Raw genomic sequence first — 66,279 nt, 5'->3', positions numbered from 1 at the left:
CAGTTCAAGGTCTAATTTAACAATTGGGCAATACATGGTGACCTATTTCCATTTACTGACTTGGTGTTGATACCCCTATTGGATGCCCCTGCATGAATGTGATCTCATTCATCTTTATTGGATGATCTCGCACGTGATCTCATTCACCCTTTAGTGACGTGATCGAGAAGGTATCGGAGTTCCAGAACTGAAGTAGCAAATCGCACAAGACTCGAATTGCGACAGTTTCTTTCCCCCCACCACCCACTAGGTACATTGGATCTCCATCCAGTACACCTACAGATTAACTTTCCCAGTGCTTACCTAGATCTACCACATAGCAAGTTGATTGGATTGCAATTTTGTGGAATCATAGACCTTAAGATACCTTGTTCATTTGGCAAGTTTCAGCTCGAATGGAGATGTAAGACTACCAACTACAAAGACATTGATGCCAAGACTTGTAATACCATCAAATCAATCAAATCAAAGGGTAGGAAAAAAAACAAAAAAAAACTCGTATACCAGTAAGGGTGTGTGTCGTTGCATTGGATGGTATATTTTAGCCTACTCTTTAGATATTCAATGATCAGAATTATCATATTATCCTTCCACATGATAAATCCTACATATTGGTCATACTTAAGAAAAACTAAACTAGTTGATCAAGAAATATGAGTGACTGAACGGGCTAGGATGGTGTTAGAAGTCAAAATTATGGATCAGAATAGATTCGTTATGAGGCTGAGGAAGTGTAGTATTAGCCTATTGGGTTTAACACTGCTCCTTATTGTTTCCAAAGCATTCAACGACTCTTTTCCAACGCTTATATTCTAACAGCTACATTCCAACGATTTTTTATCAACACCGCCTACATATGTGTTTTTTTATTTGAAATTTGTGATTGTACCTTGATGAGCCCCTAATGTGACTTTGAGGTCCTCTAATAGTGCGTTATGTCAACGGCTATAATGCTAATCTTATTCATCCACAATTTTCTTTCTTTCTTATTAGTGGTTTTGACCCATTCGACATTTTAAGACCACCAACTTGACCAATCTCCGGGGGTCTATATATGATCTTCAACAGAAAAGAAAAGATAAATAATTATGTTATGGGAGAAAGGCTACCTTTACTGTGAGAACTTACATATATAAGCGTGAAATGCAGGCACATCTGGTACTGTGCAGGAGATACGCACGGACCTAGCGCCTCAAGTGAAGGAGTTCATGGGCCATGATGGGCTTATTTGCTCAATGGAGACCTTTTAATTGAAAGGTCACTTGATAGGTTGCTGAAAAACTCAATCGTGAACGTTCTGGATAACAAATGCACCGGGCGCCAACCAATTGTGTCTTTCCTCGTCATCTATCTAAATTCGGGAAGAACGAAACCCTAAACCATTTGCTCACCTGCTGCTTGGAATTAATAGTTCTCAATCAGGAGCAATTCGTTCTGCCATTGAGAAGGTAATCTTATAATAGTTATGTGGTTTAGGTTAGGGCTACACTTGGCATACCCATAATCTTATAGACTTTCTGGATTGGGCTTCAGAGATATCTTTTTGCTGCCCAATCCCCCAAAGTTTAGGCCCAGCCCAGAACTGACCTTGCATCTCAAAGATGGAAGTGTATGAAAACATTCATTTTAATGCTTACAGGGATACAAAGGAGTGAAGCCAGTAAAGGATGAACAAGGATGAGCTTCAGATACCATACATCTCTGTGCAAGAGATGGAGTTTATAGTAGATGGATGTCATAGAGTTCATTGCGATGTACGGCCCAGATTCCTTCCTGTGTATCATTTTGACTGGTGATTGGTGCTTTAACAAAAACCTCAGCCAGTATTCAATGTAAGATTCCAATCTAACGGCATTCATGTGACAAAATCGTTCATTTAATTTCTGTGGCAGGTGTGCGATCAGTATATACAGTTAAAATCCACACTATAGCGGCATTAGGCATTAGGTAATGAATGGATATGGAGGAGAAGAAAGACAAAAAGTTTCACTTCTTCAACCACTCAACTGCCACCACCATTGCCCTCTCAAACAGATGAGATAAACCCATGGCTTCCACTCCTATCCTCTCCCACCATTCCTCTACCACTCCAACCCTGCAATTCCCCACTAAACTCTCCACCAAATTAACCCCAACTACTTTCCCCTCCAAACCCACCTCTGCAACTGTCAGACCCATCACTAAACTCTTCGTCTCCTCTCCAACCAACAAGCCTACACTCAAGACGCCTCCCAAACCCACTGAGGAAACCATCTTCTTCGATGGTGGAGCTCACTATGGAGATCTCGTCGCCAATCTCCTTCTGGGTTTCACTCTTCTCTGGTTGCCTCTGACATTAGCGGCTGTTTCAAGGGCTTTCTTTCTGAGATACAGGTTCACCAATTTGAGAGTCACAGTTATTTCAGGTCTAACGGGCCAAGACCGGAGTGATTTTTCTTACAAAGTGATCAAGGATGTTCAAGTGGTACCACGTTTTATTGGAGAATGGGGTGATATTGTTATTACTCTGAAAGATGGGACGAAGGTGGACCTTAGAAGTGTACCCAAATTTAGGGAAATTGCCAATTACTGCCTTTCCATGGCTGATAAATCTCCGGTTTCGGAGGTGAAGGAAGCTACAACTAAAGGATTTTGATTCATTTGATCATGGAAACCTCCTCTTTAAGAGGTATGTGATTATGTGATTTTTTTTCAAATCTCTTTTCTGATTTTCTTCTGGGCTAAATTGCTACGATATTAAAGCGTATTTATTTGTAATACTCATGGGTCTTTGTGGTTTGGTTTTCTTGGTGAATTATAATTTAGTTTTCAGGGGAATTTATAATCCCTCAGGGTCAAGGTCCAAGGGTTCTGACTAACTATGAATATGAAGATCTTTTACAGTGCTAAATCCAAATTCTGTAAAGAAAAAACAACTTTCGTTTACTTGTTGCTGTGGATTTGAGATTATTAAGTTTTGTCAATTTGCAGCTATCAAGTTTTGAAAAGATGTATTCATCACATCTAACCAAATGGAATGAATGTCATGGGAAAGCTGCTTGAGGGATCCGTTTGCATCTTCCTCCTCTTTTCAGTCTCTTCCTGTTTCTTAATGCTTTGATGGATACAAGTTCTCCAAATTGCCACTTTCCGTATGGATTTTCTTTTTCAATCAAAATTATGGAGGTTCTATGTACTTAAAATAGTGGTAATGAAGTAAAACCTCATGGGCTCGCTTACCATACCCAGGAAAAAAAAAAAAAAAAAAAAAAAAAAAACCTCATACACTCCAACCAAGTACTTGATATCACCTATCAGCTTGCGTTGCCCTGCACTTTAAAGCTTCGATCTGCAACTAGATGCCATAGAAGATGGTTTACCTCTGCTCGTTGGTGGCTATCGTAATCCTTGGCAACGGGTGTGTTCCAACTTCCAACCTATTCTTTGTTGTGCTGAAAAGAAAACGCTTGAAATCGTTGGACAAAATATTAAGGGCCAAAGTAGAAGATGGATACTTATTGATGCAAACCATGTAAGAAATCAAGAAGGTTCAAAAAGGAAATTTTTTTTTTTTTACACTAAAAAAAAAGAAAAAGTTTTTGTTACTAAATAAAATTGTTAGTTTCTTAGATCTTAACCTTATTTTTTATTTTTCAAAAGCATCATCAATTACTAATTCACCAATACCAATTTTGCTTATCAGATCTTTATTTAAAAGTTATGACTTTTTAACTAAAAATATGAACTTATAATGTTTTCTCGAGGCAGATTTCATTGCAGATGTGCTGCTTGAATTAGACAAAATTCTCTCCCATGTTAATGGAATATGAGTACAACTACCGTGAAGTGTTGGCGGTATGATGTCAGTCGCATGCATTTGTGGGCTAACGCATTTGTGGGCTAACTCTGAAGCACCATTAAGAGGCCTGAGGCTTCAAGGAATCGGCCCACCTTGCGCTTTATCTTTGTTAGTTGGGACGAGGCAACCTTGCCAAACCACATAAATCTTTGTGTTGTGGGATTATTGTTTGCAATTTCCATTCTTTTCTACGTCGTTTTGAAGTCACATTTTTCTTCATAAAGAAGTATTCATGAAACCGGAATGGAAAATCTATTTCCGTCCTTCCATTCCTAAACCTACAAAATAACTAAACTGGAAAGCTTTAGCATCTAATGCTGTGCAAGTTAGGGCAAGGTTATACCATCATACAAACACACTTGATATTTTTATTATTGATGAGAAATACATATGCATAAGGTAATGGGTAATACTTATCCACTCTTTTACTTGGTAATATCCCAATTTACATTCGTATTGCATGCTCTCAATTTGTTGAAGAATCAGAAAGCATTTATAGGGTGAACCTAAGGAAACTCTTCAGGAGGCTCAAATTATTATATAAGACATCGAAGTGTTGGAGAGTGCCTTGAAATCATTCTGAGTTCTAAGTTTTTCTCTTTTTCTCATCGTTTTCAATGGATTTTTCTTCTCTACTAGGGGACACTTGCAATCTGTTCCCATTATTAGAAAAGAAAAGATGCTTAATACTTCACTAAGTACACTTGCAATCTGAGACTCAGCATTGGTCATAGTATTCTTCTGTATAGTAAATTAAAATGGTGCAGAAGAGATGTTCAACCTAAAACAAGAAAACTCTCATAAAAAAACAAAAAAAAAAAAAAGACACATAAAACAAGAAAACCATGTCCAAAAAATATATACCACGCAAAGCCACTGATCCCATTGCAAGTGGTATAGAAACAATTCGTATTGCTTAATGCTTGGGCAGGATTGATCATGTGGTGGTCTTCAGCCCAATGGTACCAATGATCTGGCCTGAAATTGGCAGTACAATCCAGGTAGGCCTTAAAGGTTAAAACTCAGTTGGATGGGTCAGCGTCAGCTTGTTTCTGGTTTCTAGCAACCCCATGAGCTTGTTGGTTTAGAACTACCGGTCTAACACAACCTAAGCCCCAATGTCATTATGTGAGCCCAATCTATTCGCTTTGAGACCTCCCACACAACAAAGGCAGCATGGCTTGTTGGGGGTACGATGTCTTGTATTCGATCGCTTGCATTTGTGAGCTGATTCAGAAGGGCCGTTAACAGGCCGTAGGGCCTGAGGCCCTTGAGCAAATTTTTTTGGGACTATATAGGTATTTCCGTAAAGTGACCTATGTAGGGTTTCACTATATATTTGTAGCAAGGGTTCTTTCTATGTAATCAATGTGAGAGAGGTGTGAGGACAATAAATCCTTGTGTGCATTGTGTGGATGTTGTTTGAGATTTCCATTCTTTTCTGTATCGTTTTAGGTTTACGTTTTTCTACAATGGCTCACCCCAAGCTGGCTGTGTTGGTGTTGGCTTCTCCATCTTCGTGTCCCAGATGCAAGTCATGAGCTCTTTCCCAACTTGCTCTCGAAAAGAAAAGAAAACCTGAATTCCCAACTTGTATAATTATGAATGAATACAGAATACAAATTGGGGTCCATGGAATGGAACTTTGAAGTTTGAAGGGAATCTTACTCAAGCACTGGGGACTTGCAGTTTTAAAGATTAAAAGTTGAAAGCAATCACTTCTCTCTTTCAAGGATTAATGAACCTTAGGACCTGACAAAAATAGAAAGCTAAAGAGTCCATTCCTAGCCCTCATTGTCCTTTTCTTATCATACCATGTCTAGTCTTATTAATTAAGGCGTGGATGAACAGGGTTCTTAAATCTGTGCTGTACTCTCCACTCCCCCCACTTCATAATCGTTCATATATTTACCAACATATATACCCAGTGATTTGCCTGATTTATGATCAGAAAAACCTCTTAGGTGGGACTCCAATTGGTGTCTTCCGAAACTCTTTTACTTAGGTTCTGATATGATGCTAATCCACTCATATAATCACTCTAAGAAGATAAATTTATGAGACCAATTCCCTGATTCTAAAATCTAAAAGATCTGGTTACTGACTCAAATTAATTAGAGACTTTTGACCATGTTGGCCGTTCTTTCTTTATTTCTCTTTCATTTATTGGATCATAAGAAAAGAAAAGCTAGGGCTCTGATCTTGGAGTCAGGAGACTTGGATCACAAAGACAATGTGGTGCTGTCTGGTCATAGTTGGAAGTTTAGAGCCAGGGTGGTTGGCCCGATCAATTGAGTTCTTTCATTAACACTTCTTTATTGAAAGATGTTAAAGAGGTTGATGGAACTAGTGCTCCCTTCTCAGTTTCTTTGCAGGTTTTTTTTTTAGGGACCCCTCTCAGCTGCTGTAAAGAAAAAGGGACTGGGAAATATCAGATAGGAGTTTGGCCTTAAACCACAATATATGATGAGGAGCGGCTCTCTGAAATGATAATGACGTGTTTTTATATCTCGTTTGAATCTACTGGTAATCATCACTGGTGCTCAAATATATAGGTTAGCTTTTGTTATTATAAAGAGAAAAAAAAAAACAATGATTTTTTTAGTCTGAAAATATGAAGAAATGTAGTAGTGAATGAAGTGTACCACTTTCTTATAAATTTATCTAGTACTGGAACTAAAAGCATTGATGGGATGATTTAGCATTCCACTTTCTTATATAGTATGTGTTCTAAAGAAAGAAACAGAGGTGTTTTTCCATCTTGCAGGGTATGCAGAGCATCCAATGGTTTTGCTTTCGAGTTCTTGCAGCTAATGAATGACAACATCAAACCTATGTAGGGTCTATAATGAAGTCAAGAATTCAATCCAAGGAAAATATTCATGTTCTGTATGGTTACATCAATGGAACAGTTTTCTTTTCTTCAAATGTCTAAAAAAACAGATAGACTTGATCCGATTCCCGATGAACTGATGATATAGAGGTTCATCGATCAGGTTCATCAGAAACAAAGAGCATGAATGCAGAGTATCATGGCTTTTACACTAATGTAAATAGAGTTTTTTTTTTTTTTTTTTTTTTTTTTTGGGGGGGGGGGGTGGTGTGGGGTAACAAGTAGTAGTTTATGGGAATGTCACAGATAAAACACCTTTGCACTGTTCTAGATTTCACCTTTAACAGAAGCAGAGATTTCATATGTAATTGATATATTTTAGAGGAGAAATCTGTGTCAAACCCTATGTATTCTTGACTCATCCACCACCCTAGCACTATTTAATTTAAAAAACTAGCGGGAACCACTAAATGTAACAGTAACCCATTAAAGATAATGACACTTGTACATGATTATGGTCTACTAAGCTTTCTCATTTTGTGTCTTATTGGTAATCTTGGGGAGCGTTTTTGTTGTTTATTAGAGCACAGAAGCTTCTATATATAATCCAAATCCCTTAAAGTTTTGAAGAGTTCATAAAGAAATAGAGATCACAGAGCCAGAGGAATCTAAGTCATATCCCAAATGAATTAGATTAGAACAAGAAAGAGTCAAGCAGAAAGAAAGGAAGAAAGAAAGAATATGAAGAACATAGGATGCCAAAATCCTTTCATGTACAAGAGCGTGTTTTGTTGGGAAAAGTTGGAGAGGATGAACTGAGGATCACCCTTGAAAAGGCGGCTCAAATATCGAAAAGGGTACCCACACGGATGTAGGAATCCCAATCAAAGAACCTAACATCCATATAAAGCTAAAAATGGGCTATACTTAAATATGGTAAGCTCATGTTTTTTCCCCACACGTAGGCCCTTTCTTTCTTATCTTTTCTACTTGGAATCAAAGAATATTTCCCTACACAAAATACCAATTTTTTTGCTTTTTTCATTTGAAAAAAGGAAAAGGAACAAATAAAGTACTGCCTTTTATATTTTGCTTTGTTCTACATCAAGCTTTATTTTAGAACACAAGACCCCCCCCCCCCCTTCCTCCTCTTTCTTTTTTCTAGTTTCTTTCATGGGCATGCCTTATCTCTGTTATAGTGTTTTTACTTTCATGTACAGAACACCTAATTAAGAGCTATACTGCTAAACTTTTCCGAAAGGAAAAGCATGGGATTTTTTTATTTTTTTTTTGTTTCTTTCTTTTTTCCAATCAAAATTGATTTGAAATTTTGAGAAAAGACTAGGACACATTCAATGTATTTAAAATTAAATCAAAGTTAATATTGTCCCAGACCAATTGTTCTCCTTTTCAAAAAAAAAAACAGGTGACTTTATATTGTTATAGTAATGGAATTATAATGTTTTCAAATGCTCTCTCTAAACATCCGGGTCCAAAGTGAGATTGCACTTGAAAAGTAGTAAGAAAATCTTTGTTACGATACCCAATCTACCATATGGATTAAAAAGTAGTCTGAAATTAAGAAACATTTAGAGCGTGTTCTACCTAATGCTTAAAAGTAAGTTGTCTCAGACAAACTGTTTTCCTTTCCGCGAAGTTGGATAAAGAAAACACGTTTATCGGCTTACTAACATTTCTAGTTTTAGTCTCATCTTCTATAGGAAATGTTTGAACATTTCTTGATTTCTTTCTCTTTCTTTGAGAAGCAAGTTTTGAAAGATTTTTAGTATAAGAACATGTCATGAAATTATAGTACTGTGGTAGGACTCAGGAGGAGGGCATTTTACTAATTGTAACTGATCTAAATCCATATGTAATAAGATTAAGATAAGATTGCTTGGTCCACTATTGTTTCTAAAATATTGAACCCTCAAAGCAATAACATTAAAAGATATATTGATGAGTGCGGTTTTTTTTTTTTCTAAGCTTTCAACAACTACAATGAGTATTGCTATATGGGTAGGCCAAGAAATGAAGTATGAACTTAAAAGAAGAAAGAAAGAGAGAAAAATGTAGGAAATTTTGAGAATGGCCTAGAGCCCAGCATCTATAGTTGATGTAATTGAAGGTTAGTCCGTAGTAGTTGGACCAGCCAAGGAAAGGATCTCTTATGATACTTTCATTGAATATTTAGTTGTTAATGATTCCCCATTTGCTTTTTGGGTTAAAAGGGTGTATAGAAAGGCCTACGTGCGCTTCATTCTTTTGACAAAAGCATACCTGTGATAAGAATGGCGACACTTGGCGCTCTATCATTGGTCGGGTGGCTGCTGAGTTGCAAATGATGAAGTTGAAGAAAGTAGCCGTATAAGTCCACCCCCCCCCCCAACCCTCCCACCGATCTCTTTCGGAACTTGGGCCTCCCTGGCCCCCATCCAATTCTCCCCTCTCTTTCTCTGTTTCTCTCACAGCTTGCCCAAGCTTTGGGTCCCAATTTGATACACAATATATCTATAATCTAATCTATTATTAAGTAGTTATGCGATAAAACTTAGATAAGTATTCACCAAACACCCACCCCCAAAGAAAACCAAAGAAAAAAACTAAGAGCTCTTCCACTTTTTTAGCTGCAAATAGAATTCAAATAATAACCCAAGTAAAATTGAGAAGATTTTGTGGAGGGTACACTAACTAGGGAAGACTTTATGCAACTTATTCTTATATTTGGTACAAAGGATCTAAAATGGTTTTAAGGGTGAGGGAACCTTTGGTGTGGTATGTTAGTAGCTTCTTCTTTTTTTTAGAGGGGGAGGGGGTGGGGGAGAGGTGGGTACTTAGATAGCTATTAATTTGAACTTAGAGGCGGACAAGAAAATCTAAGTATGAAATTGATTGAGAGAGACACTGACCTTAAGAGTGGAGGGAAGAAAAAAAGGCAAGAAATTTGGCAGGAGAGACGTTATCAGTACAGGCGTGTTGCCAAGCTTAAGAAGAAACACCACGTGATTTTGACTACAAGGCTGGTGTTGTGGGAGTTTTTCATCATATGGATATGTATAGTCTGAACCCTTCTTGATTGATCACATGTCAAATTCTATGCTCAAATTAAACCACAATATCGATCTATTCAATTATTTCATGTACAATGGACGACTCATAATTTTAACTCTTATCTTTGACTTTCTAATCATATTTTGATTTACTATTTTTTCTTCATGTACAAAATTCTTATTAAGTTGAAGTTTTATTAATAGTTAAGGAATGATAGAACCTACTTGGCCACCAAATTTCAGGACCAGGTAAATTGCCATGAGGCAGATATTAGGTAAAGATGTTGCTAAGGTTAGCAACACTTCCATATCATTTCCACAAACCCAAGAAGAAGAAGAAGAAAAAAAAAAAACAGATTCAAAATTTAAATTCCCTTAAGGTCAAATGCAGGGTAACGACAATTCGTACAATGTTGAATATGCACAATGAATTATATCCAAATCCCATTTAAAATTATCTAATTAATATTATTTTAAATTTCAGTATCTAGCTTTCTTAAATGTTGCAATTCTTTGGTCAAACAAAACCAATCAATCAATTAAAAGACTGCAAGGTTGCAATTCACTTGCAAACGCGATTGCTATCGGTCTCAGCCGATATCAATCGGGTTCGATCTGTATTGGACAAATTTACCCCTTTTTTAAGATAAAAAACAAATGGATTTTTTTATTTATATATTTTTACCTTTGCTCCATACTGATTGACCGATATGGGATTGGTCAAGAATCGAGATTGATGTCTGTTGATACTAATACGAATTGCCGGATCCGACCGGTTTGATCGCTCGGATTCCGATTCCTCAAACCATGCTTGCCAATGGAGAAGAAATTGAAATATTGAATAAATATCCTATGGCACCCTCTCTCACACACACACACACACACACACACAAAAAAAAAGATAAGGTAAGACCCACAAAAATCTCAAGAGCAATGGGAAAGCACAGTAAGAATGAGAGTGACACAAATTGAACGGTGGAAATCGTCCAACTACTTTAGCTTGGAATTGGATTAACTGAATGGTATATGATTTCCAAGACTGGGTAAAAGGCTCTAACATCATTTACTTGCCTAATAATCGCATACTATTTCTCACAAAAATTGGAAATGGAGGCAAGAAATCCAGGAGAAGAGAGAGAGAGAGAAGCAGTAAAAGAGTGAGAAACGATTAAAATTTAAAGGAAACTTGTATGTATCAGTTTTTACTCCCATGAAAGCAGGGAAACTGACAAAAACTTAAGGCATAATGGGTGGGTTGAAATTTTCTTCTTCCCTTTTTTGAAAAAACCCATATGGGGCTCTGTGTAACTCTTTAAAGGAGAGGAGGGTGAGGGCACTGAGGAAGCTTGTGACTTTGTAAGCTTTATTTAAGCATAGGGTTCCTTCCATCCATTCAGATCATGAACAGATCCAATGGGTTGGTTTCTCCTTTTCACTGTATTCTTTCCAATTTTTATGGCCGTTTCTGGTGGGACAATGTCACCGACAATTCCCCCTCTTCGGCCCCTCAACTCACCCCCCCCCCTCCTCCTCTGCTTAGCCATGGCATAGGTGTTCCACTTCCCAATTCAAATCCTAAAACCAAACCAAACCATTCCATTCCTTTTTATTATTCCATTCTTCCTTTATCACATTACATTACATACAAGTATGAACAATCCACTCTGTGACTGATCTTTCAAAGACAAAAGTACTATTACTTCCTTCCTTCTTTGTGCTCTGTGACTTCTTTCGTCGCTTTGTATTCTGTTGGATTATGACCCATTTTTGGGCGGGAAAGAGTTCACTATCAAAGTATAAAAAACGAAAGAAGAAAAACAAGAGAGGGATTTGAGATGGGTTTTGGCCATATTGGCATCATATGGCTCCACCCATTTTGTTCGGTTTTCTAAAGTTCTGATAAGATGTATCATCAATCCCATTCTTTAATTAGTCTAATCTCTAGTGTTAGCTACCTATTAGTCCATGCGGCAACTGCCAAGCAACCAAGTTTCTCCTCTATTATAGATGCCAAATAAATAAATCCATAGCCCACAATAGTGGAATAGAATTAAAACATTGAATTTAGAGTAAGGCCCAAAACCATTTTTTCTATGCAATTGACTATTTTATCTAAAATTTTTTTATTTTTTTTTATTTTTTTGATGAAAGTGTAATCACACAAACCACACACCAATCCCAAAAGGTTAACCGACTTTTAGGACCGTGGAATGGCGGATATATACAACACACACCACTTTTTTGCTAAAGATCAGCAAGAAGTATATTGAAAATAAATAGTAATGTTACAAGGAAAGGCTATAGAGGTCCTCAAAGAATGCAAAGCATTGAGCCTGGTGATCTTACAAATTACTTGAATCTATAGTGAGGGCGCTCAAGCGCTTCCCAGCATACTGTCTGCAAAATAAAACTTGGGAAGGTATTACACAACACACAACACACTCACACACCTGATGTGAGACTAAACCCTACTTTATCTAAAAGTTATTTCAACCAAGTGTACGTATGTTTTGATTGTTCCAACCATAAGATCAATTATCAATTTTTAATGAAGAAAAAAGATCCCTACTTGGTGGTGTTTCCTACGCCCTCTTATTGGACACCATGAAAGATGCCTTTGCCCCTGGGTAGATACTCAGGCATGCTCCCCCATTGGCCCAGACGCTTGTGTAGAGATCATGTGAATTTCAGATCATGTTCAACCATATCAAACATCATGTATGAGAATTTTTAATATTTTTTTTTCAAAAACTCAATTTCTTCAAATAAAATGAAGTTCTTCAAACAATTTTATAGTAGTACGTACATTGGTATATGACATACTCCAACTGAGTTGAAGATTAATCCATGAATTGATGATAATGATGATATGATAATATCTAATAATTTAAGTATGGATCGAACCATAGTTACTAAGTTTGGATATTAATTGCCCTATCCGACTATATGAATCAAAAAATCCGATTCTTACCATATTCTATTAGGTAGTCTAATTTTATAAGCAACTCTTAAGAAACACCATATTAATTGCCGTACTACTCGTGTATTAATACATATTTATGAGTTTTAATTAAACAAAATAAAAAACTCAGACCTAAAACCTAAAACCCCAAAATCCGGTGAGAAAACCCCCAAACCTGAAACCCAAAGACTCTCGTTCTAGCAAACCATCTACTCTCACAGTCAAGGAAAGCACTCTGGTTCTCTGATCAACCTCGAAGAATCTAGTTCTAGTCTATATCCATCAAATCTAGGTATTTTTCATCTTTCTTTCTTTCTTTCTTTCTTTCTTTCTTTCTTTCTCTCTCTTTTTCTGTGTGTGTGTGTCTGTGTTTGTTATAGATCTACAATTCTTCACGAACTAGGGGTTTTTTTTTTTAAAAAAAAAAATTTGTGTTGGTTGTTTTCGATTCATGGTGCAGGGTAATCCTTTTCTTCTTTTTCTTCAATTGGTATTTTCTTTTGATTTGTTGCTTGTGACCTAATTATTTTCTCGATTCTTTGCTTAGGGTTTATGTTAGTCTAGAATTTGGATTCATCAAGCTGAAATCCTTGGAAGAATCACTGAATTCTGTTTCTTTTGGAGATTTTTTTTTTTTTGGGTGGGGTGGGGGGGGGGGGAGATTGAATTTGTCCCCTTTTATCGTCTTCCCTTAATCAAACTCTATGGATAGTTGTTCTCGTTTTTTATTTTGGATTTGACAAGGCTATGCATGCTTTTTGTGTTGTATTTTGATTAGGTTGTCGTTCTCTCTATCCAAATTGCTATGTTAATGTCTTCTTATTTTATTGATTATAAATGGTAGGGTGGTGCAACTCTTTAATAGTTTTGGTGGCTAGTTGAGTATTATTCTTCATGAATAGATATCAATAGAATGAGAAATGATTTCAAATTGAAAAACCATATTGTTTTTAAGTGTTCATGAAAGGCATGGGGGATTAGAATTTAGTTGCCAAAAAATTAGTTTGCTCTTTGATTTTTACTATGATAAACCTGTATTTTTGCTCCCATACTTTTGCAGAGCAACTATATTAAAACACGTATTATATACATACTGTATCATTGCCGTACACGTTTTATTACGCCGGATTTTTTAAAACGTACTATTACCCTGTGTGTCGATTAATTGTTGTACATATCCATTCCTGTATTATTGTTGTACTTGAACTTACTAACTATAGACCGAACTACCACGGGGTTAGTGGTGTTAGAATTGCTTCTGATATTATTGATGCCAAAATGGTGAAACCTTATCATTCCCCCACCCCCTATAAGGAGGAGGATAAGTGCCAAATGGAACAAATATGTTGTTGGTTAGAGCGAACTGTCATGGGGTTAGAATCATTTTAGGTCTATCCCAAGCTATTTTAGTTCATCCAATCTTAATCGTATCATCCATCCTTGATGGGACATTCAAGTCTTCGTTACACATGTTCATACCGCCTCAAATATTTTTCTCACAACTTATTATGTGTTAGAGTTACTCCTAAATTATTTCTTATATAAGAGTAAGTGAGTAACCATCATAGGACTAGGGGTGTTGAAATTACTTCTGATATTATTGGTGTCAAACCTTTATTCAAAGCCATACTAATTACGGGTGTTAATGATCTAAGTTATGCATGTTTTTCCTCTAAACTTCTCATCATTGAATCATTTTAGGTCTACCTTTAAATATTTAATTCATCCAATTTGAATCATTTCACCCCTCCTCAATGGAGCACTCAAAAGCCTCCATTAGACGTATGCATACCACCGCAAAACAATTTTTTTCTCAACATATCATGTATGTACTTCAATATTAACTCTTATTCATTCGTTCTTTTATCTTTTCAATCTATTCTAATATTTTATCACTCATCCATCGCAACATTCTCATTCCTACCCAGTCCCTAACCTAAGAATCATGGTTGAAAAGAAATTTAATATTCTACAAGAGAATATATATATATATATATATTTTAAGTAAGGAGCACCCTCTTTTATTTACCAAAAAATAATAATAATAATAATTTATCCAAAATAATATTTTATTATAAGAGACCCCATACTATATACTACATTACTACCTACATCTTATATTAATTTCCTGGTTTCCCTGTTGCTGTCTGAATTCGGCTTTTATTTATTATCAATGGACCTCTTTCTCTGTGTCCTTATTGAATCAAAATCAATCCTTTTCTTCTGGCCCTCATAATTAATAATGGGCTTCCACAATAAGACTTAGGGGGATTAGGCTTTAAGGTCTCCAAAGTGGGACCAATCAATTTGAAGGATACCAGACTTATTTTTGTATAGCATAAGTGCCAACAAAGTCTGGTTAGTGATGTTGCCTGGTCTTGTAATGTTTGGTTTTTAGCTACTTTCTCCATCACTCTAGTATCTAAGCTGAATCAGTCAAAACAGCTCCTCAATTTCAGGCTTTGTTTCTCTATTTCTCCATTTTCATTAACAAGTCCATTTTGGCCGTTAGAAGTACCCCTTGCTATTCAAAAACTTGTGAAACAAGTAATAATTATACCGTTTGGTCTTGTCCCACACAGTTAGTATAGGGTTTTTTCTCATATTGGATAATTGAAAATCCAAATTCATATTCGCATCTGCTTCTGTATCTATTTCGTATTCGATCACATCCGATTCGTATTCGATTCGATCGATCTCCATGTTTACTCCAATTAAAACTTGTCACAAAGCATGAGGTAGTTGGCGCTGTAGTAGACTAGTAGTAACTGTAAATAACCCAACTAAAATATTAAATTCGACATCCTCTGACGCATTGTGACGATTGGAGCCAATAAAAAGAAGGGGGGAAAATAAAAACTTCCATTATCTTTATAATCCACACCAAGATAGCTCAGGGAAGAGAGAGAGTGAGAGGAGCGGAACTAAAATCACAGAGAAAACGCTTTTGAGAGAGAGAGAGAGAAAGAGGAGCAATGAATTGAATAGTAAGAAGTTAAAAGTGAAGGTCACGAACAACGTCATCTCCAGTTAAAATACAGGGAATCATTCCACACTAAAGAGTTAGCTCTCTCTCTCTCTCTCACACAGTTGATGAGTGGGGGTGAGTGGTGGCTCTTTGTTGGTCACCTCCACTATTAATAACGTCGCGTGGATTTCAGCGTTTTTCAAACCATCCCTCATAGGCGGGCAAAGAAGAAACTCACCCAACCCCAAGGGGGAAAGAAAAAAAAAGAAAGAAATAAAAAGGAAAAATAAAAATCACTTCGATTGATCAATCTCTCTCTACATCTCGAAATCTGAGATCCCTATTATTAATTTATACTATCTTCTGTGCAAAATCCTCTCTTTTTGTCTGTAACTCAAAGCAATTGATTCGTATTAAGCTCTTCAGCTTCTGTGGCATTGGTTTCCCAGCTCGATTTTCTCAGATCAACTGCGTTTCCGGATTTGGATACGTAGGTAGGCCTCAAGTTTCCAAATTAAATACCCTATTCAGAGCACTTACGAATGGATCTACGGACATTAGTGTGGGGACACTTCCTTGTGATTTTAGGCATTCAAATTTCAAAGTAGAAATTCCTCTGTTTTCGATCCATTAAGAATGATTTTCAAGTTGTTCTTTAAACCCAATTCAGTATTAGATACTTTTCCCATCTTCTACTACTCGTAGGTCTCTCTCTGGTAATACGGTGTGTCACAATTGTGAATTTCTTCTGCTTCTTTTTTTTTTTTTATTTGTAGAGGAAAAGATTTTCAGAGCAAGCTGAAAGTAGGCACTCGATGACATTTTATCAACAATATTTGCTATAAGAATGTCAAGATTGGTTTGATTGCCATGATTTTCACAATTTTTTAGGGATATTGAGATCAAAGGTGATTGGAAAGTTAGAATCCTAGGCATTTCAGTGTCGTAACCCGAGTGCTTGAGAACTTTGTTGGAGCTATTGTTCCCGTTTTGAAAGGAACAGTTCCGTGTAAAGACAATCGGAGGCGAACCCTTTCGATCCCTTTTCCCTTTTTTTTTAATATCATCGAAAAAGCCTCCGCTTTAACATGCGGGTTGGTCTTGATAAAGGGTGGAGGAACGTGGAAAGACAAACAGAGAAGCCATGAGGAATATGAAGCTCCTTGAAGCTCCCAAACCTGAAGCTACAACCAAGCAGAAGGAGCGTCACATCGTTACCTGGACCCAAGAGGTTCCATCTTACTTCCTCTGTTTCAATTCGTTTTTGTTTTTGTTTTCGTTTTCATTTACTCGAGCACTATCCTTCTAGTGTGTTCTTCTCGGCCCATTCTATAACTAAAATGGATTATTTGAAATGCAGGAGGATGATATTCTTCGGGAGCAGATTAGTCACCATGGAACTGAAAAGTAAGAGTTTTTCTTCATCTCCCTCGTCTCTGTTTCTGGGATATTCAATCTCAAATCTTTGGTGATCACATTCTTGCGTGCAGCTGGACGATTATTGCTGCTAAATTCAAGGATAAAACAACCAGGCAGTGCAGAAGAAGGTTGTTCTTTCATAAATATTTTCATTTTACTTTCTACAGTTGTTTGGTTTTCCTCCCCATTTACTGTGATTGGTTATACTGATTCGTATATAAACCGCAGATGGTACACTTACTTGAATACAGACTGCAAGAAAGGAGGATGGTCACCGGAAGAAGACATGATCTTATGTGAGGTAATTGATGTTCTAAGCATTGCAATAGGAACTTCTGTACATGCCACTAATATCAGGGCTCTTCAAAAAAATACCTTATTTCTGTGAATTCACAACTCCAGAGTTCGATTCTCCTCTTCTGAGATAAGATATCTTATTCTACAGGATAATGTCAACTTAGGTGATGCTTAAACGTGTGTCCATATGAATAGTTTTTGCATCAAGCACTTTGTTTGGATTGAAATTAATCCACTCTTTTTTATTGCATTTTTGTTCTGTTTCATGGGTCGAAGTGTTTTCACTTTTTGGTCACTCCTCCAGTAATATTAGTTTTGAAAAAAAAATTTGTGATCCAAAGTAACATAACCAGTTTCAGATTGCTCTGTACCTTCTACTGACTGTTCCACATATAGCCTCTAAGCCATTAAACGTGGTTGTGATCTCATTGCCCAGACATGATCTGCAGGCTCAGAAGATATTCGGTAATAGATGGACTGAAATATCCAAGGTGGTTTCAGGAAGGTAAATAAGCACCCATTGTAATATTCAATATTTGCCTGATTTATTTGTTTCTCAAATAAATTCCCACATGTTACCTTCAGCACTAAAAGCATTCGATGACTGACTGTTTCTCTGCTAATGCAGAACGGATAATGCAGTGAAAAACCGATTCTCCACCTTGTGCAAGAAAAGAGCAAAACGTGAAGCCTTATCAAAGGAGAATAACACTTCATGCATAAACCCAAACAACAAGAGAGTTATAGATCAAAATGGGTTTATAATGAACGGATCTTCTGAATCTACACCACCTCTTAAGAAAATGAGGTATAATAGCGACACAATTTTCCCAATATATGGCAACAAGATATAATGCTTTACATATAACACTTAAAAGTTGTGATGTAGGACCCAAATCTTGAATCTCACAGAAAACACCAAAGAAGGATCTCTAAGGCAATGCGTTGAGAATCACCAGCTGAGACCGCCCTTTGCAGTATTGGTTCAAAACCTCCACAACATTGGCAACTTGTCAGCACAGCAACATGTCAGCAACAACATCAAAGCAGCCTCTAATGATGGTAAACCATCTCCTGGACATTTGTTTATGTAGTAGAAAAGAAAAATAAAATTCAGTAATGAACATGTCTTTCCCTGGATAGTAATGCTCTCAAAGTAAAATGTTAAACCATGATCTTGCCATATCTGGTTAACATTGATAGGAACAGCAGAATTTATGTTACGCTGACCAACAGAATGTTGGTCAAAGTTTCCCTATTGCAGTTTTGTTATTTTTCTCCATTCTCCCTTTTCCTTGTCATCTTTTTCTTCTTAATAGAACACCATTTCTTTCAAGAGAAGTTAACACCAATTTTCCCTGCTGATCAAAAGTAGGTGCAGATGACAAGGGCCAAGTAACATTTCTTAGAAGGGATGATCCAAAGATCACTGCTTTGATGCAGCAAGCAGAACTGCTCAGCTCACTTGCACTGAAAGTTAATACAGATGACACCAATCAGAGTCTTGAAAATGCCTGGAAGGTGAGGAAAATAATCATATTTGCTCAAATTTTCAAGCAGAGATACTAGATGTAATTCTTAGTAATGGTCTATCAACAGTCCACCATCACATCTAATACCCATGCATCATGTATCTCCAACGATGACCCTTCCCAGGAAATCCTATGGCCTAAAGATCAATATTTCCAAAGACTGACCAGGCCTTGGGCCACTTGAGCCTAGAGGTCAACAGTCCAAACAATCTGACTGCCAAAGTCCAAGATAAATGAACAGGACCGCTGAGCCTGGTAGTCCATCAACCAAGAACTTCAATGTAGTCCAGCCTAGGGGTGGCTAAGGAAAAAAAAAATGAAAAAGAAAAACCTTGTGGCAACAAAATTTTGACTGAACCATTTGATCAGTTCTGTCCAATGCAAGTAAACCAGGTTTAGAAAAATATCTTACTCCAAATAAACCAGGTCAGATTTATGTTGACAATTTTAATATATTGTTTTGGTTTTTCTGTAATTAAATTATTAACATACGATTGATAATAGGATTATTTAAACTAAAGTATGATTTTTGGGGGGCACTATAAAGTATGTGTATTAACTTGATAAAGGTTTTGTCATTTGACCACTAGATTGTGAGTTCAAATCTTCAAGATTAGAACCAAAAAACGTTTTTTTTTTCTTTTTTTCCGAACTCTGTCAAGATCGAACAAATAAGCAACAAGCCAGATATGACACATCATCCGACCTGGACCCCGATTAGTCAGAATCAGGGATGGTAATGGGAAGATTAAACAAGAATGCTGTCCCAGCCCACCCCCAATGGGTCTTGTCTATTATGACCAATACTGGGTTAGAGTTTGGTCCAGGTTTTAAAAAACCTTGGGGCCTTGCCCACCCTGCCCAACGCTGTCCCAGACCACCCTTAATGGGTCTTGTCTATTATGATCAACACTGAGTTAGAGTTTGGTCCAGGTTTTAAAAAACCTTGGGGCCTTGTCCACCCTGCCCTTGCTTCAGCCTGCAAGGGTCCCTACCCCAGTTGCCTTGGAATGGAGTAAGCCCCATTTATGTTTTGTGGGGAAGGGCGGGTCCAGGTTGAGCAATGTTTTGAATGGGTTTGGATCCATTATGAGATAAACTCTGCCTTGCCTACTCTGTTGCCATCCCTGGTCAGAATTTTTGCCATCCCCAGCCCAGCACCCAGTCCAACTGTCAGAACTTTTGCCACCCTCACCCCAACATGCAATCCAATTATTCCATTTAGACACTTAAAAATAAACCTGCTAAGATGGCTCTAATCTTCATACCTGAGACATTTCTTTGCACCCTCATATAACTTCAACATTCAGAGAAAACTGCAAAAAAGTGGTAATGATCATTTATTTCGGTTGCCTGGTTGTGAAATCTTCAAGCTACAAATATGTGTTGATAGGCTGTTAGTACAGTGTTCTCAGGGTTTGCCAAACAAGTATCTCAGTTATACATTGTCCAGTAGTAACATCACTAAGATAGAACCAGAATATGGTTAGTTCCCTAATATCATCAAGTTGACCTTTCAGGAACTCCAAGATTTCTTAAATGAAAGCAAAGATGGTGATCTGCTAAGATACAGAATCTCTGAAATGGATTTTCTACCTGAAGATTACGAAGACTTGGTAGAGGATTTAGCAAGTGGAAATATGGGAAGTCAACAATCATGGAGGTAGTAATTGTATACAATATTCTGATTTAAGTAGCTTTTGACAACATATGGGTCTAACTGATGGTAGTTTTATCCGTGTAGGCAACCTGATTTATATGAAGAGTCTCCAGGCAGCTCTGAGTACAGCACAGGATCAACTCTCCGGTCCCATGCAGCAGATGATAAAACTGAACAACATCAAGCTGAAGTATGTTCACTGCACCAGGATAATATTGTTGAGCCACAGTTACCTCATACAAGAGAAGCACAGAATGATCTTAGTGGTTGCGATGATGGGATTTCTACAATCAGTACTGAAGGTAATACTTATAAATTTTGTTTATTTTTCTGATCCTCTACTGGATTTCAGAAGAGGTTTCCTTGTTTGTTGCTACAGAAAAATTAAGAATTTATTCCATTGCAGCAGAAATCTTCCTTTCTCATGAAGGATCAAAGGAAAATGGAGTTTTACCAGTATTGCCAAACACAGAGTTCAGTTCCCCTGTTCAAGTAACCCCATTATTCCGATCATTGGCAGCAGAGATCCCAAGCCCCAAATTCTCAGAAAGTGTAAGTTGTTTTGGATACCAAGTCTTCTAATCATCATGCTATCAGCTTTCCAGGGTTAAGGCCTGTAATAAAATATTTACAAAATTAGGTCCATGTTCCAATTCCCACCCCCTTAATAGAATAAAAAAACCAAAAAAAAAAAAAAAAAACAGGGAGGAGAAAAAGATAAGGAATGTATAGTCTGCTTTTATAATAATATGGCCAAACAACCCATGCATCTCCATGTTATGAAACTTAAATGCAGGCTAGGAGACTGGACAGGAGAAACAAACTGCATAGAATCCCCAGAAATATAGTTAAATATTTTAGAAAGCATAACCTCCACTAGAAGTGGTTTTCCTATTTTTCAGTTTACCATTTTGACTTGGCTGACTTGAGGAGAGTAGTTACTACTTCTATGGACAATATTATGCACTGATACCACTGCGTCAGCAGTTTTTTCTACTGAGCTTTTGTCTTCTTCAAGTCAAGGTGTGAACTAGGTACTTGGACCAAGTAGAACTGATCCAGTTCTGGTTTTACAGACTAAGTTTTAAGCTGCCTATTGGCTGTAGAGATAAGATGGTGAGATATAAAAGGATCTGAAAGAACCTTGCCTGCCACTGAAGCTTAGCATGGGAAGAAAAATAAATTAAATCACTAATACTTGGCAGACTATTAAAGCAAGATTCATCCCCTAAAAGACAGCTGAGGGCTTCTGCCTTGAGCAGAACTTTAGAGGATCAGATCTGTTCAACCACAAGCTTCAAAGTAGAGAGTGCACATGAGGTGCATGACTCAGCTGACTGAACCATGAGTCACCCAATGTTTTTGAGGCATGCACCATAGACATAATTCAAAATAAAATTATCAGAGAACTAGAAGTTAAAATATATTCTTGTTAATCCATTTAAATCAAGACCAGTTATTATGTTAAACTGCGTAGTATTTCAACAGGAAAAATAAAGAGAGGTTCTTGAACAACTTCCTCCCTTCCTATTCTTTCTTTGATAGATGTTGAAGGTTTCAAACCTTACATCTTGCTCTGTACTTCTCCCTCTACTTCGCTAACGTTTTTGAGATTCTACCACCTCACTTCACTGCTTTGCCTTTGAAACACTGAAAATAATTGGAATTTCAAGGTTAAAATTTTTCCATCCAATATTAGTTTTGATGCGAGACTGACTATTGATTGGAATGCATCATGCAGGAGAGGAACTTTCTACTGAAGACACTTGGTTTGGGTTCCCCAACTCCTCACCCAAGCACCAACCCTTCCCAACCACCCCCTTGCAGAAGGGCACTCCTCCATAGTCTCTAAATAACCCCTGCTCCAAATTTTATACCTAGTGAATTTGTCCCCTAGACTATCCTCAAAATTTTTGCATGTCATTAGGTTTTGTCTTCAGTCTTCTCCCCTCTATTTCAATTTCCATACACTTCAAAAGTCTCTTAAGACTGTTTTAGAACATCCTCTAAGCAGTCTACAATACCTGGTCAATGTTACAGGTCTGCATTCTGTTTCCGACATTAGCAGAGTTACAATACTCGCATTGAACTTCGCCTTGTTCAGTTTCCATTTTTCCCTTCTTCCTTCTCATAGTATGTGACCGGTTCTTTATTTTCAGGTCCAGTTTTTGGTCTTTGATTTGTCATTTGTACATAATCTGCAGTGAACCCTAGTACCTTTTCACAGGGAAATTACAAAAAGCAAAGAAAAGCTAAGGAGGATCAACCATTTGATTGGATACCTATTGATTTGATTTTGGTGTGGATAGAGTATAGAATAAGAGTTGTATTTTTTAAAATCTTCTCATTTTTCATTTTTGGTTTTCCTAATGGATGTAAGTATTGAATGTAACTTTCTGAGATTGAGATCATAATGTTTGATGGGCTTGGTGTGTACAAATGTTCTTTTTGTCATCTATCTTCTTTTCCTGGGTTCTATTTGCATCAGGGGAAAACAAATTATGAAGCAAAAAAAGAAAATTGAAGGAAGAAAAATTGAGAGAAGTCATGAAGTAACATGAATGAAACAAAAATCTCAACATAAATTGATTAAAAGAAGAAATCCCATCAGCAATATGTCATGAATTTCTTTCTTTTGAAGTCAAAGAAAGAACAAATCGGAGACAGAGAAGCGAAAGGTGGGTTTACTTACGTACAGTTGCTTTGCTGGTCTGCTTGGGAGGACGCTCTGTCTTCCCACATTCTCTCCCCCTCCCTTCCTGCTGTGTTTTCTTCCTGTGAATTGTTAATGGAGGTGAGGGTTCTGAGAAATCTGCCATTCCATTTAAGGTTCGATCATCGAAGGAAGGGAGGCGACAAGCGTAATTATGAAGAATGCAAAAGCTTTCGGTGAAAAGTTCGTGATTCCTTCATTTTTAATAGTGGAGTTCGGGAGGGAAGCCAAGACAAAATAAAGTGCATTCCCGGGTTAAAGTTTCTCCGGGAAGGTGAAAAAGATCAATCTTTGCAACCACTTCACCAGTTGACGTTGGCTTTAACATGATTGATTTTTTCTCCTCGAGAATGGATCCTCTAGACATACGTTCACCTGAATATAGGCTGGAAGCAAAAAGGACAGCTGTTGTTGGTCCAATCCGGATCTTCTACGGCGCATCTGCCCGTAGCGGCCAGAGCGATGCACTGATGAGGCATGGTGCAATGACCGCCTTACCCTTGCCTGAACGTCTTGTCCGAGTGGGGGTAAGGCGGTTATTGCGCGTCGCCTCATTAGTGCGCTGCTCTGGCCTCTATGGGCAGCGCGCCGTAGAGAATCACAATCCGTTGTTGGTCTCTAAGATATATCGTACAGATAAAACGTATATGCAGAAATGCACAAGAGGTTATAGGGCTGTAATCGGGTCGGGTTGGGTTGAGATGGGTTGGATTTTTTAAAACCACAACCCAACCCTGAGTCCAGGCCCGGCCCTCAGGGTCAGGTCGGGCTGACCCTAATTGACCCTGACCATGGAGAGAGGGAAGGGAGTTGCAGGGGTTGAGCCAGGCTGGGGGAAAGGAGGTGTAGGGGTTGGACTAGGCTGGGGTGAAGAAGAAGAGGAGGAGAAAGAATAAAGAAGAAGACAGAGTCGGGCTGGGGTGGGCCGGGCTCAGCCCAAGGCCTAAACATAGTTTTATGAATCAATAGCTGAGCAACCCGACCTGACCGCTATTGATTCATAAAACTTGATCATATATACAACTTGATCATACGGTTGTTACAGCCTATAAATATTGATATTGGTATCGGTGAAGTAAATCTAAATCCATGATAGTACAATCAATGACATTAAATTCACCCAAAAAAAAAAAATCAATGACATGAAATTAACCCATACTCTACTTGGAGTTCTCACTCAGGGCAGACCATAGAAGGAACACTTCAATCCTCATTCCTATCTTCCAGCGATCCCAACCAAATTGGCTGGTGGATTGGTGACCACTGGAGTGTTTTAAGGGCCCATGGTGTGGTTATCCTCCTTAACAGGGCAAGGAGACCTGGTAAATTGATAGCCGCACTCATCACAGATGGAACCAAGTCAAGCACTTGTTGGATTAGGCTATCTTGCAGGTTGGACAGTGCTCTTGCTAGCCCAAAGCACAATAGTCTCCATGGGGCATGGGGTCGAGGCCCATTCATCAATTTCAAATGGAATAGAATCCAGCATCAAATTACCAATGCCCTTGAATTGAATCCAGCATCTACCGACCTGCATTTCAAGGCTCTGTCCGATTGGAATGTAAAGGTGGACATGACTTGTGTACTGTACAATAATATAAAGGACATGGACATTGGACACACAACACCACCACCTATTTTGGTGTCAATTTTGCCTGCCGTCCTGGTCTGGAATGTCCACGGCTACGTGTGGATTATGGTCCATTTGGATTACACGCAAAATACATAATGAAGTGTGCTCTTTGAGCCTGCAAAAATCAGTTTCCAAGCTTTTGACATTTGATGATGGATCATTAGACGTGTTCTGAGTTTTTTTTTTTCTTTAAATCATAAATGTGTATACAAAACATGAAGTTCACATGTCAATAGTGTTCCTTGAAAGAAAGGCTCTCTATAGTCTCTGTATTTGGGGGTTTCATTCACCCCCACCCCCCTCCCCCCAAAACAAAAAAGAAAGTTCACATGTCAAAAATGCAATTTTACACAAATTTTTGCTACTCAAGTACATTCATGTCACTCCTGAATTATCTAAAATCAAAGGGTTAAGCCTTATTTCAGAGAAAGAGAAAAAGAAAAGAGTTAAATACTATGTTGGTAAAAAAAAATTACATACGCTCCTTATGTGGCCTTTTTCTTCTGCTGTCTCTGCAGCTTCTTCCACTTGAGGTAGATCTGGTACGACAACCCAGAGAAGACCATGAAAACACTCCCCCATTGTTTTGCTGACAGGGGATTGCCACTCAGTAGTGAAGACACCACAATGCTCACAAACTTACGAGTAGTGGTGATGGTGGTGTTCGCAAGTGAGCCAAAGCGGCTTATAGTCAGGAAGATGAAGTTCTGGCCCACTGCTCCACACAGACAGAATAGAAAGATGTCCCATGCTGCCTCCGGATGCTGCTTGCAGAACTGGACTGTCTCAAATCCATTTCCATGTGGCCAACCAAACATATAGATCATGTTGTAAATAGTACCCCATAGATTCATTCCCAACATTATATCCCAAGCACTTGTTTTTGGATACCTATCAAGTGGAAGCAGTGAGGTTCAGCCAGAGAATGGGGTAAATGCTTTATATGCATATTAGATGCTCTCTACGCATATATAGAAGAGTAGATGGATGCAGACAGGCGATTGCATTGACAGAAAGAATGAGTTCTCATCATAAAAGAACAAATTTTTTCAGTATTTTACACAGGGTAAGGATAGAAATGTAAAATTATATTGCCTGGGTATAATAAGATTACTTGTGCTACTTGAATCAAATTATGCTATTAATGCATATCAAAATTAAACCTCTTCTTAGGTATTCAATATTCATACAACTGCTAAGTTTTACATAACTTGTTTTCATTTATTTTCCCCTTCTGTAAATAAATATTGTTCATGGGACCCTAAGATCCACAGCAGTTGTTCCAACAGCTAAAATTCAGGAGACTTTTTGGGTTGGGAGGGGGGGGGGGGAGGAATCTACATGTGTGTTTGTAGCCTTGACCTCCCCCCCCCCCCACACACACACAGACACACCAAAAAAATAAAACTCTTTTCACCTAACTAGCTCACTGGTGTCATGTTCCACTCACAAGGCAAATGAAGCAAGTCCTACTGTTTAAATGCATGGGCCCTTAGCCCCTTATTGTACTATATGGATGAAGATGCTAGCTAGTGCAACAATTTTCTTTCTTGTGAAACTCCATTAGATACTTACTCCAGAACCGAGATGATAATTTTATCAGATAGACTGTTCCACATTGTTATGGTTTTGTAAGGTCAGTTGGAGAGTCACAACGGCAGAGAAAATGAATAGCAGCCACCAGTATGACTTTAAAGGCATTGCCAGAATTTTATGTCAATTAAGCATCTAAGATTTACCAAGATGGGGAATGAGATGAGATTCTTACCACCAGGGAAAAAAAAAAGCAGCACGTAATCGCAAGCAAAGATGTACAAGTTTTGGGGCCTGTATTATTTCTGGATAGTTTTTGCATATATTGAACATTGTTTATCTCTAATTTATAAGATCAATTGACAAAAATGAACATCATACCCAGATTCTTTTCCTTCTCAGTTCCACCATGAGAAGAAAGAATTCACAATGGGATGAGAACAGCATTATGGCATTACATAGACCCAAAATGACCAGATCATGGCATTCATTTTATCCAACTGAGAAGATCAGAAAAATCGTATAAAAAAGGTATACCCAGTGCACAAGGCTCCCGCCACTGCGGGGTCTGGGGAGGGTCATAATGTACGCAGCCTTACCCCTGCTTTCGCAAAGAGCCTGTTTCCAAACTCGAACCCGTGAGCACTTGGTCACAATGGAGCAACCTTACCGTTGCACCAAGGCCCGCCCTCTGGGATCAATAATATCAAAGCAATTAAGCACCCTACCAGACAGTCACCTCTCAATCAACCCTTTATAACTGCCACATACCTTGCTGTTATGGAGTCCTGAGTAGCATTTGTGAACCCATCAAAAGCTAAGTTCAGGAAACACAGCCCATACCCAAGAGGGGCATTTGGTTGAGCTAGCTTGCTTATGGTCTTTGAACTAGTCTGCAATCAATCCAAATGGACAAGAGAAAAGATAAGTATGATCCAAGGATTAAATAGGTATATCCATTAGTTTGCTAAACTAGGTTCAAAGCAAGCAGAGACTTTTCCGCTTCTTTATGAACACGAGACCAAGAGAAGGCTTAAACAGTTAAAATTCTTCACCTTTGATAGTGCAAATGCTGATACCCCTCCAGCTACAAGGAAAGTGCATACATACTCCGGAAATGTGTATTTAATACCATAAACCAGAGCTCCCATCAGCATCACTGCATGGATGTCAGAATCATTAACTTTACGAGATTACCAATGCAAGATGCATTAACAATTCTAACTCAATATAAACCATTCATAACTAGCTGAAAGGATTGAATGATAAGCATACCACAGAACACGGATGTCAGAATCATTTACTTTACAAGATTACCAGTGCAAAATACATTAAAAATTCTAACTCTATATAAACCATTCATAACTAGCTGAAAGGATTGAATGATAAGTATACCACAGAACACAAATGGTTTTCCTTGATTTATCAGAAGTGAAAGTATCCAAATTTCATAATTGATGCCACAATTCTTCATAGGTCCAGATATCAGGGTTCACTTATCAATGTGCAGCAATTTAACTTGGTATTAGCTCCCACTAGTTTGTTAATAGAATCAATTTATCAATAGGAAGATCCAAGTTATGGTTTAGAATGCTAGTTGGAATGTAATACCATGCAATTCCATTTCATAGTTCAATACATTCTTGTTGTTCGATACTTCTACTGGTTAAAGTTTCTTTAAATTAATTCTTAATTTTAGAGAAAAGTTCCTTATCAGAGAGCCACCAAAATGCCTTTATCATTTATTCAACCAACCAGAGAACAAACCAAAATGTTACCTGATATATTTGTAAAAACCCTGATTTTTCTACTTCTTAAAACTTCACTTGGAAACTAATTACTCTCAATTTATTTTTCAATACCAAATAACCCAAATTGTCTTTGATCTTTTATACCTGAAATCCCTTGAAAAACATTATTAGTGGCAGTCTTAAGATTTAAGTCTTCAGGTCTTACTTCAGTCTATTTACTCCATTTGCATAAGATCATTAAGAATGCACAAAGTACTGCAGAAATAACACATCTAGGATCTTCTCTGTTTTGCCAGCTAGACCTTCCATTCCCTGGAACAGTAGATTGCCTTGAAGAAGTCACACTTCACACTACCCAAAGGTCATTATTAGAGCAGCAGAAAACTTCTTTACAACCCAACATCCTTCTTTTGTCTTTTGGCCTCATAAATTAACGGCCATAAGAGGTCAAACTACAGTAGAGCTTGCCATAAAGGGTTACATCATTGTAGAGCAATAAAGAACTGCAGGAAATATGGTTTTAATTGACTAGTAGAAACATTTCACATTTCAGTAAACTAGGTCAAGCATAACTACTACAACTTCAATCATGATGATATTCTAGAAACTATACTATTCAAGTGGTCTGCACACACACACACACAACCCTCACCTGGGATCATCTTTGACGATTTTGCCAGGACCTGCAAGTTATAGAATAGCATTAGCATAAAAAGACTTAATTGATTTGCATTAGCATGTTATTTCACATTTACAGTAATTCATGAGATTATGCTCTATACAAGAAATAGTGACATAATAAATAAAGGATATTCCAAAGAACACCATGAATAGATGACAAGGCGAGACATGATTAAGTCTCCAATATGCAACCATCATTTCTAAAGAGCATCAAGCACTTGAAGGATCTTTTGTGTTAATTCATTCAAACATCAGTCCACCAAAAAGGCAATGAAAACAAAGAAATTACAAAAGCACTATGTTCCATCTGGTCAAGCATTCCCAAAATGGTTCTGCCAGTGTTAATACCTAGAAATTGTTTCAAGCTGATTTATGGCTCCTTTCACTAAGACTTGTTTTTTCACTTACAAGAATGCTGACATATTGTTAAATGTACCACCACTAGGGATGCAAGGAATGGATTCTTCAAATTCCTGGCTTTGGGGAACACATTGGAAACTCTAGAGTCATTCACAGGATTAAAATTTTTCTTTGGAAACATTTTGTTGACTGCTTTCCTACTTAAGCCTTTTCCATTAATAGAAGGTCAACTGTTGATTTTTTTTGGTGGTGAGGGGGGGGGGGGGGTTACTCGAATACTTGGGGTTGCAAAGTTTCTAATGCTTTATTCTTGATTTGTCCTTTTACTCATAGTGTTTATGATTCGGGTTCTTGGTGGGTCTAAATTTAATGCATTGTTAGTTTCAATCTCCTTTCAAGATTTTGACTGTTTGGTCTCCCATGAAGTAGACTAAATAAAAGAAACTTCAAATATTTGCAGATATGGGGCAGATAATGTATGGAATCTGGACACAACAACAACAATAACAACATAGCCTTATCCCAACTAAATGGGGTCGGCTACATGGATCCTTGCTCTCCAATCAACTTTGTTCGAAGTCATACTAGATACGAGACCTAAGCTATGCATGTCTTCCCTCACCACTTCACTTAAAGTTAATTTAGGCCTGCCCCTGGCCCTTTTAGTTCCTTCAATCTGATAAAATACTCCTATGAACTGGAACATTCCAAGGCCTCCGTTGAACATAGTCATGCCATCTTAGGCGACTCTCTCTTAGCTTATCATGAGTCAGAGCTACTCCCAACTCAGCTTTAATATGGTTATTCCTTACTTTATCCTCATCTCCGCTACACTTAGTTTATCTATATGGTGCTTCTTAACTGCCCAACATTCCGCACCATACATCATAGCCGGTCATATGACAATCCTATAAAATTTCCCTTTAAGCTTTAAAGGAATACGCCGATCACACAACACTCCAGATGCACCTCTCCACTTCATCCATCCTATTTTAATTCTCTGAGAAACATCATCGTCTATATCGCGTTCTTTATATACGACGGAGCCCAGATATCTAAAATACTCACTTTGAGGAATCTCCCTCTCATCAATATTGACCACCTTCACAACCATCCTAGTGTGGCTAAAGTTACACACCATGTACTCGTCTTTGTTCTACTCATCTTAAGACTTTTTTATTCCAAGGTTACTCTCCTAGTTCCAACTTGGTGTTAATCCCTGCTTTTGTTTCATCCAACAACACAATATCATAAGCAAAAAGCACACACCAAGGGACCTCATCTTGTATGTATCTAGTCAAATCATCAAGGAATTCACTGCCTTGACCCCGACCCCCCAACAGTTTTACGCTAGTCACCACACCATCATACATATCTTTAATTATGAATCTGGACACAAGAACGTGGTGGTGAATTCACAGCAACAGGTGCAGGTTAAGGACTCAATGAACAGAATCCCAATAAACAATACTTAACAGCAAGGATTGAAATGGCGGTGAGATGCTTCCATACTTGTAATGAATTGGGGATAACTCATGACAGGAAATTGTCCACATGTTGGCCGCATGTTCTAACTCTTTCAAATTATACACTGATGGGAGTTAAATGCAGGATATTAAAAGAGGGGAATCCGAACTGTCACTCATGATTCTAATGCAACACATACAGAAGACATTTTTATGCACGGTCGCCATAAGAATTGAAACTTCAGGCTCCCACTGTGGGAATATAATATGTTTGATCCATAGGATGGAGTTCTACCCAGTTCAACTACAAATGTCATGGTATTCTAGAAAGAACCAGCAGGGTTTCACAGGTTCTGACTAGATATCCTGCATAGCTTGCGCTGACCCAGCCTGACAGAGGATCCATCCAGTTCTACCACTGCAGCCAGATAAACTTTCAATTCTACTGAATTACAAACACCAAGGCCCACAAAAACCTGTATTTATCTCTGCTCCTGTTCATACCATTCTTCAATTTGAAATTTCCTTTCCAGTGGCACAATGAATCACAGATCCTCAAATACGAAAATTGGGGAAACATGTCCAACCCCCACCCCCCCGCCCCAAAAAAAAAAAAAAGAAGAAGAAGAAAATGTACAACCTTTCGACTGCCAAAACTTCAATTGTTATGAGTTCAAAGTTAACAACTGAAAAAATCACTAAAGGAGCATCAACTTAGTCAAGATAAACAGACATGCCAACATTCACCAAAGCAGTGAAATACAATCATCAAATCAAAATGAGAACAACACATGCCTGGGCTGGGTAACTAATGTACTTCAAAGCCTCAATTCCCATAGCCGGACCAACTGTGTTTGTGATGCCTGCACTCCAATAACTCCACCAGGGAGCACCCCCAGCTCTGCTTCTAGACCAGAGCTTAATCACTGTAGAAAAAGCAATGAACCAGTCAAAATACTACACATTCGAACAAAAGTAGCCTTGTCTTCCATCTACAGTGAAAGATATACCAACTGGTATTCAAGTACGACTCAACGCAAAGGAATAAAATGAGAACTGAAATGATACAAACAAAGCAAAGAAGTAAATCAAAACTTACTCATAAATGACCATATTAAACAAACTACATTTTGTGCCAGGTTCAAAAATGAAAGATGTTCAAACCGTTTCCCATCCGGTCCAAACCGCTTGGTTGACCTGAAAACAAGACAAAACCTTTGAGAATTTGGTACAATTTCCATGAATCTACGAGAACCCTCTAGTGTCCGAAAAGTTAAACTCTCTTAAACACGGTAAGGAATTCTAATACCTCACAGAAAGCAACTCTTAACCTAATAGTTCTAACTTCATAAAATAAGCAAAACATTAAAAGGGGGAAAACAATATGAAGAACTATTATTCGATATAATTGGCATGCCTTTCTGAAGCAAATCTGGTAACAAAAGTAACCACTATTTTCTAGAACCAAAATCATCGCGAAGCCCCTAATTTTGATTAAAAGAATTAAATCATTTTAACAATGACATTCTTTTTTTCAATAACTTCAGTTCCATAGCTCTGGAAGAACCAACTTTGTGCCTAAAGCTTTTCAAGTTTTAGATCTTTCCACCGATTTTTACACAAAACCGTCATTCTCTTGGTGATAAATTAGAGGAAAAAGACATCACTGTCAGCCCGCAGAGCCTCATTCCCAACTGAAACAGTCAAAAGAGGGACCGATTGAACTACAATCCCAGAAAATTAGGTGTACAGCCTAAAAAAAATTAGAATTATTCATTGGATTTCATTCGAACCATTTAGTTTCGCCGGGTAGAAAGGGAGAGCTAAGAGCTTTAACGAGAGTATCTTACCATATGAGTTTTCATTTTCATATGGATGACTAGGATAATTGGTTGACTAGGATAATTGATTCTGTCTTATCTAACAGCTAATCTTAGGAGATAATTAGGAGACAATTAGGGAGACAATTAGTCACTAATTTCCATATGAAAATGAAAACTCATATGGTAAGACTCCCCCTCAAGTTGGAGCATGGAGGTCACAAACACCCAACTTGGAACTCAGATGATGAAACTGTTCGCTACCAAGGGACTTAGTGAACAAATCGGCCAGCTGATTGGCACTAAGAATCTTTGTTGGTTGTCGAAGACCTTGTTGCAATTTTTCACGGACAACATGGCAATCGATTTCGATGTGCTTTGTTCGTTCGTAGAAAACTGGATTGGATGCTATATGGATTGGAGCTTGATTATCACAAAACAGTGGTATTGGGGACGGTAGTGCAATTCCCAAGTCCTTGAAAAGGTATGATACCCAGGTGATCTCACATGTAGCAACGGCCTAGCCCTGTATTCAGCCTCAGCTGAGGAGCGGGATACAGTAGATTGTTTCTTTGTCTTCCAAGAGATTGGACTAAAGCTAAGTAGAATGCAGTAACCTGTCATGGAGCGTCGGGTGCTTGAACAGGTGGCCCAATCAAAGTCACAATAACCACTGAGTTGTAGTAATGTTGTAGCAAAGTATGAAATGCCCTTGCCTGGTGTGGCTTTTAAGAACCAAAGTAGCCGATGTGCAGCATCCATACGTGGTTGTCTAGGTTGATGCATAAATTGGCTGAGGATATTGACTGTGTGTGTAATATCCGGGCGGGTGACTGTAAGGTAGATCAGACGGCCGACAAGGTGACGATATATTGGAGGATCAGATAAAAAATCATCACTTGTATCTTAAGTGCAAATTTTGCCCCATTGTGGTTGTGGCTGGCCTAATTCCATCACTGAGCATATCCAAGACATACTTTCGTTGTGAAAGATAAATTCCCTTTGATGAGCAAGCAATTTCAATGCCTAAGAAATATTGCAAGGGCTAATCATCCAAAATTAGGGACTAATTGTCTCCCTAATTGTCTCCTAATTATCTCCTAAGATTAGCTGTTAGATGAGACAGAATCAATTATCCTCAACAACAACACCAATTATCCTAGTCATCCATATGAAAATGAAAACTCATATGGTAAGAGAGTAAAATCTGAGAGGTCCCAAGAATAGATCAAATAAAGGAAATAAAGCAATGTAAATGAATCAACAGCACTGTAGACTCACAAAGTTTCCTGAAGAACTCCTTGAGTTATATAAGCTGACCAAATTCCAGCGACGCAGAAGCTGAGCAGGAAAACGCGGCCAACTCCGGTGCTGTTTCCCTCCATTCCTGCCGAAACCTCGCCGGAACCTACAGATCCGGCACCAGACTCGGCGGTTTCAATGAGATGAGATGTTGAGCAGAGAACCTACAATGGTAGACGAAAGAGAGAAGGAGAGGAAGAATGTGGAAGAAGAGAAGGGGAGGGAAAAAGTGGCAAATCGAATCGAGGAAACAACGACATTGCCTCCTTCCAGATGGACGATGGTATTATATTGGGCGCGCCAAAGCTACGGTAATTGTACACGTGTCTCTGTCTTATTGATTGGAATGCATAATTCTGCCTTTCTATTGGCTAGGAAGACGCGGACAGTCCACGCTTCAACGGCATCATTGCTTAGAACTTCGGTTTCGCCTTGGAGCATATGCTTTTTTCTAATTGTGTTTGGCTTTGAGCAGAGCAGAGCTTTTCAGACCAGACCAAACCAGAGTATTAAACCAGACCAGGATTGTCAATAACCGATCCAGTCAATAATGGCCATTACCAGCCTACGCTTGGGGAAACCAGTCAAGATCAGGCCAAATCGGATCAGGTACAACAAATTTCAAACCAGTATCTAATTCCAATCTTTAAATCCTTCCTCTTGATTCATGTGGTAAGTTTCAACCCCTTAATCACTAGGCCATAAGACATTATTAACAGGACAAGACGTCTCAACTCTAAAACCTCTTGGGGGCTAGCTCTATTGCACTACCAGTTTGTCCTCCATCACAATTCAATTGATTTGGACAATTAAGGGAAAAGTTGAATAGATATTGGGTCCTATGATTGAAACTAATCTCGAAATTTAGACAAATGATCATTCCATATGGTGTTCTATCTTTCTAAATAGTAAAACTGACACATATGCCTCCCTCTAGCTTGACGATTGAAAATACATAGGAGAAAATTATAGAAAATCACCTCAGGGTCAGCTCAGTTGGCAAAAGGCCAACTCCTAAATTAAGAGGTCATGAGTTCAAACCATCTTGGGGTCTATCCCCATACGGTCCATATCAATGAGTTCGGACAGTTAGATGCGGCAACTGTCAGGTGTCGACATCTCCACTTAACACTACCGCACTGCCTCCGGATCAGGATCGTCTCCAAGGAACCCAACCCCCAAGGTGCACCCAAGGGATATCCAACGGCTGAGCTGTGTCGCACACAACTCGACGTATGCCTAAGGATGTGTGCGACATAGCCCAACAACTGGCAATACCCTGGGCGTACTGAGCTCTTTGGAGATCGACGAGTTAAATTCTAATCATCCATTATTAAGTCATAGATAGCTCAACTAAAGCATGATTTTCTGTGCTAGATGGGTCAGGGCTCAAACTCCATAAAGAGGTGGCCCCTCCCATCTCTTGCTCATACCGCGCTTGACCAATGTGGGTGTCTTCTTTTCATTCTACAGTTCGGATTCCCCCCTTGATATGCCATATGTAGGTGTTTCTTTCATCCTTTCATGAAATGATCTTTCTGGCACACTATTGATTGAACCGGTATGGAGGCGTTCATAGGCTCTTCTTTGCCTACGTAGTCTCCGATACCAAGCAGGAAACATCCTCCCTCTTTGTAAATACATGAATTTGTATTACGAGTTAAGCTTCATTCATTTATTATTTGCTATTCAACAATACATGAGTTAGTCTATCTGACAGAGGACTCTACATGTAGTATCTCCATGATCAAATTTTAATCCAATGTAAGCAAAGAAAGTTGTTCAAACTCTGATTCAAAGTTTAGTATAATTACTAAAAATATCATCAAATTGAGATAAATATAAAATACAAAAGGGCATCTTTTATAATTTTAGCTACTTCCTCCACTCATTTTAATTTGAAATTGTACCAAGGAGATGCTTATATGATCCTCTATCACATTGGCTAAGGATATCAATGTGTATTGATACAGTTTTCATACTGAATTATCTATATCAAACCGTACCAAATAAATTCAGTATGGTATTGGTATGAGATACATGTATTGAGTCGATATTCAATATAATATTGATATTGACATAATACTGAACATATACCATATCGTATCGAATACATGAACCAAATAATATCGAATCGATTCAGTATAGTATTGATACAAGATACTTGTACCGAATCAATATTTGGTATGGCATTGGTATAGGATATATGTTCAGTGTATCATACTAAAACCATATTGATATCCTGAAACCGTACCAATTGACATCCTTAACATTGACTAACTCATGTGATATCCTATGGCAAATAATGAAACGTTATACTTCACTAGGCATAACGATGAGGAAGAAAACTCATATCAAAATATCAGTTTGCCTCGGGCCCTCGAGCATGCTCCTGATTTAAATAGTAGTTTTTCCTTTAAAGTATCTTCACATAAGCAATGACAGAGTTAGGGCGCCGCCCTTTAGGTTACTACAGTCGCACCTTATTATTATTATTATTTGTTTTGGGTAGGAAAGTTGCACCTTATTTTTTGGTTTGTGCTAATTCCAATGTGAACGATTCCAACTCAATGTTGAGGTTGGGCTACCCCAATCAGGCCTGTTTGCTGGGTTAAACATGTCAAAATATATGGGCCCTCTAGTTGGACTGCTCCCCAAAAGAATTGTATCCAACTGAATTCCAGTTTTTATGTAATAAACTTACCTTAAAGCTTGGGAAAAAGATTTACCCAACACTCTTTTAAAAATGAAATTGCACATCTACCTTTTACGCATATTCTCCATGTGAGGGGTGATATGTCTTAAATGCATCTCCTTTTATTTTAGATTTCAAAGGAGGTTTCTTCATTCGTCCGACAAGTGTAGGGAATCCTCTCCCTTAAAACTTATTCATGCAATTTATGCAACCGACCACTTTCGTTTTAGGTACTCATAAAATATAAACACTTAATTTAGGAGAAAGAACAGTTCTTGGCATGTACCTATGCCCAGACACAGCACAGTACAAAAAGACTGCGTAGCTTTGATCTTTTTCCCTTTTCCAAGGGATATGTCAGTCTTTTCGCATTGAGGTATGTCTAGACACCTACAAGTACACACCTATGCCCAGACATAGCACACTACAAAAAGATTGCGTACCTCTGATCCTTTTCCCTTTTCCAAGGGATACGTCAGTCTTTTCGCATTGAGGTATGTCTAGACACCTACAAGTACACACCTATGCCCAGACACAGCACACTACAAAAAGACTGCGTACCTCTGATCCTTTTCCCTTTTCCAAGGGATACGTCAGTCTTATCGCATTGAGGTATGTCTAGACACCTACAAGTACACACCACGCCCAGCCATCGGTTAACATTTCTTTTTCCCATTTATTTACTAAACAGTAAGTATAAACAGTTTCTTTCTAGCTAGGCACTTTTAATGGTTCCTACAAAGTAGATGTGACCCACGAAAAAATTGGAAGATACTGCAGAGATCTTGCAGCTTATTACTAAGCCTACCAAGCACCAATAATTAAACAATGTTTTGAAACTTTTGGAAATTTTTATTTCCTCCTGCAATTTTGTGTCAAATATAACCCAAAAAGGTTTTGGGACCAGAAAGGTCATACTCATAGGATTTCTTAATATGTGTTCACACTAATTGTTGAAAACAGATGAAAATCTGTGTACATTTTTTGGCCAAGAATTCTCTAGAGGAGTGTCGTCCCTATGCGTGTGGAGGAGAATGGTCGTCCTTGTACGTGCACGGGTCAAATGGAAGAGTGCATGGCAGCATTAATAAGGCGATCGTTATCATCATTCATGGGGGTGAGGTAGTCATTTCATCCGTTCTATCTGGTGCAAGGAGCACTCTCCCACAAAAAAAAGCTTTTTTTTCATATTTTTTTAGACAATTTTTCTCCACGCATAGAGGACTGTTCACCCACCATCTTAGGGTTTTAATATATTCTAAAATACCCTCCCGATATCCATTCTCGCCCTTTCCCGTCCATTCTCGCTGAATGGAATCCCATTCATCCGTGGGTGGTGTTCGTACATTATTTTAGTAAGCCTCTCTAAAGTGGCTCGTGTATGACTTCCCAACCCATTATTTGCTTTCAAATCCTATTGTTCTTTTTTCCAAGTGAGGAGTTTTTTCCCTTTCTTTGATTAATAAAGTTCAGTGCCATTAGTAAACAAACAAACAAAAATGAAAAAGATGGTATTAAGCATGATTGGTGTTTGACAATGAAGTGTGACCGATGAACCACGTCAGAGCGTGAGTCTATTATCCAGCAATATTCGGTGGTCAAGTCAAACCTTTCATATTAGCTTCTCAATGAAAGATAATGACATAACTCATAAGGCATCTAAATTCACTTCCTTTGGTGGCCCAGTTGTCATGGACCAAATCAATGCGTCATCCCATGCCACGGCTACCCCTCAGCCCCATCTGTGGCATGATCGTAGGCCATGCGAAAGGCACTGGACGAAACGGTCGTGATACAGTGGTCCTAGAATATGTACAGTGTAATACTTAAAGTGCCCTTACTCTCCTTTTCATGCTTTGAGCCTATGATTTTAAAAATCCTTGCAAATTTGACCCTTATCTCGGAGTTTTACTTCTAGAAGAAGGGAGCCGACATCCGCAGCGTAGAGTCTACATTCTCTCTCTCTCATAATGTGGGCACTTTTAATGGTGAAAGGCCCACAACTAGTTCCATATTTTCAAATACAATATGATTGGTCAAACAATTATATAAAATATTATTCTATTATATGATTTTTTTTTTTGGCCAAAATCGACTCATACTTACACCTGACTACATCAGTAGACAATGGTGAGGGGCGGAGATATAATATCCACAACGATTTGATCATTGGAAAATGTTGTCATGTTATAAATTAAAATAGCCAATAGACTTTCATCAGAAGGATAACTTTTATTTATTTTTGGGTGGATCAAATATCTGTCATGTGATACTTCTGTTAGTGTTTAAAAATTTTAGACATGTTGCATGCATTATCATCTATTGATTTGGGAAGTTTCTGCCTAATCTTATTTCTCTACATTACATGGAAATAGGAAAATACAAAAATTAGTATACAATTCAACTCTGATAGATTAGTGTCACTTCAATTCAACCCTTCAAAATAAAAAGATGAAAATCCTACCAAATGGGTACTCTGTTTTCTCTAATTTCTCGAGTTTCTTTTGAGTTTCTTGTGATTCAGTCTGAGTCATGTGATCCTTTCACTTTAGCTCAATAAAATTATTTTCATTGTTGGTTTGCATTTTTGGGCTCAGTTGTGATTTGGGCAGAGGTCTCCCCTCCTTTTGTGGTAATTAGGTTTTTTACATGTTTTATGTATGTAACTATATACTTCATATATTTTGTACAACTATTATTATCAATTAAATTCATTTCTTTTCTTCTAATTTTTTAAAAATTGATGTCTTTTTATAATTCATATTTTATCAAAGCACAAATAATAAATATTAAATAGATCTTCTGAAAGTTGAATGTATTTCGACATACAGATGGGCTCCATCCTCCTTTTTCTATTAGTAAATCTCAAATTGACTTTGAGATGCTAGATGAGCTTCTATGTATACAAGTCATTTTGCTATTTATATAAGTTATTTTGTATAAAATAAACATTTAAGTAGTATTTGTATTAAAATAGGATATCAAAAAACTCTTGAGGAATTAAAAGATCACTTGATAATTTATTTTTAAATTAGGGGTATAGTTGATAGTAAGGCTCATATAAGTCAGTTTCAAATAATATGACATACATATTATTATTATTATTATTATTATATAAACCATATTTTATTTTTATGATATTGATAGAATCAATGTCCCATGTTTTTTAATTATATTTTTTCATAAAGTTGATGTTAGTTCTCTAATTAAATGCATTATAAAACATACATTAAAACAAAATAAAAACTAGTCGACATTGTATATCACCCTTGATAAATGAAAAAAATAGGTGTGCATATCAAAAGTAGATAGGTATATTGAACAACCAATTTATTAACTAATTTTGTAGATGTTGCTTTCAATATTTTACAACAAAACAAGCAAAAATTTAGTAGGTGGTACTGCTAGACCTAAATATCTATCTCCCTCCGTTGTAGTAAATAAAGTGTTGAAATAATATTCTAAAATTGCCATTCAAAATATCTTGGATATTTTTACCTATTTGCGGATAGGTAAACACCAAGTTACTTTGCTCATAGTTTAAAACCAAACAAAGCTGACTAAATGGTGAATTAAATCTTTCAAATCCTTTAGAAAGATAAAACTTCGGAAAAATAATTGAAAAAAAGTGTAAAACTGAATATATACAAAATAATGTGGATGCATAGTATATGTGAATGAATTTGAGTATGGAATTTGATAAGTGTCCTATCCAAACCATTATTTGATAATCAGTAATAGGGTATTGCAAGATCCCCCTTTCATGTTGTACAACTAGGTTGATGATCAAAGGAATTCCTTCCTTGACAACTGTACAAGTGAAACTTTTGCTAGGAAGAAATTTAAGGCACTCAGTAACCTTTCAATATTGTCATAATAAAACATATAAAAAAAAACAATGTTACGATAAAATGTGAGTTGTTAGCTTAGTTAGTAAGTTCGGGAACGGCAATTGAACGGGAACGGATACGTACGGCAATTAAACGGACTAGACGGTAATAATACTTTTTAAAAATTCGGCTTCATAAAACGCATACGGTAATAATACGATACGCGTTTAATACGTGTATAATACGGCATAGACGGCAATAATACTTTTAAAAAAACGGGCATATATTCATTATATAACATGCATTCACCACCTAATAAACAAAATAATATCATGATTTTATAAACTAAAATAAACACAATAATATAATATCTTATATTACATCTCTAAGATTAGCACTTAAAATATCAAAATATCAATAAAGTAGTCTCTAAACGAGAGAGACCCACACCCCATAGTGGAGAAGGTTTTTTTTTTTTTTTTTGGTTGAACCATAGTGGAAAATGTGAGAATTTTCAACCAAAAGTGAAGTTGAGGTTAGATTTCCACAAAATTCCAATTTCAGACAATGAGAATAAGAATAAAACAGAAATAAGGAGACCTGCAAGGCATCTTAAAACGAGAACACAACAACTGAAGCTAAAAAAAAAAAAGGAAAAATTATGTGATTAACTACAAATGAGAATAGGGAAAAAAATAGGGAAACTTGCTGTTTACCAAATTAATTAATCCTTGTAGATAAGAGTGAAACAGAGGATAGGTGAACGTGGATTGTGGTGAGAAACTGAAAATAAAAAAGGTTTCCCGTTTCTATTTTCCATGGAGATGCAGTTGGAACTTGTGATTTTTCGTTTGATTAGCAAACAATACGAAATAGAGAAAGGGATACTAACCACAGTGGAAGAAGTTCTTCCGAAGAACAACAGTGGAAGAAGAAATAAACAAGGAGAAACGCCGCCGCGCTGCCCGCCGCTATCGCTCGCCCTTGCCGCGCCGCCGCGCCGCTGCCGTCCGCTGCGCTGCCGCTGCTGCCGCCGCTGCCGCCGCCGCCGCCGCGCCGATGTTGTTGCCGTCGAAGCTTTGACGATAGCGGTGTTGAACGGAGATGGAGGGGGGCTGCCGCTGCTGTTGCCTTCTAGGGTTGGACTTTGGAGTGAAAACGCAAATCACAAAAGAAGAGAAAGTGAAATCGTGAAAAAATTCTAATCTTTGGGGGTTTTTTTTTTTTTTTTTTTTTTTTAAAACATTAGAGTAAAATTTAAAAAGTATAAAACGTATAATACCCGAATTATACGAGTATAATACGCGATCGATTAAAAAACGCATTTTTTTATAAAAATACGGGAAAGTGCGGGGACGGGAGTATTATGCGTTTAAAAATTCGGGTACGCGTATAATACGTGTATTATACGCGTACTTACTAACTAAGGTTGTTAGTATTCACACAAAAAAAATGATTTGAAATAATTATTTTGCTTATCTAGTCCATTAAAACAAAATAGGTAAATATGAGGATTAAACAAAATTAGGGAATAAAGAGATAGAAAAAGAGGGAAGGGAAATGAGATCAAAAGTGAAAATAATTAATTTGAAGGAGGGAAAGAATTGTGAATTATATTTAGGCTGCATTTGATTGCAAGGGAAATTAAAGTGAAGGGCACAAAAATTTTCAAACCCAAAAAAAAAACTTTGATAATCAATATCCAACATAATTTTTATTTTACTTTTCAAATCCAAAGGATTTGAAATGTAAAGTAAAATGATTTTTTATGATCAAATATGAAATGATTTTGAATTAGTAATATAATCATTCGAGATAATGATTGCAAAAGTTTTTTTTATAATTTTTATTTGACAATTTTAATTTCCCTTGCAATTAAATTGAGCCTATATAGGAAAAATGAGTCCCTTTCATGTATTTATTGTGCTGCAATTGTCTTAACGTAGGAGATTTCATTTCACACGGGTACTTAGGTATCCTTGTCCATTCCTTAGGTCAAATTCTCTCCCGCATGAGTGAGAGCCCTCCAAATGGGAATATCTACCCCATTTGAGTTGTGATAAGAGGAGGTCTCACATGGGTGGAGATTCCACATAAGTGGCTCTTACCCATGTGAAAATATCTCATGGGGGAGAGGATTTGGACTTTCGGATAAAAATTCTCCATAGGAAAATGTACGGCTCACATCCAAACACAAAGAGGGGGGGCCAAAATGATCACCCCACCATGAAAAGTGGAAATCCTAATACTAAGATGTGAACATGCATGCTATCATTGGCCCTTGTACGTGTACAAGAGTCACACTCCTCCACAGACAATGGGAACCCTTTCTTTTATCATTCAAGTCATTAGTCTTGAGTCTGGATCTGCTTCTCATTTTGGGATGATGGGAACAGATTTGAACCCTTCATGGGATATAGATCCCACAGCGCATGGAGGGTTGGCATTGCCTGGTTTGGTTAATTGAGATCGGATGATGCAAAATATTTGGTACTCATTTGACGTTAGGTCTTAGGAATCTTGAAGCTTATTGCCCCAGTTTAGTGGGGGGTTATGAATTTATTTGATTTGATGTGACATGTCACAAGAGTCAACAGTCAAGACTCTTTTAAGGATATCCCAAGATCTTTTTCCTTTTATTTATTTAATTTTTGCTTTTAATGATAGTGATGCCTTTGTTGTAGAGCTTACGCCAACCGTGCGCGAGTGGCAAGACACGACCGCTGTTTAAGTCCACACTTCACCGCCACGGTTCTTTAGTTACCCAAAGCATCGATTTTGTTATTAGGCATGATTGGCTGATGGGTCTCGCCATTCCAAATTCTACACTCGAGAGAGTCTGAGTGACGTCCCACACGCTTGTCGTTTATATGAAATCACGAACGGAGGGAGGCGAAGGAAGTCTGTTACTTTGCTTGCAGCGTTTTCGCCCCTGCTTCCTCCACCGCTTTTCTCTACAGAGTTTGGTTTTGTTCTGTAATCTCTGTTTTTTTAGTTCGATCAAAATCTATTAAACCAGCAGAGGAAATGATATAGTGGTTGTTGATCGTTTCACTTACTTTGAGGCTTTGGGCATCCATGGGGAACTGCTTGGATGCTTCCGCCAAAGTTGATAGCGCCCACACTGCTCATAATTCTTCTTTTGGTAAACTTTTTTTTTTTAATACCTTTTCTTCCTTATTCATGTTCTTATATATCTCGTTTCTTTTGGCTTTACTGAAGTGATGCAGTTTCATTAATTCTTGCTCTTTTTCAATTATGAGTTCTGCTATGAGTATTGCGTTTTACGATGTTTATTATCTGATAAAAAAAAGTTGTTGAAGAAGTCTTTTCTACATCTATTAGCGCTAAAAGCCGTTGGGCTTGGCCATTCTTGAGCTGGAATTTCAGTCATGGTGTCTTACCTTCGGCTGGTTTGGATTTAGTCGTGCAAAAAGGGGTGAAATGCTTCTACCCCTCTTTTTTCTCTATTCTTCTTTGGAAATTGAATATGAGCTTCTTATTTGTTCTGTAATTTGCGCTTGCAAGGCGAACTTTCTTGATGGACCTGTAATGGAATTTTTATTACAAAAACTTAGTTTCGGATACAAGTATGGACTTAATTTTCAGGAGACAACAAATCAGTCCTTGTGTATTGCTGTATTTTACTTCTTAATGGTCACCAGGGACCAATTTAGAAGAAATGTTTTTATTTTATTTAGTCCTTTTCCTTTTATTGTTTTTTATGAAGTTTTGGATTATCTCATGTTTTCCATCAATTCAAGGGGTTTCATGGTTAAACTTCTGGAAATAAGTGAAGTTAGAAATTATAATTGGTGGATAGTACTTCCAGTTCTTTCATAATATTATCTACGAAGTGAGGTTTGAGAATTGAGATCTAACTACTATGTTTCACTGAAGACTTTTCTTTTAAAAAAGTTGTAACCAATTAAAACATTTTCATGTCTGATAAGCTCCGGAGTGTACATGTTCTTCATGGGATGGAAAGTAAATGGCAGGTCTCTGGACCTAATTGAGGAACAATAGATAGATAGGATGGGACATTGCCTATAATTCTAAAGTAATTGGGAACTATCCTCCTTAGTACTCAAAATATTTTTTGAGAGTGTACCTAGATGAAGTTAACTCTTTAACTTGTGCTCGTATTCTTGGAAATCATCTACTTATTTTTCTTCGGTTGCAGTGCTAATTCTGCTTTTTTTTGTTTTCTTCCAATCTTAAGGCAACTCAAAAGCTACAAGTAAAACGACCTTATCTTCAGCAGTTTCCAGCCTGACAGTCCCATCGTATAGTGGAAGAAGTACCTCTGAAAGTCTTCCCACACCCAAGTCTGAAGGTGAGATATTGTCATCGTCAAATTTGAAAGCATTCTCTTTTAGTGAGCTGAAGAATGCCACTAGAAACTTCCGTCCTGATAGTCTTCTTGGAGAGGGAGGATTTGGCTATGTTTTTAAAGGATGGATTGATAACCAAACCCTTGCTGCTGCAAGGCCTGGATCTGGAATGGTTGTTGCTGTCAAGAAGCTTAAGCCAGAAGGTTTCCAAGGCCACAAGGAGTGGTTGGTAGGCCCCCCATCCCCAACTTGATTGTCTCCCTTTCTGTTTTGCCTCACTCTTTCACTGATTGGCAAAATGATTGCTTGCAGACGGAAGTTAACTATCTTGGCCAACTTCATCATCCAAATTTGGTTAAGCTTATAGGTTATTGCTTGGAGGGGGAGAATCGGCTCTTAGTCTATGAGTTCATGCCAAAAGGCAGCTTGGAGAATCATCTATTTAGACGTAAGTACATACCATCCTGCAAATTCTTTGGCAAATGTGCTTGGGGCTCAGTTTGGATTGTGAAATTCCAAACAGCTGAGGAATTTCCTGGATTTAGGTTAGATAGTGTTGTGATACTTGGGCATGAATTGAATTTCATCCTCCATCTTGGTGCTTCAATTCCCATGCCCAATTGGAATTGAGATCTCCACCAAAAGTTGTGGAGTTTGATTTCTATTTAGATTCAGGGTAGATGTCTCAATGGAAGCCTAATCTTCAAGTGGATTACTCATCATTACCAAATTAAGTAAAATGTACTAACTCGCTTCTGTTTAAACTCTCAATCCAAAACTGAATCGAATTGTCCTCTTCGTCTGCAATTCCTTTCTATTCAAAGCTACTTCTTCTGTTAATCTCATATGCTCTCATATCCTTCCTTACCACATCAGTCTTCACCATGTCCTTTTGTGCCCTAAACTTGCATCATATAATTTCAGTGGTGTATCTGATCCAAGGATTCAAAACATGGAATCGGGGATTGGATCGATCAGAATCGGCCCTCAGATCTGAAAACTCATCGATTCTAGGGTTTTGGACCAAGAATCAGCGGTGTTGAATTGGCCAGAATCTGGATCGGTCACAGCCGATTTGTGGTCCGATTCCGATTTTTGAAACGGTGATCTGCTCACCTTCGTTGCATGTGACTGAACCATCTTGATGAACTTATGTTATCTCAAGTGGTGCTACTCTTAAGTTCTCTTCAGTGGAATCATTTATGATAGTTTCTAGTCCTGCAGCTTATCCATCTCAAACTTATGTATTTGAAGTTTCTTTATTCCTCAAATTTCAGCTCCCATCTCTGGTGGCTGTCGTATAAAATTTACGTTTTGGATTTAATGGAAAATGTCAATCATTTCATGATCCATGTTTAAAGGTTTGGCTGCCAAGATAGATGCGTCCTTTTCCTCCATAACTACTGCACCTTTTTCTCCCACCACCACCATCTCTCTCCCCCCCCCCCCCCAAAAAAAAATAAAAAAATGTTGGGTAAACATTTTGCTAATGCTTGTTAGAGGATGCTCGAGCTTTTGAATCCAATTGATTATATAGATTTTTAGATGGATCTTGAAGTTTTCTCTGGTTATTGCACTGCGATTTAATCTTGTAATCATTAACACTTCCAAATGATGCCTTGTTTTACAGGCGGGGCCCAACCGGTGTCTTGGGCAATAAGGATCAAAGTTGCTATTGGTGCTGCTAGAGGTCTCTCTTTCTTGCATGATGCCGAATCACAAGTTATATACAGGGATTTCAAGGCTTCTAATATTCTTCTAGATGCGGTATGCTGACTAAAAGAGTAGCGTACATCTTACTGCCTTGGATCCAACATTGATATTATCTTCGACATGTTTCAAATATTTTCATGCTTTTATTTGTGCAGGAATTTAATGCAAAACTTTCTGACTTTGGCTTGGCCAAAGCAGGCCCCACTGGTGATAGGACTCATGTCTCCACTCAAGTCATGGGTACTCATGGCTATGCAGCACCAGAATATGTTGCCACAGGTCCATTCACTTATCCATTCTTATCAAACTTACGCCACTTTTTATTTTCATTTATTTGGTAACTATATTACCTGCTTATTATTTTGATATTTTAAAAATAAAACTTGATTTTGATTGTTGTCTATTAATAACTGAGAATGCTATTCACACAAAAATAAAAAATAACTGAGAATGCTCTATTCGTTAGAAAATTTAAACTTGCAGAGTAAGCTAGTTCTGCATAGATCTGATGAAATAGTAACCTTTTATTTCAGTTTTTGCTGATTTCTTTGTGTGCTCCTAGCAACTGTCTTTTTTTCTGTACCATATAATGGTGAACTCTGTATGTGTTTCGGTGTTTGACATAGTCATTGACTTGGAGCCTTATAAAGGCTCAACGACTTGCCAAACATATTAAGTAAATGATGTTGTTGTTGCAATAGTATGCCATATCTTTCTGATAAGAACTGGAACTTCTACCCTACTGTCCAATAACTGAGAAACTTAATGGAATCATGATTCATTGAAAAGAAACTGAACTAACATATGAACAAATAAAAATCGTGTGAATACAACATTTAAGAAGTGAAAACAGATCAGTTTCTGTTCCTTGAGAATAAATTCTGGAACCAATTTGTTTTTATTATACAGCTCCCAGGGTGTGGAGAATTTGAGGGGAGTGCTGATCCTACATTCCAACTCTTTCAAATGGGTAAAAGAGGTAAAGGCAACGTACATGTGTTGCCAAGACACTTGAACTGAGGGGTGTTACTAAGACACTCAAGGAGTGGAGCTAGCAACCCTCAAATTTGCCACTGAACATAGTACAGCACTCCTCCCCACATACATGTGCACATTCCTGGGATGGAATCTAGTCCCACTTAGGTGACCTCATTCATTCATAAATTTAAACTAATGTTCACGATGAACAGGTCGGCTGTCTGCAAAGAGTGATGTATATAGCTTTGGGGTTGTATTGTTGGAATTGTTGTCTGGGCGTCGTGCTGTTGATAAAACAAAGATTGGCATTGAGCAAAACCTGGTCGACTGGGCAAAGCCATATTTGGGTGAAAAACGCAAGTTATTCTGGATAATGGACACCAAGTTGGAGGGCCAGTATCCCCAGAAAGGAGCCTTCATGGCAGCTAACCTTGCCTTACAGTGTCTCAACATGGAAGCAAAAGTCCGACCCCGCATGGCTGAGGTTTTAGCAACACTGGAGCAAGTCCAAGCGCCAAAAGATGCTGCCAGACATTCCCAACCAGAAGATACAAAGATCTCCAATCCTGCCCACAGCTCCCCATTGAGACACCATCCTTCACCTCTCAATCTTGCACCTGGTGGTTTTCCATTGCCATCACACCGGCAATCCCCACGAGTACGTTAAGAGGAGGTTTTCCATCCAATATGGTACTTAATGTAAATTGCTTTTTCCCACCTTGTTTGGTAGTTCAGAGGAAGTAAAATGCTCGTGTTGATAGACTGAAGCTTGACCAGTGTAACAATGCATTATACAAGATGTTGCTTGGTCCTCAATCTATGTGATCATTGTTGTATACTTGTACTAAAAAAATGACAATTTTTCTTTTTCGGTTGTGATTGTCCGACCTTTCGCTTCATGATGTGTGTCTCAGATGCAGTTCAGTGGTTAGCCATGGTCTATTCTGTGAAGAATGTAATTATTTAGATTATGAACATTTTTTCTTAAATATTCTGTAACAAGTGCAGTATAGTATTTTTTAACACATCCAAGCCAGTCCTTTGATTTTTATATGAAGAATACATCTTAATGAGAACCACATCATTTTCAGAAAAAAAAAAAAAAAAAAAAAAAAACTGGCAGTCTGCCTTGATGGGTGTCCTCTTATTGGAGACCAGAATAAATGAGATACTTCTACAAGAAATAGATGTCCATTGAGAGGATTTGAGCTCCAAGGAAAGGAAAGATGATAAGGTGAAAACGAACTACCTGAAGGTAGCAAAACAAATGACCTGAAGATCCAAGGTAAAGCCCAAACAACCACCAAATGTAGGCCGCGAAAAATACCTGAAATGCTGAAAAGAAGACGAAAAATTCAATGGCCAACTAACCCCCCAATAAAAGGAAAATAAAAGGGATTCCTATAGGCTGTGGTTCTCCTTTCATTTATCACCCTGATGAAGTGTGAACATGCAGTTCGATTTTCTTAATTGTTGTTGTAGGTATAATTTGAAAGTGTATTACTAATATCATCCCTAATTAAGAGGAAAAATTATGGAAGACTGAATTAGTCTCTTTCCTCAAAATAGATAGTAGAATAAGTTTATGTATTTCTTGTTTGTAAATACAAAAATAAAATAAATATGAAAAAAATGTTAATTAAAATTTAATTCTGTGCAAGTTAAAGCTCCTTCATTTTAAGCTGGAATTGTAAGATCATGTCGGGGTCTTCAATTCAAGGAGATGAACATGTGGACAGGAACCACCTGTTCAGCTATCATCCTAACTTGATATGAGACTATCGTGCCTGGTAAGTTGCATCAGTCTTTGTATATACTCTTGTACAAGCTAAATTGGCTGTGTCGATTTTCTTGAAATAGCATGATTTATGCCTTTTGGTTTCCGTTATTTGGATTTGGAGACAACTTCAAGGCACACTCTGGCTCAGTTCAAGGGATCCAAATCCTCTCCAACGCCCCAGTGCGCATCCCATGGCTGAGGTTGCGCAGTGGATCTTCTTTATAGAGCAAGGCTAGTTAATGAGTGTTTTTTCAGTTTGTGTGGAGTTTGTCTTTGAATTAAGATGTGATCGTGCAGCACATGTAGCTTGCATCGTTCAATCCAAGTATGGTTCTAATTTGTACTATCATCAAAGTATATCAAATCAATGCTAAGCAAATAGGCGTTAAGGATGTAAGCAACCAAGACCTGGTCTTAACTTTACACTGGTAAATTGAGGTGCACATAACAATTGAGGCATTTTTTCACTTCCATTTAGTACAATTAAGGCCATAATATACTTTAGCCTCGAAAAAACAGAAAATCAAGGTTCATAAAATTGACGCCAGTCCCAGGAAAATGGTGTTTCTTTACGATTTATGATCCTAAGGAACTGCAACAAATTTCAGGATTGTTAAGCATAAAACTCGTTGGGTTTATAAAATCATTTCTCAAGAATGAACTCCTGGATTTCTATCCCTGTATGGCGGGCCCCACCCTGTACTATTAACATAATTTCATCCCCAACGTTGAGTGAAGTCACAGGAATTGCAGTTTTTGTTGATTCATTTCCTGCAGAAAATGGACGAGCACTCAGTCTGTAAGGAGTACGGAATGCAATAGTATAATACAGAACAGGAAATTAATTTTAACGCTTACGATTTACCTAGGATTGGACAGACTAGGCCAACTGTTTCTGCGTTCTGTAGAAGGATGCTGTAGACAGTTTCACAATCCGAATCTTTCTGCAAATTGCAATGTATATATGACCATATGAGATACAAAACAAATTTGTTACTAAAAAATAGTACAAAGTCAAGATTTGCACATTTCAGATGTACATCATCTATTGAGCACATATGCATAAGAATATGCATGCGAACGCAAAATGGAAACACAAGTGATCAATCTTTTTTCCAGACGCTGCATATGGGATCAACAGCACACTAGGTATCGTTAATAAGTAGATGTACATAATGGTGTAACATTATCCTTTGCTTATTTCTGTCACATCCAAAAATTGAAATTGGAGGAGCATGGGCTCTTTTCCAATTTTCTCTTCAAGTGCGTGCATTTCATTTAAAAAATTCAAGGTGGGTACTTTCATACTTTATTACCATAGGTTTTTTCCTTATCAGTATGCTTTGAGATTAGTTCTATGCAAGGGTATTCATGCACTACAAGCAAATGGATTGGAGCCTTTCAAAAATCCAACTTCCCAACTAACCAATCAGGCAACACCAAACTAAAACAATTAATGGTTTCAATCATAGTTGAAAAACCAGGTTTTCTGTCTCGGCTTGTCTTTCAGAAAAACCTGATGACTTGGCCTTGTCAAACCCGGTCATGGCTAGACATGTTTTTTTTAAAAATACACTAAACATGTACACATTAGTAAACAAATAGAAAAATGCAGAAAAATATATGGGAAAGCTAAAAAAAATAAAAAATCAAGGACATATCAATGCATTTTGAGTTTAACCATTGAACAAGAGAAGGGGGACAAGGAGTTGAGGGGTTTTAATCTGTTTTAGAATACAGATTTACTATTTTACTCAACTCAGTTTCTAAGTGAATCGGCTTTATGGTTTTTTAAAAACCAACTAAACTCTCCAAGTCTATCATGAATTGGGTAAAAATACCGAGTCTTCTTTGAATTGGATGATTTATGACCGAGTCTTGTCATTTTTAAACCTGACCTAGTATACACGACTCTTGACCAGGTTTTCCATAATTTTGACTCGACTCGAGCGACTCGGCCCAGTCAAAACCCATTTATCCAACTATGGTTTCAATAAGAGAATTGGAGAAATTGATTGAACTAAATCAGAAAGTTGAGCTGCCCGACTAAGAGAATTGGTGAAATAGTTTGAGCTAAATCAAAAGTTGAGCTGCCCGACAGAATGGCTTTAGAGTATCTAAATTTGAGTGGAAAATCGAAGGATCAGAGTTTTATAGAAATTGATTAAAAACCTAGAAACTAAACCCAGAATTGGAGGACTTGGTGATACAGAGAACTGGATGATACATACCTCCTTGATGTAAGAATCAGCATCACACTAATTCCCAAGAAAGGAAATTCCTGATAATCCCCAATGATGCACTCATGTAGAGTGAGAAATCCGAGTCCATGGCAGGCAAGAACTTAAACCAGAAGGCAACCTGGAGAAATTCTCTTCTGGTGGATTGCAGCTAGTTTGACTGGTCAGCTGATCTGGTGGACCCACACTGATGCAGATCAGAGGTACTTACAAAAGTACCATTGCAGGAAAAAAACTAGAACCAAGCAGTGACTTACAGTTTCATTTTGAGCCATTTTCTGTTTCAAAACTGAACCATGGTTCAGTTTCTGCTTCACTTAAAAGAATCAGATCGTGGGGTTCAGTTTGGGTTGTTTAAATTTATTTTTATTGTTTATTTCCTTGTTTGTAAAGTATTGATAGAGTCCTGTTTGAATAGAACTCTTCCTTCTACTATGGAAAGACTTTTAATCATGTGGGACACCTACCCCAACTAATTAGTTAAGATAAGAGTTTTATTCATGTGGGACACCGCTTCCAGCTTTAGTGGGAGGGTGTTTTCTATGTTGATTTTACTTCTTTCTTTCCTATTGTAAGTCTACTTCAGTTTCTATTTAAACATGTAAGGCCTAGAGCTCCCCGCGGTTTTTACTGTTGAATTAGATTTGCTTTTGCCTTCTTCTAGTTCTGTAAGATTCTGAATATGTTTGTGGGATGTAACTAATCCCTAACCAGAATTAGCAGCAACACAGAAAAGAGTGAACGACTGGTGAATACCTGCAAAATCAGTGTATAAAACAACGATAAGCTAGCATTAAATTGGTAGGGAATGGGGGGAAAGAAAGAGATGAGACATAACACGACCCTAGAGATCGATGGTTGCTAAGCTACAATCCAAAACAGAGAAGAAAGTAACAGAAACTGTGGAGATGATTCTAGGTTAGAAAGCGGCAGAAAACTTTAGTGGATGAAGAAGACACAAATGCTTTGCCAAAATTATGGGAGGCTTGCCCCCTTTCTCTTTTATTTACAATAGCATCCAACCAAATACAAAAAATAGCAACCCCTATGCATGGCCAAGGTTTCCTTTGTTGCCACAACTAATAAAGATCTTTATTTCATAGAAATAGAAAGTAATAAGAGAGAAATAAAATAAAAACAACTACTTAGCTACTATCTTAATTTACCAAGTAGCTGACTACATATTTAGTCACTAAACAACTTGGTCACTAAGCAACTTGGAGCAACACCCATGTAGCAGACGCATGGGCCCTCGAAATCTTCGAACACAATTTCCTTTATAAGGCTGGCTGCTTGTTCCTCTTAATGGCTTAATGGTTTTAAGTTATCTTCATCATATGAGCCTGATATGTGCTTGAATTAAAACACTTAAAACAGAGCCTATAACAGAGCCTATCATGGACTAATGAAACACTTAAGTGTGGGCCTGACTTTAGCCAAACCGTGGGGGTTATTTGGGCTGTCTCTTTCTCTATAGAGGCTGGTATTGTACTGTATCAGTGGTACTCCATTCGAGATAGTTCTCAGAGTTCAACCTAAGCGATTTGCCGACCTTGTTCCCCTCAGCATCGTGCATGCATTTTAGTATTGAAGTGGATGAGTTCATACGCCATATTTCCAAGGTCCATGCTGACGTCCTTCAATGTATATCCCTTAGCAATAATTCTTACAAAGCTACGGCTGATCTTCATCAATGTTTTGTGGAGTTTCAGCCTACAGACATGCCCAAGAGTTTTATCAAAAGAAAAAAAAAAATGCCCAAGAGAGTTTTTCTCCTGGCACAAGTACAAAGCTCCACCCATGGAAAATGGGTCTCTACAAGGCCCTTAAAAAGGTTGGATCTAATGCTTATGTGCTCGAATTGTTTGCTGATATGATCATAAGCAACATCTACGTGGCCAATCTTACAATCTACTTGGATCACCACTCAGAGACAAAACATGCTTTACGATTGCGCCAGTTTGCTACACCAGTTGAAGATGAGAGAGGATATTGTGGACGACAAGTATACTATCACTCGGAAGGGAGGTGGTTACCATTCCTTTCTTATCAAGTGAAAGGGCCGTCCAAGAACTGACTGCACATGGATAAACGTCGATGATTTCAAGTGGCTCAACCTGGAATTGTATATGCACTACATGTCCCTTCGACGAATGCTTTCGAGTTGGAGAGAGATGATGCAAATCAGAGGTACTTACATAAGTACCATCGCAGGAGAAAAACTAGAACCAAACAGTGACTTACGGTCCTGTTTTGGGCCATTTTATGGTTCAAAACTGAACCCATGGTCAGGTTCTGGTTCACCTGAAAGAACTAGGTTGTGGGGTTTAGTTTGAGTCGTTTTATTTTATTATTTTATTGTTCATTCCTCGCATGCAAAGGATGGACAGAGTCTTGTTTGAATAGAACTCTTCCTCCTACTTTGGATAAAGTTTTAATCATGTAGGACACCAATTCCAGCTTTAGTAGGAGGGTGTTTCCTATTTGATTTTACTTCTTTCTTTCCTATTTTAAATCTACTTTAGTTCTATATAAACATGTAAAGCCTGGAGTCTCCCCACATTTTTTACTATGTAAGATTGGCTTTGCCTTCTTTTAGTTATGTGAGATTCAACTCTAGTTGTGGGATGCAACTAATCCTTGGTATGATGCTTGAGGTTGGCTGATGGGTTAGTCTATTACCAGGTGAGAGGTTTGGTTCATATCAATTTACTTTCTTATCCTTTTTCTTCAATCTATCCATCATCTAATTAGGTCAGTAATCTATTTTCTTTCTGTTCTTGTGCTTATTTGGTTGCTGGAATTTCAGTTTTCTTAAGGTTCCAGTCTGAGATTTCAAATCAAACTTCTCTTTTAGCAATCAAACAATACTCTAAACAGGCCCACGGTTGCAGAATTTGATCTTTTTAATGTTTGATAGAGTAGAGATCTCGACCATGTTAGATGTATTAAAAGAAAAGATGGTAAAGTACTAACAAGGGATGAGGACATCAAGAAGAGATAGGAAGGTTATTTCTGTAGCCTGCTAGATGAAGACACTTTGAGTAATAGTGCTCTGGAAGATTGCATTACTCATCAAGATACCACATGCTGCAGATATATATGAAAAATTAGGGTGTCTGAAATAAAAGAAGCTTTAAGGAGGATGAAAGTAGGCAAGGCGCAAGGCCCAGATGAGGTCCCAATAGAAGTGTGAAAGAGCTTAGGAATCTGTGGTCTATCTTGGCTAACCAAACTGTTTAATAAGATTACGAGTAGTGAGCACAAGGAAAATGCCAGATGAATGGAGGAGAAGCATCGTGGTTCTGATTTACAAACATAAAAGTGATATTCAGAACTGCAATAACTATAGAAGCATAAAACTAATGAGTCATACTATAAAATTATGGGAGAGGGTTATTGAAACCCACATAAGACAAGAAACTACTATTACAGAGAACCAATTTGATTTTATGCTAGGAAGATCCACAACAGAAGCTATTTTCTTAGGAGACTCATGGAAAAATTTAGAGATTGCAAGAAGGATCCCCATATGGTCTTTTTTGACTTAGAAAAAGCTTATATCCCTAGGAAGCTAATCTGGGAAGTACTAGAGAAGAGAATTGTTTCAAGTAAATATGTGGACATAATTATAGGTATGTATGATTGTGCGGTAACAAGTCTAACGACTGTGGGGGGCCACAGTAGTGAATTCCCAATTACAATTGAGTTACATACTTACATCAAGGATCAGCTTTAACCCTTATTTGTTTGCGCTTATCATGGATGATTTAACCAAAGACATTCACTATGAAGTTCCTTGGTGTATGCTTTTTGCTGATGATATTGTTTTGGTGGATGAGACAAAAGCAAGAATTAACACCAAGTTGGAATTATGGAGATCAACCTTGGAATCAAAAGGGTTTAAGATAAATAGAACGAAGATGGAGTACATGGTGGATAACTTTGGTTACACTAAGACGGATAATGAGGTGGTGAACATTGATGAGAGGGAGATTCTACAAAGTGATTATTTTAGGAATCTGGGCTCAATCATAAGTAAACAAGGTGACATAGAGAATGATGCTTCACAGAGAATTAAAATAGTATGGATGAGGTGAGGTGGAGAGGTGCATCCGGAGTGTTATGTGATTGGCATATTCCTTTAAAATTTAAATAAAAATTTTATAGGACAGTCATACGATCGGCTATGATGTATGGTGCCTGGTATGGAATGTTGGGCAGTTAAGAAGCATCATATAGTTAAACTCAGTGTAGTAGAGATGAGGATGTTGAGATGGATGAGTGGCAAAACTAGGAAGGATAAAGTAAGGAATGATCATATTAGAGCTTATTTGGGAGTAGCTCTGATACATGATAAGCTATGAGAAATTCGTTTGATGTGGCATGGCCATGTTCAATAGAGGCCTTTGGATGCTCCGGTATGGATAAGTGATTTGATTCAGATTGAAGGAGCTAAACGAGCCAAGGGCAGACCTAAAATGACCTTAGGAGAAGTGGTGAGGAAAGACATGCATAGCTTAGGCTTTGTATCAAGTATGACCTCGAATAGAGCTGATTGGAGGGACAGGATCCATGTTGCCGACCCCATTTAGTAGGGATAAGGCTGAATTGTTCTTATTATGTTTGATAGAGTCCTATTGCTACTCAACTTGCAGGAATTCTCAAGTCTGAGTTCTATTTTCAGTTATAGTTTCTGGTTTTGTTTTAGCTTGATATCCCACTGATAACGCTTGATTTTGTTGCTGTTTGGTGACTTGGTCACCTTTTAAAACTGTTTTGATCCCATCATAATCTAAGATCGAAATTCTGCTTTGGAACCCTAATTTAGTATCCTAATCCTAGTAGGATATTACCATACTTTCAGGTCAGACCATTGGATCCAAATCTCTGATTTCAAGTTATTACATTTACTTGAATCTGGTCCTTAGTTTCTTCACAGCAATTCTGGTTTTAAACAAAATTTCAGAACCTAAATCCCTTAGGCTTCTGGAAACCCATCACAACACCACCGGGTTATATCTCACTTTGCAGCTAGATGTTCTAGTCAGTAGCAGGTTCTTGATTACTATTAGATATACATGTATTGTCATTTCTGGGTCATGGCTATGTACAGTTTATTCAAATAATCAATTCGAAGTGTAGAATGCTTCTCATGCATTCATGACTTGCAAAGATAGCAAAAAAAAAAACAACACACTTAACTATCCTACTTAGTTAAATCTAAAAGCATGGCAAAATGCAAAATGTGGGAAGTCATCCTTCTGGAAAGTCCAAAATCTATGTTTGGTAATAAAATAGAAGACATGCTTTTAGGGTTCCAGGATTTCTTTATTCTTCAGTCAATTTCAAGTCTTCTTTTCAATCATTTCCCCATTTTGATGATCAGTGACACCACAAACCTCAAAATTAAGAATTCTAGCTCCTTGATATTGCAAAAAATTGATGGACAGCCAAGTCTATCTGGTTGTCTCTATCCTCTAATATTTGGGTTCTACTTCATCTTTCTGATTTCTATTTCTCTGTATGTTCAGTTCATAATTAATTTTCTTCAGTTTTTCGTTAGGATTGCTCTTTTCAAGTTTTCCTTTGTTGAAATTATTTTTTAACTTCCAAACCTTTATATTTCTGTGCACCCATGGTGTAACTTCAAGAATTTGACAGGCCAAATCCCAGTAAACATCAATATAGTTGGCACCTATGCTACAAAGTGTATTCTTGAATCGTAGTTTAGTACCATATTTTTTACTTTAGACTTTTCAGAAGGTTACCCCACAATTTTCTCTGCAAGAACCCAAGCAGGATTACAACCCCTGAAAAGAAGTACTTGAGATAGTGAGATTAGAGAAAAGAAAACCAACAAGATTCCAGTAGCATGATGTGCTTCGCTGAAGAAAGCACTTTTTTTTTTTGTTTATTCCTGCTGCACGCTATTTATTCTACGGTTGCCTGGCTAGACTTTTTGCATTGCTCAACTCAATCTAGGCCTTCTTCCAACTAATTGGGTTTGGCTATAAGAAACCTGTTTCTTCCATTCCACCATATTTAGCCATAGAAGTAGGTTTTATGTAAGGGGAACCCAGGTAATGTGTAGTACTAGTTCATAAGAAATAGCTTGAACAAACCACCACTCAAAGGTCTTCACGAGAGATCCCAATCCCATATTTTGTAGAAAATAGATCACCATCTTGCAATCCTGTCAATGCTTGGTGACTGAAATTAACACGAAGTGCTCCTAAACTTGGGACTTCCGTATTCAAGTAATAGCTGTATTTGAATAATAAATGCAAACCATTGCCTCCACAAGGATAAGTGGTCTTGTCTCTATCTTTACACGCCCCACAACTGCTGTCCGTTGCAGACCATTTTGATCAACTAAAAGAACCTCTTTACCTGCTTGCAACTCTGAAAGATAACAAGTTTTACCTCCTGGAACAGCAACATAGGCGTGTACTGGGCCCTGTAAAATTGCAAAGAACTTCATTCCTAGGTTCAATGCCAAACTCAACCATTCAAACTTAAGAAATAGAAGAACACGTCATGTCTTAGAATCACAAAAAATAAACAAAAGGCAGAAACCACAGAAATATATATTTGGTAATCAGCAACAAGATGTAACTGAAACACCTCTGCACCTGGCTATGACAATTGATGTGGACTGATTCAAGTCAACACATTACCTTGTGCCACATCTAATTATTATAACTTGTAGTCACTCCAACACTTACCGCATTGACTCTGAAAGGCCTGCTAGCAATATAATTTGACTCCAAGCATTCTGAGTGAACAAGGAAAAGCCCTCTGGCAAAGGACCCAACCTATAAATGATAGTTTTCGCAGTAAGAATCGTGATATACATATTGGAGGTCAATGGAAACTGTTCAAGCCTCATGAATATAGTGGAGAAACTAGGAGCATGCAAGACAAACCAGAAGTCCTTCACCAGGTCTCATGAGGCTACAAAGATCCACGCACACACGATCACCCATTCCAGCTATTTGAACTTGGGTTACAGTGGCCTTCGTCAGGCTCAACAGATTCCTCACTTCATTTCTTCTGTCAAAATAATCCTGATAATATTAAGCACAGTGAGAGGCAATGCTTGACAAGAAGCAACAGTCTATACCATTACAGAGCTACCTGTAGTTCAAGAACAGCACCAACATCGTCAACTTTAAAAACAATTCCACCAAGACCTTGTTCCAAGGCCTGAAAAGATCAAAGATTAGGAACTGTGTTAGGTGCAAAAAAACAAATTCAACAATAGTAGATCATAAAATTTAATCATTGGATGGAAATGAAGTGATAGGTCAAATTCTAGAATGTCCCTGACCAACCTCGAGGAAAATTTGGGCTTCAGAGGGACTCTTTGAGATGGCAAACACTGTTTTCTGACTACCTTGGAATGATGCAACAATATTCTCTGCGGGTATTACCTGCAAACCATAACAAGGGACTTAGAGAAGCTGGTTATAAGATCAAAGAAGATGAAATAACTATACTTCAAAAGCCCATTTTACAAACATTTTTACTTGAAAGTAGCTGGAAGAAAGGGGAATGAGGAAGTGAAACAGGCAACAAAAGTATACTTGAATACAACAACAACGTAGCCTTATCCCAACTAAATAGGGTCGGCTACGTGGATCCTTGTTCTCCAATCAACTCTATTGGAAGTAATAAAAGATACGAGACCTAAGCTATGCATGTCTTTCTTCGCCACTTCACTTAGGATTATTTTAGGCCTGCCCTTGGCTCTTTTAGACTTTTAGTTCCCTCAATCTGAATCAAATCACTCCTCTGAACTGGAGAATCCCAAGGCCTCTGCTGAACATGGCCATGCCACCTCAAACAACTCTCTCGTAGCTACTCCCAACTCAGCTCTAATATGGTCATTCCTTAATTTATCCTTTCTAGTTTTGCCACACATCCATCTCAACATCCTCATCTCCGCTACACTTAGTTTATCTATATGACATTTTTTAATTACCCAACATTCCCCACTATACATCATAGCCAGTCGTATGACAGTCCTGTAAATTTTTCCTTTAAGCTTTATAGAAATATGCCGATCACACAACACTCCAGAGTCCAGACACACCTCTCCACTTCATCCATCCTATTTTAATTCTCTAGGAAACATCATTCTCTATATTGCCTTCTTTATTTAAGATAGAGCCCAGATATCTAAAATAATCACTTTGAGGAATCTCGCTCTCATCAATATTCACCAACTCCTTAACCATCCTAGTGTGACTAAAGTTACACACCATATACTCCGTAATTCTAACTTGGCGTTAATCCCTGCTTTGTCTCATCCAACAACACAATATCATCAGAAAAAAGTATACACCAAGGAACCTTATCTTGTATTTCTCTGGTTAAATCATCCATGATAAGTGCAAACAAATAAGGGCTTAAGGTCGATCTTTGATGAAGCCCACTTGTAATTGGGAACTCACCACCTTGAGCCCCCACAACTCTTACGCTAGTCAACATACCATCATGCGTATCTTTAATCATGTTCACATATTTACATGACACCCTTATCTTCTCTAGTATATGCCAGATTAACTCTCTAGGGACCTTGTCGTAGGCTCTTTCTAGGTTAATAAAGATCATATGGATATCCTTTTACCCCTCTCTATATCTTTCCATGAATCTCCCAAGTAAGAAAATAGCTTTCATCGTGGCTCTTCCTGGCATAAAGCCAAATTGGTTCTCCGAAATAGTAGGTTTTTTTCTCAGGTTAATTTTAATAACCCTTTCCTACAACTTCATCATATGACTCATTAGTTTTATGCCTCTATAGTTATTGCAGCTCTAAACATCACCTTTATTTTTGTAAATTGGGACCACAATGCTTATTCTCCATTCATCTGGTATTTTCTTTGTGATCATAATCTTGTTAAACAACTTGGTTAGCTAGTATAAACCACAGGTTCCTAAGCTCTTCCACACTCCTATTGGAACTACGTGTTTGTATGGAGTTCTTTAAAATATAGAAGAAAATGAACACAGCAAGCTCTAACATCCCCTTCATTGGTAGTACAGAAAAATAAGCAGAAAGGACCCAGTCACACAGGGAAACGTGTGTGTCCTGTCAGTACTTGAATATAGTCTAGTTGAGAGTGTGTCGATCAGTTCCACAATGGTCAGCTCAGAAGCATCCATGTCGATTTCAAACGCATTTAAACGAGGTAATGGGAAGGAGCAAGTTGCATAGAATCCTTTAATCCGAAATCTTTCAAAGCAGTGTAAATTTGAGCTAAGCTAGCTACCCACCCAAAAAAAAAAAAAAAAAACCGACCTGCCAATCCAGCAGACTAATAACTACATTTTCTGCCAGTTCATCCACTGGATGGAGCTCTTGCAATTGTTGAGGTGAAGCAATCTCGGAAAATGTAGCTACTTTTCTGTTTTCACAATCCAAAATCTCTCCGTCTTCAAGGAAGAGAGGATATATTAATGCAATTGCTGCACATTTCGCAAACTCCAAAAGTGTCAGAATTAAGAAGTCCAACATAAATAATTTTCTTATCATTGGCAGAAAAAGTAGAAAAATCGAGTTTCATGTTGTCATTAACTTGTTACTGCAACGATCTAAAGATTTATCTACATTTCTTCGAGAAAGAAGATTGAAGTCCCATATGGGTAGCATACATGACCAGTCGCTCGCGAGTGCTCTATTGGAAGAAGAGAATATGAATGTGTTCCAACCCCTCTCAACTGCTGTAGTCATGACTTGCTTGCTTTCGGTCCATACCCAGACCCGCTTCGACTTCGACTGCTGCTCGTAATTCCCAGAGGTAGGAGAAGTACGCATTGTGATGCCGCTGATATTGGTTTGCGATTGAATTCCTTTGTTACTATTGTCATTGGCATTAATTAGAACAGCCGAAAGGACCCATCTGCACCTCTTTACTACGAAATTATTAGTATCCACGCAGCAGCAGCAGCAAAAGAAGAAGAAGTAACGGTCATTGCTTGCTTAATTAAGCTTTTTACTCGGACAAGAGAGAGAGAGAGTGAGAGAGAGTTTTGAATGGAACCTGGTTTAGGAGTTAACGACGGCGGCAGATTGGAGACTCCGATCGACCATACAGAGCACAACGATGCCATATAACTCTGTGTGCTACCTACCTTGAATCTCTATAATGTTATTTCGATTCCGGCATGTGAAGGATCAGAGCCTGCTTTGTAAGACCCTCACTAGAAACCATTCCAATAGAATCATTTTATCGTGATGCTCGAAACAAACTAGAATCATTTTAGAGAAAATTACAGGATTAGTCACCTATAAGTTTCTCTTTACAGATTGATGTTTGGTTTGCAAAGAAAATGAAAATAACTTTTTTTTATTATTTGATTAAAAAATACGCTGTTGTTTTTCTTCACCATGGATGATGGATCCAATACCCTAGGATTGGAACAATAAAATAATCAACTGAAAAAATTAAGAACCTTGTCCTTCTTTATTTATTCTTTTTCTCCAGCCAAAAGAAGCTCATAAGGTTGTGTTTGGTATGTATTCTAAGTTGATTCCGCATTCTCAGGCGGTAGAAAGAAGGGTAAAGTACATGTACCGTCCTATAATGCACCCAATATTCCTCGTACCCCCAAAGGTTCTGAAAAGTCCACGTACCACCCCTGCAAATTTCACGTACCACCCCTACTTTACCCCCTAATTCTAGTTAAGTCCAAACCGTTAAGTGCTAAAAACTTGATCATTTTATCCTTTCTTCTATGTTTATAGATTTGAAAAGACCTAATTGCCCTGACCTATTTGTTTATAATATGAAAATACTTTTTTGTCCTAACCTAATTTGATAAGAATTTTTCCCTTCACTATTTGTTTTTAAGAACCTAATCCAACTTAATTACTAAAATGCCCTTATTAGGACATAATTACCAAAATACCCTCGTCTTCCCCAAATCTCATCTTCCCCAAAATCCATCTTCCATTTTTTAAACTTCTCTCAAAATCCAACACAGACTAGTTTTTGTTCTCTGATTCCCTCTTTCTCTTCTTTATTCACTCTTTTTTTTTTTTTGGCTACTGGCGAAACACGAAGGCGAGGGTGGGGGGCGAAGAAATTGCAGAGAAAAAAAAAAGGAAAAAGGAGGTGGGTTGAGGTTGCAGTTGAAGGTGATCAAATCCAGTGTTCTTCTTGCGGTAATGGCGGAATCTTGATCACGGAGGAGACGCTGTGGAGGTCTAAGATCTGGTTCTAATGATTCTTTCTCCAATTCTTCCACCGCAACCACCAATCAAACAAAACCCACATTTTCAAGAACTAAAAGAAGCGAAACAAAGTGCTTTCCATTGAACCCAGTACCCATAAAGAAGTAAAAGAATCAATCACAACAGCAATAGCTATAACAGAATAAGAAACCAAGTTCAGCTCACAAAGAAGCTCAGAGTTCACTTCAGACACGGAACAAGGAAGCTAAACCACTAAAGAAGCTAATTAATTATAGATACAGAGAATAGAAGCTTCGCGTGTGTGGGTATTTGATCGATTCGAGGAGCTGGGAACGCATTAGAGCGATGGATGGAAATAATGAGTCTTTACATTTATTTATGATTCTTGAGAGTGGGTATTTACTAATATTGCTACCTCATTCCATCACCTTCAACTGCAACCTCAAACCCACCTCCTTTTTCCTCTTTTTTTTTCTCTGCAATTTCTTCGACCCCACCCTCGCCCTCGTGTTTCGCCAGTAGCAAAAAAAAAAAGGTGAATAAAGAAGAGAAAGAGGGAATCAGAGAACAAAAACCAGTCTGTGTTGGATTTTGAGAGAAGTTTCAGAAATGGAAGATGAATTTTGGGGAAGATGAGGGTATTTTGGTAGTTATGCCCTAGTAAGGGTATTTTGGTAATTAGATTAGATTAGGTTCTTGAGAACAAATAGTGGAGGTAAAAGGGTCTTATCAAATAAGGTTAGGGCAAAAAGGTCTTTTCATATTATGAACAAATAAATCAGGGCAATTAGGTCTTTTCAAATTTATAAACATAAAAGAAAGGGTAAATGGTCAAGTTTTTTGCACTTAACGGTTTGGACTTATCTGGAATTAGGGGTGTAAAGTAGAGGTGATACGTGGAATTTGCAGAAGTGGTACATGGAATTTTCAAAACCTCAGGGGGTACGAGGAATATTGGGTGCATTATAAGGGGGTACGTGTACTTTACCCTAGAAACAACTATTTTTATTATCAGAGAATGTAAAATTGACTTAGCAAGAATGCATTACCAAATAAAATTTTAAAAAATAAGGGAATAAGCTCTTCCAACCTCCGCCTTCACTGCCACGACAATTGGTCTCACTAAGCGCCACAACAACACCACCACCACAATGATGCCCCCTCTCGTTCCATCTTTCAGTCTCTCCACCAACTCTAATCTGGTCGCTTTTGATCTCAGTGCCTCCACCCGACCTCCCTGGGCTGGAAACTCTACTCTCGGACCTGCTCATTCCCATTCTTAATCAACATTCCACCCACATGCTCAGTAGCAACACCACCATGAGGAACAACAGTAGGGTTGAGGGAGGAGAGAGATGTTCGGGGACAAAAAAGTTTAAAAAAAAAAAAAAAAACACTATTTTGGTTAGTTTTGTAATATCCTTCTCTATTTTGAGTAATTTTGTTAAACAAAGAGTTAGAATAGATAATTTGGTAAGTTGAAACCTAATTTTAGGTAATCTTGTAATTTTCCCATCATTTTATGGAAAGAAAAGTCCCTCCATTGGATGCGCCCTGAAGAGGATTTGGATAAAACATATACTATGTAGTAAAATTTTATACCGAAAATTCTACAAGGGTAAAAGATTGTTGCTTGATCATGTGGCCTACACCAATACGGGGGCCAATGAGGGCGCACATAGGGGCATTAATATAGATGAGATTTTTTATTTTACAGGCGATGGGATGATAATTTTACACACTCCTGTGTCTAGGTACAGGATCCATCCGACCAGGTAAATTTTTTTCCCTTTTTTTATATATTTTTTTCTTATTTTACAATGACAATTTTTATATGTAAAATTTTACATCTTGATAAATTTTAATGTTTGTTTCTCATTTATTTTTTAGCGTAAAATGATTTTCAATAATTATATAAAATGCTATTATAATAAAAGGCAAGAGTTATCTTGGGGAACGTGGGGGCCAATGGAGAGTCCACATGATAGCATCAACTGGACTTGGAAAATAGGCTTAACCCACCCTAGAGTTGGATACATGTTACCAGCTACTAAAGCTTATTGTGTTTGAAATTCTTTTCTTTTAGGGAAAAAGATTGATACACAACCCTTGTATAGATTCCCTCTTTTATACCCTTCTCACATAACCCTTCATTGCTTGTAGTGTGGATTCATTCTTACACTCTAAGTGTAGAAAACCCTCTTCTAGTTTTTATTGCAAGTGATTGCAGGATTTTACTACTGTTTGAATAACAATTTGCACAAAAAATCATAAAGCCGGAGAGCCTTGCTTTTTGTTCATGTTTCAATAAAAGCAATGCCATCCATAGATCTTAAGCGTATTTGGTTCCTCTCTTGCGGGTCCAGCACCCTAGGAGTGCCCAGGAAGGCATCCAACGACGCTAGGCTGCTGGGCATGTTGAGATGCGCATTGGGCACCACACAAGTATACATCCCCACGCTCGCAACAGCTCAACGCCGTTGGATGCCTCCTTTGGCGTTGGGGTCACATGAGAGGAACCCGGTTTATCTTCAGCTCAACGATTAGGATCCGCATCTCTCCAATAAGGGGGTCACACAATTAGTGCCCAATGTGGCATCCAACGGCTGGGCTGCCGTGTACACATTTCAATACATGCCAAGTCAGCATGGACGCTAGGATGTATGCACGGCAGCACAGCCACAGCCATTGGATGCCTCATTGGGCGGGATGGTCATTGGAGAGGATCCAAATCCCAACGGTCACCATTAGTAGCAGAAGTTCGGGCGATGTGGCTGTTAAGCTGGGTTTGTAAGGGTTCCAATCAGATTGTGAGGAAATGATTTTAGCAGTAAACTCCCCTCAAAAGTGTCCAACACTATTCTCTCTGTGGTCAGTGTGGTGGGCGGTATCATTCATGTCAGTCTCTCCGGCCATTGTTGAAGCAGGTGTCTAGAGAGAAGTAATGAATGGCGGCAGTGCGCGAAAGAGGGCCAAGAAGATACATGAGGTATTTTCAATGGCCAAGAGTAAGAAAATACCGCATTGTTGGTAATAGGTACTAAGTTATCTTCATTCTTCCTTTCATAGAGCTCTGTCTATTGCGGGGTTGAGTTAGAACTTAGAAGTCCAGCAACATGAGTTTTTCAGGAAATTTAAACAGCTTATGGAAGGTAAAGGGTTTACCAAATGATCCTCCCCTTTTTTTTGTTTAATTTGCGGACATAGATGCTTTGAAAACGGAAGTTAAGGGTTTGCTATGGGGAGAGCCGGAGAGGGAGAAGTTGGACTAAGTTTCCAAATTAAAACATTAGACCTTCTATTGGATCCAGATTGCTACGGGCAGCTGGACCGTAGACTGCTGCCCGTAGACGATCTGCAATGCCTTCTATTCTAATACCACTTCCTTATTTATCAAGGGATGAGGAGTTAGCCAACTCATACAAGCCCGAGTCCTTCGTAACTAAGAAAAGCCCCTCTGCTCACCATAATTCATGTAAGCGCTTCCTAAATACCAACGCTCCCAACAAAGGCCATGGTCCATGTTCGTTGAAGAGGTACAGGGGAAATTTTTTGGTTCGTCAAAGAAGTTAAACTTTTGCCATCGCCATCCAGAAATACAAGACAATTCGAAGCTTCTTCGTTAAGGTGCGCTTCTCTCTTTCTCTCTCTCTCCAGAGAACCCGTGTGGGATTCTTGTTTTCCTTCC

At 37.9% G+C, this 66,279-nt stretch overlaps 5 protein-coding genes and 1 long non-coding RNA gene across 10 annotated transcripts; 3 read left to right on the top strand and 3 right to left on the bottom strand.

Annotated features, from left to right (window-relative positions):
- Nucleotides 1-1,958: 1,958 nt before the first annotated feature.
- LOC122656924 lies at nucleotides 1,959-2,668 on the top strand. Its single transcript, XM_043851621.1, has one exon. The coding sequence runs from the start codon at nucleotides 2,048-2,050 to the stop codon at nucleotides 2,633-2,635; it is 588 nt and encodes a 195-aa protein (XP_043707556.1). The 5' UTR covers nucleotides 1,959-2,047; the 3' UTR covers nucleotides 2,636-2,668.
- Nucleotides 2,669-16,438: 13,770 nt separating this feature from the next.
- Nucleotides 16,439-22,794, top strand: LOC122654581 (transcription factor MYB88). 3 transcript variants are annotated; one of them, XM_043848741.1, is made up of 12 exons: nucleotides 16,439-16,882; nucleotides 17,012-17,058; nucleotides 17,142-17,198; nucleotides 17,299-17,371; nucleotides 17,817-17,872; nucleotides 17,996-18,175; nucleotides 18,257-18,429; nucleotides 18,743-18,888; nucleotides 20,420-20,562; nucleotides 20,644-20,861; nucleotides 20,966-21,111; nucleotides 22,301-22,794. In XM_043848741.1, exons 1-12 carry the CDS (start codon nucleotides 16,796-16,798, stop codon nucleotides 22,409-22,411), a joined length of 1,437 nt encoding a protein of 478 aa, XP_043704676.1. In that variant the 5' UTR covers nucleotides 16,439-16,795; the 3' UTR covers nucleotides 22,412-22,794. The 3 variants fall into 3 exon arrangements, with proteins under 3 accessions (XP_043704676.1, XP_043704677.1, XP_043704675.1); XM_043848742.1 differs by having other exon boundaries at nucleotides 18,740-18,888; nucleotides 20,969-21,111; XM_043848740.1 differs by having other exon boundaries at nucleotides 18,740-18,888.
- On the bottom strand, nucleotides 18,060-23,621 carry LOC122654593. Its single transcript, XR_006331934.1, has 4 exons — nucleotides 23,256-23,621; nucleotides 20,649-20,758; nucleotides 20,168-20,215; nucleotides 18,060-18,837 (listed from the first exon to the last, which is right to left on the bottom strand). It is a non-coding gene; the product is annotated as an uncharacterized LOC122654593 (long non-coding RNA).
- Nucleotides 23,622-25,227: 1,606 nt separating this feature from the next.
- On the bottom strand, nucleotides 25,228-34,076 carry LOC122654590 (UDP-galactose/UDP-glucose transporter 3-like). Its single transcript, XM_043848753.1, has 8 exons — nucleotides 33,798-34,076; nucleotides 31,796-31,893; nucleotides 31,492-31,622; nucleotides 28,842-28,872; nucleotides 27,494-27,597; nucleotides 27,210-27,331; nucleotides 25,372-25,796; nucleotides 25,228-25,274 (listed from the first exon to the last, which is right to left on the bottom strand). Exons 1-7 carry the CDS (start codon nucleotides 33,899-33,901, stop codon nucleotides 25,391-25,393), a joined length of 996 nt encoding a protein of 331 aa, XP_043704688.1. The 5' UTR covers nucleotides 33,902-34,076; the 3' UTR covers nucleotides 25,228-25,274; nucleotides 25,372-25,390.
- Nucleotides 34,077-43,368: 9,292 nt separating this feature from the next.
- On the top strand, nucleotides 43,369-48,201 carry LOC122654585 (probable serine/threonine-protein kinase PBL3). The gene is made up of 6 exons (XM_043848746.1): nucleotides 43,369-43,484; nucleotides 44,565-44,906; nucleotides 44,990-45,125; nucleotides 46,308-46,444; nucleotides 46,546-46,669; nucleotides 47,581-48,201. Exons 1-6 carry the CDS (start codon nucleotides 43,422-43,424, stop codon nucleotides 48,033-48,035), a joined length of 1,257 nt encoding a protein of 418 aa, XP_043704681.1. The 5' UTR covers nucleotides 43,369-43,421; the 3' UTR covers nucleotides 48,036-48,201.
- Nucleotides 48,202-49,788: 1,587 nt separating this feature from the next.
- LOC122654584 (3-dehydroquinate synthase homolog) lies at nucleotides 49,789-61,542 on the bottom strand. Of its 3 annotated transcripts, none has more exons than XM_043848743.1 (10): nucleotides 61,438-61,542; nucleotides 61,047-61,309; nucleotides 60,696-60,869; nucleotides 58,726-58,824; nucleotides 58,529-58,597; nucleotides 58,318-58,458; nucleotides 58,117-58,206; nucleotides 57,681-57,848; nucleotides 50,014-50,092; nucleotides 49,789-49,919 (listed from the first exon to the last, which is right to left on the bottom strand). In XM_043848743.1, exons 1-10 carry the CDS (start codon nucleotides 61,505-61,507, stop codon nucleotides 49,792-49,794), a joined length of 1,281 nt encoding a protein of 426 aa, XP_043704678.1. In that variant the 5' UTR covers nucleotides 61,508-61,542; the 3' UTR covers nucleotides 49,789-49,791. The 3 variants fall into 3 exon arrangements, with proteins under 3 accessions (XP_043704678.1, XP_043704680.1, XP_043704679.1); XM_043848745.1 differs by having other exon boundaries at nucleotides 60,696-60,859; nucleotides 61,049-61,309; XM_043848744.1 differs by having other exon boundaries at nucleotides 60,696-60,862; nucleotides 61,049-61,309; nucleotides 61,438-61,539.
- Between the last annotated feature and the right edge of the window lie 4,737 nt (nucleotides 61,543-66,279).

This window comes from Telopea speciosissima, chromosome 3 (genome assembly GCF_018873765.1).
Source record: "Telopea speciosissima isolate NSW1024214 ecotype Mountain lineage chromosome 3, Tspe_v1, whole genome shotgun sequence".
Lineage (NCBI taxonomy): Eukaryota > Viridiplantae > Streptophyta > Magnoliopsida > Proteales > Proteaceae > Telopea > Telopea speciosissima.
This window is presented reverse-complemented; position numbering and strand designations above follow the sequence as displayed.

Excerpts from the sequence above, each read along its gene's own strand:
- LOC122654584 (XM_043848743.1), bottom strand. The coding sequence starts at position 61,507 with ATGGCATCGTTGTGCTCTGTATGGTCGATCGGAGTCTCCAATCTGCCG. Across the intron at positions 58,459-58,528 it reads GTGCTGTTCTTGAACTACAG|GATTATTTTGACAGAAGAAA; the intron begins GTAGCTCTGTAA and ends TAATATTATCAG. Across the intron at positions 50,093-57,680 it reads TTATCCTTGTGGAGGCAATG|AAAGATTCGGATTGTGAAAC; the intron begins GTTTGCATTTAT and ends TGCAATTTGCAG.
- LOC122656924 (XM_043851621.1), top strand. The coding sequence starts at position 2,048 with ATGGCTTCCACTCCTATCCTCTCCCACCATTCCTCTACCACTCCAACC.
- LOC122654581 (XM_043848740.1), top strand. The coding sequence starts at position 16,796 with ATGAGGAATATGAAGCTCCTTGAAGCTCCCAAACCTGAAGCTACAACC. Across the intron at positions 17,873-17,995 it reads TCCAAGGTGGTTTCAGGAAG|AACGGATAATGCAGTGAAAA; the intron begins GTAAATAAGCAC and ends CTGCTAATGCAG. Across the intron at positions 18,430-18,739 it reads CAAAGCAGCCTCTAATGATG|TAGGTGCAGATGACAAGGGC; the intron begins GTAAACCATCTC and ends GCTGATCAAAAG.
- LOC122654590 (XM_043848753.1), bottom strand. The coding sequence starts at position 33,901 with ATGGAGGGAAACAGCACCGGAGTTGGCCGCGTTTTCCTGCTCAGCTTC. Across the intron at positions 31,623-31,795 it reads TTTAATATGGTCATTTATGA|TGATTAAGCTCTGGTCTAGA; the intron begins GTAAGTTTTGAT and ends CTTTTTCTACAG. Across the intron at positions 28,873-31,491 it reads ACATTAGTTACCCAGCCCAG|GTCCTGGCAAAATCGTCAAA; the intron begins GCATGTGTTGTT and ends TATAACTTGCAG.
- LOC122654585 (XM_043848746.1), top strand. The coding sequence starts at position 43,422 with ATGGGGAACTGCTTGGATGCTTCCGCCAAAGTTGATAGCGCCCACACT. Across the intron at positions 44,907-44,989 it reads AAGGCCACAAGGAGTGGTTG|ACGGAAGTTAACTATCTTGG; the intron begins GTAGGCCCCCCA and ends GATTGCTTGCAG. Across the intron at positions 46,670-47,580 it reads ACCAGAATATGTTGCCACAG|GTCGGCTGTCTGCAAAGAGT; the intron begins GTCCATTCACTT and ends CACGATGAACAG.